The sequence below is a fragment of the Amblyraja radiata genome, chromosome 35 (assembly GCF_010909765.2).
Source record: "Amblyraja radiata isolate CabotCenter1 chromosome 35, sAmbRad1.1.pri, whole genome shotgun sequence".
NCBI lineage: Eukaryota > Metazoa > Chordata > Chondrichthyes > Rajiformes > Rajidae > Amblyraja > Amblyraja radiata.
In genome coordinates, this window is record NC_045990.1 from 2538752 (window position 1) to 2610208 (window position 71457).

Here is a 71457-nt window from a genome sequence, read left to right on the forward strand (position 1 = left end):
TTGGGATGTCCATCCCGTTGGACCAAGACCTCACTCTGTCAAGATCTGTGGCAGCTAGTATGCAATGACCACCCGACATCAAGATTAACAGACATCTTTCATACCTTAAAACAAAAATGGAACCAAGTCATCCTCACCCCAAGAAGATAGAATCTGAATAGCAACCAACCATTCCCATTTTGGAAGGGCAATGATAACCTATTAAAATGAAAGAGCACACAAAGTGAATGGAAGAATTCTAAACTTTTAATAACACCCTGAAACCATCCAAAGTATTACAGAAGATTCCACATTAACTATTATTTACAGTCAGCAAAAAAAAAAAGCACTGCCAAGTAAAACACACAGTACTTGAGGCAAAACTATTGGTTTGCTGCTTCACAGGCATCGATCCAATCACTGTATACATCCACTGGCTCCGACAGATCTGAGCAACCGTTAAGGAAAAGACTTCTGCAAGGAAGTGAATACTAACAATTAAATATCATCCAAGTTTTACACAGCAAGTGACATGACCTCTCCAAGATAGGCACGGGAGTTCCAAGGAGATTTTTTGAGCTGGAGGGGATGGAGGCAAGACCATAAAACATATTTAAACTCAATTGATTTTCACATCTAAACCAGTCTATGGCCACAAGAGATTACAGATGCCAGAAACTTGAGCAAAAAAGACCAGAGAAGAACCCCATCTCAGAACATAATTTGTCCATTTCCCTCCATAGATGCTGAATCACCCAGGTTCATCTTGACCCGAAACGTTGCCCATTTCCTGCGCTCCATAGATGCTGCCTCACCCGCTGAGTTCCTCCAGCATTTTTATCTACCCAAGTTCATCCAGCAATTTGTTATTTGCTTTATGGCTGCAATGTTCTGTGTGAACAGAACTAAATATGGGTTATGAGAAACAAGGAACTGCAGATGCTGGTTTACAACAACAACAAAAAAGTGCTCAGCAGGTCAGGCAGCATCTTTGGATATGGGTTAGGATGCAATCTGCGGAGTTTTGGGGAGATGCCGACTTACAGTGAAAGGCAATAGAAGACAGACTAGGGACTTTGGAAAGAGAACTGCGGATAACAACAAACTGATCATCTGGACGGGCTATATTAACATATTGGTGATGCAAAGCTGGAAAAGCTTAGCCTAGGAGACCAAAACAATGCTCTAGTAGGAGACCAAAACAATGATCTTTGTCAAATGCTGCAAATGCAATTCACTCTGCCCCAATTCCATCTACCTGTCCAACAGTCCCCAACAGGCCATGATCCATCTTATTCACGCCCGTACTGAGCTCTAAACCCACACACTTCACAACAAAAATAAAACAAGCTATATCCATGTTCACAACAATATCCACCTCCAACTTCCTTTTCTTTAAATTCATTCATTTAGTTCTCTTCGTTTTTAGTTTTAGAGATACAGCGCGGAAACAGGCCCTTTGGCCCACCAGGTCAGCACCGACCAGTGATCCCCGCATATTAACACTATCCTACACACACTAGGGATAATTTTTTTACATTTACCAAGCCAATTTACCTACATACCTGTACGTCTTTGGAGTGTGGGAGAAAACCGAAGATCTTGGAGAAAACCCACGCAGTTCACGGGAGAACGTACAAACTCCGTACAAACAGCACCCGTAGTCGGGATGGAACCCGGGTCTCTGGCGCTGTAAGGCAGCGACTCTACCACTGCACCACCGTGCCGCCCCTGGAATTCCTCTTGGAATGCCGAGGATTAGCCAGTATATATTTCCCATTCCAGTTGCCTCCTTCTACTTCAACCCATCTTATTCAAATCTTATCAACAACTCAAAACTGTGATCCACAGAGCTCCCGCAAGTTGTGTCACAACATGGGCAACAATACACAGCAGTGACAAATGACACAAAAATGAATTGTCCCAAAACATCTCTCACCACTTGTATTTAAACAAGGATACATGTTATTGGCGTCTGGAATTCTTCTAAACATACGGTGCAGGATATGATACCCGTGTTTCGCGCACGGTCCCTGGAAAATGGAAGGGAAGAAAACAATGTAAACAAGTAACACTTTAAAAACTTAATATAGACATGATCAATACATGCTATGTAAGAAATAGAAGTATTATTCTGCAAGATAGGAGTATTACCAGGTGAAGAAATATTGACAATATATACTTGACTTTGCAAGCACCGACATTACTTTTCTAGCTTGTAATCTTTGGTAGAAATAGTAAATTAATTACAATTACTCCCCTCCTAGCCTACTGTAAAAGTCACAATATCAAGATCAGACATTCCAGCTACACTAGCAACTTAGACAGAAACCCAGAGTTAAAGTACAACTTGTTGATTGGGTCTAAACTACAAAATCATACAGAATTTTAAAAAACTGTCCATACATTTAATTCTCTCATAAAGGAAAATGAATTATTTTATTTCATTATGTCAAAAGGATATCAAATGATATTGAGTATGCACTAAAAGGGGACTTAAATCTGTTTTATACCATTAATTTAAAATGGATATTTCTTGATGTACAAAGAACTCCATCCAAAGGAATTTGTCAATGCACTTCAAGAGATGGGAGTCACAGGGTCGCATGTGCTACATTTCACAACTGTTTTATTTCACTCACAGAGTTTAACATTTACACAATACTAAAAGATATAATCCAGCCTACAGATAACAAAGGCCACTAAAACAACTCCTAGTGATATAGAATGGAAACCAGCATTCTGATCTTTAACATGCTCACTCGTACCACCACAACCCACATTTCTGCCCCCCCCACCACCCCCATACACACACTCCTTCCCACCCTCCCTCCCCCATCTGCCAATTCAACTAGGTATAGGTACAACAAATGTACCAGGTCCAAAACACGTCACTACCTATAGTGATATTCCAGACTCGGACTAAAGCGGTACACCACCCAAAGACACATATGCCAACGTAGGCATCATACACTTACATCTTAACATCGCATGACTTTTCGTGGTTACAAAATGGACAAGTGAACTGTGTTTCTAACGTGCCAAGCACTTTCTTCCTGGTTGGAGGCTTTCTCTTCGATTTCCTGCGGCCCATTGGAACTTCTGCAAGACACAGTGGGAAATACTTCAAAACTTCTGATAATATGGTAACCATACATAGTAATAAAAAGGCTGGTATGGCTGCTTGCTCCACATCTGCGGAGAATTATGAGCACCCTATTGGGTCACAGGGTTACTGTATGCCCTTCACAAACATCACTGAAATGTTGTCATGGCTTGGGTAGAGGGAAATGTAACATCTCCCACAGAACCATCAGAGAACTCCATTACACAGCGAGTGATTAGAAATAGGAAAGTCCATGGGTAAAGAGAATTTTGAAACTAGGTTGAGAATTATAATAATATCGAGTGAGATTGGGAGTGTATTTAGGTAGAGACAAATGAAACTGGATCCAAGTTAAGAAAGCAGCAAGATCTTGGATGATCTCAAGTTTATAAAAAGATTGAGTAAGGCATCTCTACTGCAAGTCCAGTCCTTTCAGAAAGGTTATATGAGATGGGTTACACAATCATCCACTGTGAATCTTAACTCAATACTTACTGAACTCGAGGGCTTGTGTATTTTGTGACATCAAATATCCTTTTTTAAGTTATCCAAATAATAAATAGTCAAGGCTACAGTTAGTTACTGAAGCAGAGACTATTTCAATATTAAATTGGATTGGCAAACGGAATTTGGAAAATAAAAGGGTTTTAGAAACACAACGGGCACGAGTATCATTAGGAATAGGAGTAGAATTAGGCCATTCGGCCCATCAAGTCTACTCCACCATTCAATCATGGCTGGTCTATCTCTCCTCCTAACCCCATTCTCCTGCCTTCTCCCCATAACCTCTGACACCTGTATTATTCAATAATTTATCTATCTCTGCCTTACAAATATCCACTGACTTGTGGCCTCCACAGCCTTCTGTGGCAAAGAATTCCACAGATTCACCATCCTCTGACTAAAGAATTTTTTCCTCATCTCCTTCCTAAAAGAACATCCTAAAGGATCAGAATTATTCAGGTAGCACCTGCCACCCCTACCACCCCAAGGCCGGAGCAGCAGAGAATTGCCAACACAATTCCCGTGTTTCTTTCCAAGGCACACATCAGTGTGACATGCAAGTACATCACCATACATGGTACTCCTAGATCTAATTCATGGAATGCCTTGCCTCATAAAGTGTAGAAATAATTTCAGCAGATTGACTGCATCAGTTGCTAGTTGTGACTCACCTCACACTTTCTCAAGGGCATTTAGTGATAAGCTACAATTCCTGGCCTTGAGGTTACACCAACATCCGTAACATTCTTCAGGTGAGTGAAAAAGGTCAACATGGAGCAGAACCCTATTACCATGTCGATAGTTCTGGGCACCCACAGCCTTTTTAAAATAACCTATCTGACTAACTATGTGTGGAGTCTCTAAACCGCAAATTGAGACCCTGTACAAATGTAGAACACACTTTCTCCAACCATTTAGAGCCAATACCCGAGCTTAGAAGGTGGAGAAGAAACAACAAGTTTAAGGCCTCCACATTTAGGTACTTCTCTAGTTTACACAACTAAAATATGCAACTTTAGCACCAACTTTGTCAGAACATTGATGTCTGAAACTATCCAGATTAGGTTAGGGGCCCCGGATTTAGCTGGGAGTGATACATGGGCCTGTGCAAATGGAGTGATCACCCGGGCAACCTCTCATACCAGATCTGCCTGCAGCAAACATTAGCTTTTCCAATGTGCCATTTTACTGCAAACTTTCAATGGAGTTGTGACATCTTGAAGCAATTTCAACTCACAAACCAGTTTATCAAGGTTTAAAAGGGAAGAACCCAAGCATCAAACAGCTCCAACTAATCTCAGGTTAAAGTCCAAGTTATAAATTGCAGCTAAAGCCTCTATAAATGTCAGCATTGTTATCACAATATCCACAGAATAATCTTTCAACAACCATGGTTGGTTTTACTGGTTCTGGTAAGTACATTGACCTGTAACAAAATAAAAAAGCACTTTTAGAATTGTTAAATGTTCTGGGTTTCATAGATTTATCGAATCCCACAAACAAAGGGAGTCTTAGTGAAAGGGTGAACACAGGTGAAAGTGGACCGGCACACCCCCGCCTCCCCTAAAGAGCACTAGATGGTGAGGGTTTCCCCCATCAGTGTGAACAGTTGGTAATTTCATCTGCTTGATCTCTAATACACGAGACTCACATAGATGGAAATTTGGTGCAGTGGAAAAGCCATTGCCGTCAGGCCATTCGAGGAGAATCATCCCAAGTGAATGGCAGTACTGACCTGTGCAGCAATGCAATACCAACTCAACACTTTGCCAAATCCACTGCGGCTTTGGTTCAAAATGTCGGCTTCAGTTCAGTATATCAGCAACTCATAGCTGTAAACTTTTCATGAGAATTTTCCAGCAGCATTCCACCCCTGTGAAAAGACAGGGATTTCAATGAGTACATGTGCGGCGTGACACACAACCATGTTTCCAACAGAAAATGGAAGGTGATTATCTTATTCCCCTTCCTTCACAACCCCCCCTTGGCATTGCCCAAACCGTTATAATCTGATATGCCATGCTGCATGTAACCCCAAGGCAAAGCTGCAGTGCATGCAAGTGGCACTTCTGATACAAAAATTGGACACAAACACCTTCAGGGGAAGAGAGGCTGAGAGGGACAGTACTCTGTGGAAGGGACAGATTGGGTACATTGTCACAGGGGCCATCACTCAGAAGCAACATTAAACAAAGTCTCACATCTTGAATACGAGCCCAGGAGTTACCCTCCATGTTCTAGCCAAGGCATTTTTCCCCACACAATCAACAAGACAGATTACCTAGATTATATTACCAACAGGTGCCCTCTGTGCTGGTCAATTACTAGCCTCCAAATAAAAGTATTATATATTTAAAAGGAATATAAATAATAATAATAATAATAATAATAACAATAAATACTTTATTGATCCCCTCAGGGAAATTCAGAGGGAAATAAGCTAACCTGCAGTCACACCCATATAAAGTAAATTGTAATCAAATAAAAATTGCCCTCCTCAGGATTATAAAAATACACTGATAGCTGGATGGACATTTGGATGCAATGGAGCCGACAGGGCCAAACGGATGTAACAGTGGAGAACAGCAACATAACCCAGTGATGGAACAAGAGTAGTCATCATGGGAGGGCACCAGAGAGGGAAACATAGAAAATAGATGCAGGAGTAGGCCATTTGGCCCTTTGAGCCAGCACTACCTCTCAATATGATCATGGCTGATCATCCAAAATTCTGGCTTTTTCCCCCATGTCCCCTGATTCCCTTAGCCCTAAGAGCTCAATCTAACTCTTTCCTGAAAAGGACAGCCAAGTAAGAGGTTCACTAACGTTGATGGCATGTGCCAAAATATTATTGTGGGTACAGTGCATGAGCGTTACATTAACCTCTGAAACTGTGATGTGATTGTGGAGTTGGGGGGGAGAAGCTTTGGAATCACTGAAATAATAATAGAAAAGCTAGAAACATTCAACTGGTCAGATAACTTATCCTGAAAGACAAAATGAGCTAATGTTTCAGGTCATCAGGAGGAATCCTAGAGGAGACCTAAAGATATATCATCAGGTATCTATCTACCTGTACACTGTGAATGGCTCGATTGTATTGCCTTCCAGAACAAGGGGTCACAGTTTTAAGGATAAGGGGGAAATCTTTTAGGACCGAGATGAGGAAAACATTTTTTACACAGAGAGTGGCGAATCTGTGGAACTCTCTGCCACAGAAGGTAGTTGAGGCCACACAGTTCATTGGCTATATTTAAGAGGGAGTTAGATGTGGCCCTTGTGGCTAAAGGGATCAGGGGGTATGGAGAGAAGGCAGGGATGGGATACTGAGTTGGATGATCAGCCATGATCACATTGAATGGCGGTGCATGGCCTACTCCTGCACCTATTTTCTATGTTTATATGCCTTTCCTGAGGCTGCTATTAAAGCTTTTCCACTGCACGTGACAATAAACTAAACTAAACTAAAGGCCGAGGCGCCCGGACACAGCTCACCCGGTCCAAGAAGCAGAGCTGGGTCGAGGCTGAAGCCTCAGCTCACACAAGGTCTGAGCATGGGGCGTTGGACCTGAAGCAGTACACGGATGGTTGCCTGTAGCTGGGATTACAGTCAGGCCGGGACCAGTGACTTCAGGCCAAAGATCCTCCGCTATAGGATCTTTGCTTCAGGCCACGCTGTCAGCTCGCCCCGCCCATTTGGTTGCTGCACCGACCATTGGCCGCCCAGCCTGTCGATCAACGCATCATCCCGCCCTCCTATTAACTAGCGCGCATCCCATTGGCTGCCACGTATCACACAGTCACAGCCCCCTCATTAGCTGGCCCTCTTCTCATTGGCTGTTCCGCCGGTCGATCACGGCGCTCCACCCGCCCCCTCGCTTCCCGTTGGCTGCCAGGGCTGCCCGTCACGGTGAACCCGCCCATTCGTCAGGTAGCCAACGCCTCATTGGCTGTCCCAGCCGACAATCAGGCTGTGCCCGCCCCCCCGCTAGCTCCCCCCCCCCCCCCCCCCCCGCCGCTGCTGCATCCTACAGGTTGATGGTGCCCGTCCATCACACACATTCACCCCCTCGCCCCGACCGCAATGGCCGCGCACCGGGTGTCCACCAAGTGGGACAGCAACGACTTGTGCGTGTTTGTGTGGCCGGTACCTGGGCTCCAGGTCTGTCCGCCGCCGCTGCCGCCGCCGCCGCCGCCACCTCCAGCCGCTCCCGCGCTCTTCCAGCCCGCGCTTTCCCCCCTCCGAGCAGCGACAGGCCTCTTGCTCCGCGCACCGGACGTCCCGCCTCCCTCCCCGCCCATTGGCTGACGGCTGGCTAAACCCAGCGTTGATTGGTGGGGGGGCGTTGTCAATTATCCGCCAGGCACCGGGACCTTGCTGCACAGACCGGAGGTCCCGCCTATCCCCTCCGCCCATTGGCCGCGGGCCGCGTAGACGCCGCGCTGATTGGTGAGAGTCGTTGTCATTCATCCGCGGGGGGCGGGGCCGCCCGACCGTTGCTTTTGAATTGCAGGCGCGCGCGCGCGAGAAGGAGGGAGGTCGTAGGTCGTCGGATTTCGGAGTTCGGATTTCGGACTTCGGACTTTTACCTCAGACAACTTCATTTTTCACCTGGAGTGGGAGATTGCAACCTTCACGTGTTCCGCCCTGTTTCGACTAATAATGCAATCAACCCGGCGTGCACAATCAAATAAGATCAAATAGAACAAGTTGTCCTACATAGGCAAGTAGAAGCAGAATTCTTCCCTCGCAATCCCTTCACCCCCACTTCCATATACCCTTCCCAGTCCACGCATATGTACCAATGTATGCGTGTATATATATATATATATATGTTTTTGGCTCAACACAGTATGTATGTATGCAGATATGTTTATAACAACCGGGAAGTTCGGTGAAAATTGCCCAACGCATCACCGGTTCCTCGCTCCCCTCCATTGAGTCTGTCCAAAGCAAGCGTTGTCTGTGGAGGGCGCTCAGCATCGCCAAGGACTGCTCTCACCCCAACCATGGACTGTTTACCCTCCTACCATCCGGGAGGCGCTACAGGTCTCTCCGTTGCCGAACCAGCAGGTCCAGGAACAGCTTCTTCCCGGCGGCTGTCACTCTACTCAACAACGTACCTCGGTGACTGCCAATCACCCCCCCACCCCCCGGACACTTATTATCACTTATTATTATTTATTCAAATCATTTGCTATGTCGCTCTTCCAGGGAGATGCTAAATGCATTTCGTTGTCTCTGTACTGTACACTGACAATGACAATTAAAATTGAATCTGAATCTGAATCTGATCTGAATCTGTGCAATCAACGAGATTGTCGCTACTTTTGATTCTTCAATCTTCGTTACATGTGGTCTGAAATGAGGAAGCAACAAAAATGAATATATATATATATATATCATCACCCAAAACGTCACCCGTTCCTTCTCTCCAGAGATGCTGCCTGTCCCGCTGAGTTAGTAAGTAGGTCCTTCGAGTTCAAACCAGTGCCTCCATTCAATATGATCATGGCTGATCATCTAAAATCAGTACCTCTTTCCTGCTTTTTCTCCATCTCCCTTGATTCCCTTAGCTCTAAGAGCTAAATCTAACTCTCTCTTGAACACATCCAGTGAATTGGCCTCCACTGCCTTCTGGCAGAGAATTCCACAGATTCACAACTCTGGGTGAAAAGGGTTTGTCCTCATCTCAGTCCGAAATAGCCTACCCTTTGTTCTTAAACTTTGACCCCTGGTTCTGGACTCCCCCATCATTGGGAACATGTTTCCTGCATCAAGCCTGTCCAATCCTCTAAGAATTTTATATGTTTCTATAAGATCTCAAACTGAGATTCTTCCATGCAACTGTAGAGATCATATTATTATACGGGTGTGGCATGGACTCTCACTCAAGCACTGTCCAAGTCTCCCAATGGTACTTTACATGGCCCAGCTCCATGAGGAGATTTCACCTTTGACCAAGAGGATCAGGTCGAGGAGGCTCGCTGGTCACTGCCACCCAGAAATGCCAGCAAACAAGGTTGTGCTGTGGGACCCCACCCATGAAAGACGTGACCCAGGACGGCCAATCAAGACGGACCAAAGAGGAGCTTGCCAGCTGCATGGGAGACAGAGATGTGGAGTGTGGGTGGAACCCAGAGCACCCAGAGGAAACCCACGCGGTCACAGGGAGAACATACAAACTCCGTGCAGACAGCGCCCGTAGTCAGGATCGAACCCGGGTCTCTGGCGCTGTAGGCAGCAACTCTACCGCTGCGCTACCTTGCCGCCCTTACTAAATAGCGAAGCAGATTTTTCTTTTATGCAAAGTTTGGTGCGAGAGGTTTACTTCCTTGGTTACTGCTTGGCTGTAAAAGTAAATATGCATATGAAGTACCTTCAGCTTATTGTGCAAGAGTGTAAACAGTATTGCCATAGCCACAACATTGGCTGTCAGCATATTCCAAATGACAAGTGTTTTTGGCTCAACAGATATTTTTGTATGCAGATATGTTTATAACACCGGGAAGTTCTGTACAAGCAACGAGATTGTCGCTACTTTTGATTCTTCAATCTTCGTTACATGTGGTCTGAAATGTGGAAGCAACAAAAATGAAAGAATCATTTAAATTAGCTGTGCAGTTTTTAAAGCGTTGCGGCCACATACAGCATATGGGTGAGCTCAGCGCACCCATAGCAACACATGGAAATGCTGCACCTGCAAGATCTGATACAGGGGTTTAAGTGCAAATAAACAAGTGTGACCACTGCAATGTACATTTTTAATTTAGAGGTGACAAAATATGGCATTTGTTTAAGATTTATTCAAAAGCTCAATAGTCCAGAATTGTACAAAAGAATCCCAGAGAAATTGGAACAATTCACGTCCAAAAAACTGATTTACAAACATATAAAAAGTTCAAACATCAGAACAGGATTAACATGAACTGCAACAAACACAGTCATATGCTGCTACCTGCGCAGTAAAAAGTTGGCATCTCTTTGCAAATAAAGTTTACTAACACATTAAAAATTGTGTTTCAGAAAAGCCTATCGGGTCATAACTACTAAGACAAGCATGGCTGGTCATAGATCCTTGCAGTGAGCCACTGCTTGTGGTTTTTTTCAATAATTGCAAATGCAATTTGATATGTATATCAAATATGAAATTGATCTGAGAGCTGCCAAAACCTGAGAATGAGAGTATTGTATTGCTAAGTTGGAAGGAAAGGAATCGTTGGCACTCTGCTGCCTAGGTGTGGCAATTAGCAACAGAACTCAAACATTTGTATTGGGAGGAAGCTGGTGTGTTCCATTTCACAGATTTGGGCTAATAGGAACAAAGCTTCAGCAAACAAACCAGCTTCAAGAGACTGAATCGCATAAGCCAATTCGGTTAAATTTAGCAAAGTCTGTCATATAGCACTGTTTCCTCTTCAAACAATAAAATGGCTGAATCGTCATCTGTCTGATCGCCTGGGGATGGAGGTCTGATACAGCGATTTACCAAGGGCCTCGATGAAGGTGATGATCATCTGCTCCGGCGTTATCTCCACATAAGCAAAGCCACCTAAGGAGCTAATATCTGCATAGAAAAATTTCAACCAATCCTCTGGAACATGATGCTTATGTTTGGTTGAGTATTCCATGAAGTTTCCAGCTCCACTTAGGACATAGCCAATCCCATTGTTATCCTGAATAAACTGAAACAAAGGAGAGGAGGAAATTCTTAATCTTTGTATTTAAATGAATCCCACCCATTCTATATATCTCATATTTATAGATAACCCAATGTTTTTTTGCGGTGATGCTCCAAAAATCTACCAATGACTTATTGAATGGCAATACTTGAACATCAATAGAAAATTCCCAATACCATCTACCAGTCCATCATATTATTCATATCTTAAATTATTGTCAAAAGTCAAGTGTTTAATTGTCATATGTCCTGAAACAGAACAATGGAATTCATACTTGCCGTAACAGCATAGCAAGTTTCAAGCAGAGTACTCAATAGATTTTGAAAGTCCAAGTGTTAACAGTAACATGCTAATAACATCTCTAGCTTTTTCTGCTCCATACCTGCAAGTTATGGTCATGTCCACAGAAGTATGCACTGACCCTGTACTGAGTGAGCAGGGGATACAATTTCTGAACCAGACACTTGGTGGGTCCATGCTCCGCAATTGACCAAACTGGGTAGTGACCAGCCACAATCAGGAAGTCTGACCTGTAAGAAAGAACGAATAATTAATCAGAAGAAAAACATTCTCTAATTTTCTCTAGTTCCACCTCCAAACTCTTAAGACATTTTCTGCATTGAGGATGCTATATAAAATGACATTAAAAGGATGCCAGATACAAGTCTATAATGATAGAGATATTTGGTTCTTCTGCATCTGTTAATTCAGCCCTGGATGAGACAGAGCCAAGATTGGATGAGACAGAGCTAAAGAGCACAGAGAACTAATTCCCTGCCCTGACTAAATATTGAATGTGCGATGTCACTGTGATTGTTCAATTGTCAAGATTGGACTTGCCCAATTCAGAAAGTCATTCGTTAAAGCCCCCATTCTTGGACTTGAGTGCATGAGGTAGCACAGTACTGAATACCATGGCTCGGAATATCCATGAAGCAGGGACTGTCCTCAGTTTACCATAGTCCAAGCTCAGATCTACATTGTGTGAACGTTCAAGTGGGAAAGCTGGTTCCAGTCAGTCAGTATGTGGCATCACATGGCAGTATTTGCACAAGCCCTGTTTGTTGACGTGATTTGACATCTGGCTAAGCCAAGTTCTCAGGCTAATACAGTCGCTAAAGCGTTCGAATGCTTGCAAGTCAAAAACCTCAAATTATTCTTTGGAAAGTACCTCTCAGGATGTTTGGAAATTCCACGTGAGTGTACACCTGCACTTCCTGATGTGCATGGGTGACCTTCATGATGTGTATGGAGGGAACTGTAACCATTTCAGCATTTCTAGGCTAACACTGCATCTTTTGGGTCATTGATATACAATTCAAAAACAAGACCCTCTACACAGTAATAATTATTATTATTCGGACAACTGGATGTTCCTCCAAGTAATGTAATACCCCAAAACACTTATTTCATTTTTGATACATATTAAACAGTAGTATAATATATATATATTTTTTTCCTATGGGCAGTGGGCAGGTGCTATAGACCTGCATGGTAAGGTAGACGCCCCCGCCCCCGCCCCCATGAGTCTCGGGCAGATGGGGCTCGTCAGCCTGGGAAGGCAGTCCATCTAGGAGAGGGAAAACTCTGATTTAAAACCTCCACTGCCTTGTGGCCATATCCAGTCATGGAAAAGGCTCCTGGAGTAAACCTCAAGACAATCCGGAGTCCCTACAACTTCGATCTGGCAGCTTTTGCAACGGCGCTGGTGCCAAACTGTAACGGCCCTGCTGTTCCTATGGATCGATCAGCGACGTGGAGAGGGGGGACGTGCTGCATGGGCAACAGACTGTCCTCCATATAACATCACCCAGGCTTGCATCCGACCACACATCACCTGCAAACTAGGATGCATCAACCATGGTCAGTCATGACCGAGGGGAGCCTACCACTAGGTAATACATTTTCCAGAGAACCCTGTGAGTTTAACGGTAGTGGGAAATACAAGCATTCCAGACCCCGGGTCTGATTGCAAACCTACTTACTTTCCTCACCTCCAGTGTTCCAGACCCTGACCCTAGCTATAGACTACTGGGTGCATTCCACACACTCGTAGAGTGATACACTGTGGAAACAGGCCCTTTGGCCCAACCTACCCACACTGGCCAGCATGACCCAGATACTCTAGCCCCACCAGCTTGTATTCTGTACCCCGACTGAACTAATAATGAGCCAGATGACAAACTATCAGAATTTCTGAACAATCAGATGCTGGAGTATTGAAGATTTCTTGTAATTATTTAGTGCCTTTTGAGAAGGAGCAAGAAAAGATTTCCTGGTGAGCTGCAGAACATTTATCCGTCAACCAAAGTAGATTAACTCGTCATTTTTTTCATTGTTCCACAATAATTGCTGCCATGTTAATCTGCATTATGTAAGTGGTTGCATTTAATGAAATAATTGATTGGCTGTGGAAAACTTGGGATATATTCCAAAGACGTTGAAGATGTTTTACAAATGCAATCTTGTTCTGTGTATGAACAGCTAAACTATATTGCAAGCTTTTAGTTTAGAGGAAGGAACTACAGATGCTAGTTAAAACCGAAGATAGGTCATACAGCATCTCTGGAGAAAAGGAATAGGTGACGTTTTGGGTGTGAAGAAGGGTCTCAACCCAAAACATCACCTATTCCTTTTCTCCAGAGAAGTTGTCTGACCCGCAGAGTTACTAGCGTTTTGTGTGTTTATTTCGCAAACTTGAGAACAGCTTGGACAGACTGCTTATTTGATTTAGAATGAAGAAAGTCTACATACCTGGAAGCCTTCAACTTATCCTGAATCCACTTCAGTTGTGTGCTGGCCACATTGTAATCCTTTGGTCCTTCTGGTTCCGTTCCCAAGAAATCATCAGAGTTTCCACATAACAGAACTGTATCCAGCATCAGTATTGTAATGGTGATATTGGTGCCTGCTATGGTGAAATTCAGGTCATAGTAATAATGTGGAAAATTCCTGAAAAATCAAACAGCGTGTTATTTAGTGTGAAATGCATCTGGAAGAGTGGAGATGTTGGAGAAATGGGAAACTGCAGGAAATAACCCATCTCACCATCGCTTGGATACTTTGGAATATTCGATCTGTGCAGTTACATTGCCCGAGTGATCATGGTTTCCTGCTACAACAAACCAGGGTACGTCCTTCAGGGACTTGGCAGAATAGATTTCCTCAAATGTTTCCTGTGATTACAAAGAACACTGCAACCTCTGAACATCACGCTATTGGCCTCAAGCTACTTCAGCCGATGGACATACACTAGCCTTGCTCCAGCCACTACCGAATTATGAGAAATATGGGGACTCCAACATACCTGAAATCTGTTGTCAGTAATATCGCTAACTCCACTGAAATAGAAGTTATCCCCCAATGCCAGAATGAAGTCGACGCCCATGGTCTCGGCAACAACCCCCATTTGGTGGGCTGTAGTCTTCTCCACAGGTGTTGTGTATGGTGCAAATGGGAGCCCACCCCAATCACCGAGTGCCAAGAAACGGACAGATTTGGAGTTATCTGAAAAGAGTAAGAATGCAAAGAATCACACAGATTATACAAATATCAGATTCACATTGACATTCATTGTCACATGCACCAATTAAGGTACAGTGATATTTGAGTTACCATGCAGCCACACAATTAAAAGAACACAACATAATTAAAAGAATGATAGAACTTAACATAAACATCCACCACAGTGATCACTGTGATGGTAGGCAATAAAGTTCAGTCAGTCTTCCTCCTTTTGTTAAACATAGAAAATAGGTGCAGGAGGAGGCCATTCGGCCCTTCGAGCCAGCACCGCCATTCATTGTGATCATGGCTGATCGTCCCCTATCAATAACCCGTGCCTGCCTTCTCCCCATATCCCTTGACTCCACTAGCCCCTAGAGCTCTATCTAACTCTTAAATCCATCCAGTGATTTGGCCTCCACTGCCCTCTGTGGCAGGGAATTCCACAAACTCACAACTCTCTGGGTGAAAAAAAAATTCTCACCTCAGTCTTAAATGGCCTCCCCTTTATTCTAAGACTGCGGCCCCTGGTTCTGGACTCGCCCAACATTGGGAACATTTTTCCTGCATCTAGCTTGTCCAGTCCTTTTATAATTTTATATGTGTTCACCCGTGTTTGTTGCCTTGACCCTCCGCAGTTGCCGCTGCGGACGGCCCGATGTGCAAGGCCTCTCGTCGGGGCGGTTGAAACACACAGTCAAAGAACGAGAAGCAGCACAGGCGTAATGGATTGAATGGCCTTTTCATCTGCTTTGGTCTCAAAAGGCAAACTTTTGATATTGCTATCCATCAACGCATCTTCCCCCACCCCTTTCAGTTTCTTTCTCCTCACCACTTTCAGAAATTGAATGATGTACAAACTCTCACACTGATAAACTGAACTTCCCCATGTTGAGATTGTGAATATCACTCCATCCTTCACACAAAGGGAGAAATCATCAGTGCCCATCCAGAAGACTAACAAAAATAACATAATTGAGCAAACATGTTTAATCCAAGTACTCTAATCCAATCTGGTTTATACCAGAGATATACGAGTCTGAAGAAGGGTTTCGGCCCAAAACGTTGTCTATTTCCTTCGCTCCATAGATGCTGCTGCACCCGCTGAGTTTCTCCAGCATTTTGGTGTACCTTCGATTTTCCAGCATCTGCAGTTCCTTCTTAAACATTCTAATCCAATCATTAACAGCTCAGAAATACAGACCACTCATCCCATCCCACAAGGACACATTCCCCCATGCTGAACATCTACCCTGGTAGACAGCAGTGGTTCTCTGACTAGAGCTCGTGAGCAGATGGTACAGAAACACCATGAATTGGGTGCAGCCTCACAAACCTTTGAACTAGTCACAAAAAAAAATCAGTCGAGCCAAATCCCACATTTTCATACAAACCTGAAAGTAATATGAAAGCTAAAAGGGTTTCTGCACTTGCAGAAGTCTTGGCCTCCACCTGCAACTTCAGCCTTACTCTCATTGGCATTACATTTATCAGTACAACATCCACTGATAACACAAGGGAAGGCAATACAGAACATGATAAAGAGTCACAAGAAACAAGATCAACTGGTAACAACACTAAGTACAGCATTCTATAGGAATCAGATTTAAATATTTCCCTCTGTCCATGCATTTCCTGTTCTGAAGGTGCGCAAGTCAGCTCCTACATCCACACAAATGAACAATGCTTACCCATCTTAGCAGCAGGGCTGGGGCTTGCCGTAACTTCATGGAGTATGACTGGGAACATCAGTGCAACTTGAACAAATATTGCCATCTGAAACTGACACACATTTTGGTTAATACCCCGTGGAATTTACCCTGTAATAATTCTAATGTGCCAGGTTCTTCTGTCAATCCCTCCCACCGGGCTATATTCAACAACTTTGATGTTGCCTGTCCCGCTGAGTGACTCCAGCATTCTGTGTCTATCTTCGGTTTAAACCAGCATCTGCAGTTCCTTCCCACACACACTTTGAGTGAACATACTGTATGTGAGTCTTCAGCAATTTACAGGATGTGTGCTGCGCTTTAGAGGACTGAACCTTCCCCAACATATTGGTCAGGCCCAGGATCATTTCTAGTTATCAGGTTGGTTTTTATTCGTGGATTCGAGTGACCCAATTCTCTGACCACTTAATTTGATCTGATCCAAACCAGGGCTGAGCTTTTGGACTCTGCCCTGGAACAGGTTTTAACTTGCTTTATTTACACTCTAAATCACATCTCTTGCTGATTAGCCCAGCTTTTCCATGGATTGTTCCTGCTGAGTAAGGCAACAGTTTTCATTTTAGAAGTACTAGGTCAGCACTATGGGGGCTGGGAACGGGAAGTAGTCCTTTAGTCCCATGAGTCTGTTTCGTTTTCTGTTCTTCTTTATCTAATTTTTCTCTCAATCTCCTCCTGATAAAATCCAGGGATTTCAATCTCGAAAACTGACTTTAACCCAGCTTCAATTTCAAGAATAATGCATTCTTGCTCCAATTTCCCACTCCAAAGGAAATCGTTTATCTCAGTCCACTGTATCAAACCATTATCATTTTTGACAAGTGCTGGAGGAACTGGAGAAGTGGTGAGTCTGTGGAAACCTCTGCCTCAGAGGGGCGGTGGAGGCAGGTTCTCTGGATGCTTTCAAGAGAGAGCTAGATAGGGCTCTAAAAAATAATGGGGTCAGGGGATATGGGGAGAAGGCAGGAACGGGATACTGATTGGGGATGATCAGCCATGATCACATTGAATGGTGGTGCTGGCTTGAAGGGCCGAATGGCCTACTCCTGCACCTATTGTCTATTGTCTATTGTCACAATCTCCTCATGCTGTTAGCTGGTACAATCCAGGGATTTCAATCTCGAAAAGTGACATCCGCCCAGCTTCAATTTCAAGAATAATGCATTTTTGCTCCAATTTCCCACTCCAAAGGAAATCGATTATCTCAGTCCACTGTATCAAACCATTATAATTTTAGACAGAAGATAGACAAAGGGTGCTGGAGGAACTCAGCGGGTCAGACAGCAGTTGGAACCCTTCTTCAGACTTCCCAACCCTAAATGTCAGCTGTTCCTTTTCTCCAGAGATGCTGCCTGACCCGATGAGTTCCTCCAGCACTTTGTGTCTATCTCTGGTATAAACCAGCCTTTACAGTTCCTTCCTAATAATTTCAGACATCTTAAATAGATCATCATTCAATCTTCTCAATGTAAGGAATGATAGGCCAGGTTTATATCCTCAATCCTCCAGGAGCCCTGGTACTAATCTAATGAACCTGCATCAGATTCCATCCAATGACAATTTATTATTTAACCAAATGTGTAGGAAGGAACTGCAGATGCTGGTTTCAACTGAAGATAGACACAAAATGCTGGAGTAACTCAGTGGGACAGGCAACATCTCAGGTGAGAAGGAATGGGCCCATTCCTTCTCTCCACAGATGCTGCCTGTCCCGCTGAGTTACTCCAGCATTTTGTGTCTATCTTATTATTTTACCAAGTTAGAAGCTAGGTATTGCAAGTTGTTTAAGAAGAAACTGCAGATGCTGGAAAATGGAAGGTAGACAAAAGTGCTGGAGAAACTCAGGAAATAGGAAATAGGGAAATAGTTGTTTACTCCAAACATTTTACTCTAGTTATTTCTCCTTTTCCAGTTTCTCTTCTGCTTCATTGTTTAAAATGCATCTATCATTAACTTTTGAATTATAATTTAAACTAAAAAAAATGGGTTTTTAAAAAAAATCTCACCACAGACACTGCTCAACCATCTAAATATTTCCCGTATTTTGCAAACAGTATTTACTCACTAGTCGGCATAAGCAGTGATCGTTTGAAACAATGGTGCTCAGGAAATGTCTCTTCGGCACAACTAAGGAGAGAGATATGAAATCTGTCCGCTTTTGTTGAGATTAAAACAATGGAAATATGAGGGTGAGTGAAATAGATTGTCACGCTATCATTAACATGTGCCAGAATGTGTCACCCTCGCCTCTCGGTTTTTATAATGGACCACACTTAATCCAAAGGAGAATAGAATAGGCTATCCGAAGATTTTAAAACGTATTTGTAAGGAAATCTGGCAAGATCACAGGATTTGTACCTGAACATGTACAGGTTTCATACCTGAGCTACAATTATGCTCAGGTTAACGCATGGGTTTCCCCACACACACACATCCCTTCCCGGATCTCATCTCACCTCCATTTCCTCCGTCCGGAATCTGGCTTAACGCTTCTCCAACTCAGCTTTGCCTTAGAAAGTCCCAAGACCGGTCTTACCGCGACCTGAAATGAAAGCCAGATTGCCTTAAGTGTAAAAACAAAACATCTCCCACCCACCCACCAACCAACCTCCTCCTTCTCGCACCTCGCCGTAGGACCCAGGTCTCACCTTCTCCCCCTTTACTGAATCTTACGTGATGCCTTTCCGCTCCTCCCTGCTCCTTTATAAAGAACACAGGACGGATCACGCTGTCTTTGCGTGGCATCGAGCCCAGATCAGTGATCAATAAATGGCCTGTCGAATGAATCTGTTCCGGCAGAGCCGCGGCAGCTTCCGCCTCCTGCAGTTCTGTAAACTGCAAAACACAAACAGACCGACCAACGTACAGCATGATCCCCCACAACACGTAAAAGTCTCCCTTTACGTTCTAAACGTTGCACGTCCTATCACTATTTCTGGAATAGCTTTCTGTGTTTTTTTTAAATAGACTTCCCACCAGAATAATCTAAGACCCCGAACCCTTCTGGCCCCTAATGGACCTTTGGAGATGCTGGAGTAACTCAGCGGGACAGGCAGCATCTCTGGAGAGAAGCAATGGGTGACGTTTCGGGTCGAGTGGAGAGTCCCGCTGAGTTACTCCAGCATTTTATGTCTCTCTTCGTCTGCAGTCCCTTCCTGCATACTATTGGTAATATACATTTTCTCGAAGTCTGACAGAGCCCAGGAACAACACATGTGCTCCTATGGTGTCTGTCTGGTAGTAAAAATGGTTAGACTAAAACCGTTAATAAGTATATTACAAGCAAGAGGGTAGTTAGCGGAATGGTAGATCCCTCTGGGATGGGAGAGGAAAGAAAAGATGTGTGAGAGGGAGGATGTGGTGTATGAGACATCCGGGAGGGGAGGGGAAGGGGAGACCATTAATATTCTGGTACATGACTGTGTCAAGAAAGACAACATCTTTGTATATAAAACACGTCCCTCTCTCCCTCTCACACACACACGTCCAAAGCAGGGCAGAACTTTTGTTAGGAAGGAACTGCAGGTGTTAGTTTAAGCCGAAGATGAGCACAAAAAGCACTGTCGTGCCGCTGCCGATCGGAACGCCTGTTGATGTTTAGTTGAGAGTAGTGTTAAACTTGTTCATGATATATGTATTTTTATTTCTATTTATTTTTTACTGCACACTGAATGGACACTGGTTTGAGTAACGTTTTTGTTTCCTCTGGGTATGTGAGTACTCAGGAAAATAACAATAAAGATATACAATACAATACAATACAAAAGCTGGAGTAACTCAGTGGGTCAGACAGCATCTCTGGAGAGAAGGAATAGGTGACGAAGAAGGGTCTCGACCCGAAAATTCACCCGTTACTTCTCTCCAGAGTTGCTGCCTGTCCCGCTGAGTTACTCCAGCTTTTTGTGTCTATCTTCAGAGCTTTTGTTATATGTGTGTGTGTGTGTGTGTGTGTGTGTGTGTGTGTGTGTGTAAGTAACATGTTATATCTCAGTTTGAAGAAGGGTCTCGTCCCGAAACGTCACCCATTCCTTCTCTCCAGAGATGCTGCCTGTCCCGCAGAGTTACTCCAACATTTTGTGTCTATCTTCGTGTTATATATATATAACGCTCTCAGAGTTCCCGGAAAACTAAACTCTGGAATTCGAGTCCGCTCAGTGAACGGGAACAGGAAACTGCGGTTTCACAGCAACGGGTTTGTTGACTGCTGGCCTGGCGAGGGATACAGAAATCAGACTGAGAGGAGAGGTGATAAGCTTCGAGACTGGAGGTGGGACCCCGGGACTGGAAGCGTGAAGAATCCTCATTCACGGACGAACAGAGGCTGAAAACTCAGCAGACACAACCAAAGATTATAGAGGATCTTTGGACACAACAGCTCTGGGAGGTTCGACCGGGCAGGCAAATTGGACCCAGAAAGTCAAGGATCGACCATGCCGGGACACAGCTCACGGATGCGGGTCCCTGTACAGGAACAGATCTGGGATTTGCAGAAAAAAATCCAGCTCTTGGGTGTGTGTGTGTGTGTGCTTTAATAGGAATACTAGTTTATAAATCGCGTTTGATTGGATTAACGGGTACCTGTTTAATGTACACCTTGTGTCTAGGAGCAGAATCCCCGCCTCCATATACTCACCTCCCATCCCTGAGTCCCTAATCCTTTTATCCCTCCCTTTCTCCTCTGTCTCATAAGTTCATGTGATAGGAGCAGAATTAGGCCATTCGGCCCTTCAAGTCTACTCTGCCATAGACAATAAACAATAGACAATAGGTGCAGGAGTAGGCCATTCAGCCCTTCGAGCCAGCACCGCCATTCAATGTGATCATGGCTGATCATCTCCAATCAGTACCCCGTTCCTGCCTTCTCCCCATATCCCCTGACTCCGCTATCTATAAGAGCCCTGTCTAGCTCTCTCTTGAAATTATCCAGAGGACCGGCCTCCACTGCCCTCTGAGACAGAGAATTCTACAGACTCACAACTCTCCGTGAAAAAAAGTGTTTCCTCGTCTCCGTTCTAAATGGCTAAAGGGCCTGTCCCACTTGCATGCGATTGCGTGCGTTTGGCGCGACCAAACAGAAGCGGAGTCTTAAGCTCTAAGTTCAGAGACAGAGAATTCCACACTCACAATTCTGTGTGTTACTCATCTCCCTTCTAAATGGCTTACCCCTTATTCTTAAACAGGTTCTGGACTCCCCCAATATCAGGAACATGTTCAATTATGGCTGATCTATCTTTCCCTCTCAACCCCATTCTCCTGCTTTGTCCCCATAATCCCTGACACCCGCACTAATCAAAAATCTGTCAATATTAAATCTTAAAAATATCCATTGACTTGCCCTCCACAGCCATCTGTGGCAACGAGTTCCACAGATTCACCACCCTTTGACTAAAGAAATTCCTCCTCATCTCCTTTCTAAAGGAAGGCTAACATTTTGTTGCAAGTTGTGAATGTTGCTGCAACATAAGTGAGGCTGTGGGCATCCTCCGCTTTGCTAGCTAGTTGTGATGCCAGCTGCACAGACATCCAAGCGGAGATATGGTGCCTATGTGAGGTATATCCTAACCTTTGTTCAAGAAGGAACTGCAGATGCTGGAAAATCGAAGGTAGACAAAAGTGCTGGAGAAACTCAGCATCTATGGAGCGAAGGAAATAGGCAACGTTTTCAGGCCGAAACCCTTCCTTATTTACCTTACTAACCTTACTCTTTGCTATCTTTCAGAGGGTGATCGTAAGGCTTATTATGAAACATCGCAGGATAAAATCAAGAAAAACAAGGAGAACATTCAACAGCTGAGACAAGAGAACAAACAACTGCATAAAGTATTGGCAGGAACATTGTTGGTAAGGTTGGAGTACCTGTTGACTACACACCTTAGAAAGTCTCTCAAACATGGAAGTCTTGATATGAATGAGTGAATGAATGAATGAATGAATGAATGAATGAATGAATGAATGAATGAATGAGTGAATGAATGGAGTGAATGAATGAATGAATTAACGAGTGAATGAATGAATGAATGAATGAATGAATGAATGAATGAATGAATGAGTGAGTGAATGAATGAGTGAATGAATTAATTAATGAGTGAATGAGTGAATTATTACTTTATTGTCACATGTGACAAGTCACAGTGAAATTCTATGCTTGCATGCCAAAGGTATGCAAATAGTCGCCACACAAAGGGCGCTGACACAGTTACAAATTAAGCAAAGTTACAAAATATGGGACAAGCATTTTCAGTGTGACCGAGCTCTTTCCCACTTAGCTGGATCTGTGACTACAATATTTCATTTTCATTTTGATTTTGCAAAGAAAACACTTGGAAGATCAAGGGTAGGGTAAGTAAACTGTTAAAAAATACTCAGAACGAGCCAAGATGTTACTTTGGCAAATTTAAGACACTATTGGAATAGACATGGTCTTGCAGATGTCATTGTATCACCCAACTCTGTGTCAATATGCATCTGTTCAAGTTAATGGCACTGCCATTTTATTTTTTTTTTTTTTTTTTTTGAAAATATTTTTTATTGGAGATAGGTACATAACCAAAATACATCATTACATGTCAATAATTATTACATTGTCTCCAATACTTTTTACCTTTTTTTTTTTTAAACTAGATAGAACTAAAGAGATAGTTGAAGTAAAGAAAGAAAAGAAAGAGAAGAAAAACAAAAAACAAAAACAACAAACAAAAAAAAACAAAAAAAAAAAAGGTAGTTAAAGAAGAATGGAAAAATTTGTTAAAATAAAAAAGACTTCATTCGAGATATATTCGTACATTTCAGAGTATAATATTTCATCCATTCTTTAGCCCGCGTGCTAGTCAGGTTCCTGTGCTGAACCATTCTGACCCTTTAAGTAATCAATAAAAGGAGACCATGTTCCAACGAATGATTCCTGTTTATCCAACAGGGAAAATCTGATTCTTTCCACGTTTAAGGTCTCCGTCATTTCTATAATCCACATTTTGATTGTGGGGGCCGTAGGGCCTTTCCAAAATTTTAGAATTAATTTTTTTCCTGTTATTAAACTATAATCAATAAAGTTTCTTTGTGTTGTTCTAAGTGTTTGATTTAATTCTAATATTCCGAGTATTATTAATTTTGGATCTGGGTCCAATTGTATGCTGGTTACTTTAGATATTATACTAAAAATATTTACCCAGAATTTTTTTATTTTTATACAGTTTGCAAACATATGAGATAATGTAGCTTCTAAATGTTGACATTTATCACATATAGGTGAGATATGTTGAAAAATTTTATGTAGTTTTGTTTTTGAATAATGTAACCTATGTATTACTTTAAATTGTATTAGAGAATGTCTGGCGTTTAATGAACACTGATGTATGTGTTGCAAACTTTCTTCCCAAGTATCTTTCGTTATTACTTGATTTAATTCTTTTTCCCATGTTTGTCTGTGTAAGTCCGTCGAGGGAATGTCACTGTCTAATAAAATATTGTATATATAAGATATTAATTTTTCTGTATTAGGATGTTTGTTCCAACATTCATCAAGAATTTCTGAATTTCTAATTCGAAAATTTTGGGAGTTCGATTTTACATAATCTCTAAGTTGAAGATATCTGAAATAATCATTTCCTCGAAGTCCATAAGTCTGTTGCAATTCCTGAAATGTCAGAAAAGTACCTTCCTTGTAAAGTTGTCCCATATTTTTAATTCCATAATTCTTCCATTGTGTAAAACCCCCGTCCAACCATGAAGGCTTAAACAAAGGATTATTCACAATTGGAAGAAAAAGTGATAAATTATCTAATTTTAATGTCTTTTTTAATTGTTTCCAGATTCGTATAGCACTAAATATTATAGGGTTTTCCCTATAAATTTTTTTGTTTAATTTAGACGTAGCAAATAATATCGAACCGATATCAAAAGGTAAACAATCTTCCTTTTCCATTTTTAACCAGTCTGGTTGATGATCTATTTCTTCCAACCAGAAATTCATATTTTTAATGTTAACTGCCCAGAAATAAAACAAAAAATTGGGTAAAACCAAGCCTCCATTTATTTTTGATTTACACAAGTGTCTTTTGTTTATCCTATGATTCTTATAATCCCAGATAAAATCATTAACAATAGAGTCCAATTTTTTAAAAAAGTTTTTTGCCAGATATATCGGAATTGTCTGAAAAAGATATAGTATTTGCGGTAAAAAAATCATTTTTATGGCATTGATTTTGCCTACCATTGAGATAGGAAGTGTTTTCCAGTATTGAATATTCTTATGTAGTTTGTTCAGTAATGGGGGGAAATTTGCTTTAAATAATGATGTATATATCTTAGTTACATAAATACCTAGATATTTAAATTTTTCATTTACTATTTTAAATGGAAATTGTTGTATTATCTGTTTGTTATGTTCCCTTATTGGCATAATTTCACTTTTATTCCAATTTATTCTGTATCCTGAAAGTGAACCAAATTGGGTTATTAGCTTTAATAAGTTTGGAATACTAATTTCTGGTTTTGTAATGTAAATTAATACATCATCTGCGTATAGAGAAATTTTATTCACTGTGTCCTTTGTGTTATACCCATGTATTTCCGGATGCCCCCTAACTCTTTCTGCCAGTGGCTCAATAGCAAGCGCAAATAATAATGGAGATAATGGGCATCCTTGTCTACAACCTCTAGATAGGCTAAATTTAGGTGACAACCTTTGGTTTGTAAATATTCTAGCCGTGGGATTTGTATATAACAGTTTTATCCATGTACAGAATTTCTCCCCTAGCTGCATATTTTCCATCACCGAAAATAAATAAGGCCATTCGACCTGATCAAATGCTTTTTCAGCGTCAAGTGAAATTATTGCTAGATCTTCATTAATAATTCTCTTAGAATATATAATATTAAATAATCTTCTTAGATTATAATATGAGTATCGTTTCTGAATAAAGCCTGTTTGGTCAGGGTGTATTAATTTATTCATCACTGTACCTAATCTATGCGCTAGTATTTTAGTTAAAATTTTCTGATCTGTATTTAAAAGTGCAATTGCTCTGTATGATCCCGGGTCTTCCAGATCTTTATCAGCTTTAGGAATAAGTGTTATTATTGATTCATTTAACGTGTCTGGAAGTTTCTGTTGAGTATAGATATCCTCATACAGTCTTTGTAAACGTGGGCTAAGCAAATCATAAAATTTTTTATAAAATTCGGAACCTAAACCATCTGGTCCTACTGCTTTACCATTTTTTAAAGAGCCAATAGACTCCTCAATATCCTTTATCGTAATCTCCCTTTCTAATAATTCTCTATCGTTTGAATCTAAACCTTTTAAATTACATTTTATTAAAAAATCTGCTATTCCTTCTGATTGTGCTACGGTTTTAGTTGAATAAAGGTTATGATAGTATTGGAGAAATCTATCATTTATATCCTTGGGCATTTTTAATAATTCTCCTGTCTCTGTTCTAATTTTATGAATTGTTTTTTCCCCTTCCATTTTTCGTAACTGACGTGCTAATAATTTTTGTGGTTTGTCTCCAAATTCAAAATGTAGTTGTTTGGTTTTTTGATAAAGTTTTATTACTTGTTCTGAATACATTTTATTTAATTTATATTTCAATACAGCAATTTTATTATGTTTTAAAGTAGATGGCATTCTCGCATTTTCTATATCTAGTTGCTTGATTTCAATTTCTAATGTTTGTTGCTTAATCCTGTTCTCTTTATTATAAAATGCTTGAGCAGAAATTAATGTACCTCGAACATACGCTTTAAACGTTTCCCACATAAGAGAAGTAGGTGTTTCAGGGTTGTCATTTACCTCAAAAAATATTTGAATCTGTTTAATAATATATTCCTGGCATGATCTTTCGTTCAAAATTTGTGGGTTAAATCTCCAATATGCTTGTTTCTCGGACATTCCATTTAATTTAATCATGAATGTTACAGGTGCGTGATCTGAGATTATAATGTTATGGTATTTTGAATTATAAATAAATGGGATAAACGTAGAGTCAACTAAAAAATAATCTATTCTTGAGTATGTTTTGTGTACTGGTGAGTAAAATGAATATTCCCGTCCCGTTGGGTTTTCTATTCTCCAGATATCCTTAATATTAGTGGTATTAATAAATGAATTTAGAAATACACTTGATTGAGATTTTACTTTTTTTTGCCTTGATGATCTGTCTAAGTATGGATCTAGTGTACAATTGAAGTCTCCTCCAATTATTAATTTATATTGTGTAAATTCAGGAATTTTATTAAATGTTTTATTAAAAAACTTGGGGTTATCAAAATTAGGCCCATAAACATTAAGAAGAATCACTTTTTCTCCATTTAACTCTCCAACTAATATAATATATCTACCATCAATATCCACTATTGTTGAAGAGTTCTTAAAAGGTATTCCTTTACGAATTAGTATTGCAACTCCTCTGGACTTATGGGAAAAGGAGGAATGATATGATTCAGCGATCCACTTAGCTTTAAGTCTATGTTGGGATTCCTTTTTAAGGTGTGTTTCTTGTAGAAATATTATATCTGTTTTGATTAAATTTAGATGCGCCAAAACTTTACCTCTCTTAATTGGTTCATTAATTCCCTTGACATTCCAACTACAAAATGTTATTCCCTGACCCCCTCTTATCATATTAACATCTTGCATATTGTTTCTAAGGTGGTCTATAACCGAGCAGAAGGTACAACACATAGAACCTGACCCTGCTCCCGAACCTCAAATAGATGAATTTGAAATCATATACATCGCTCTTCCGAACACATCTCCTTGTATTAGTCTTATTTTTCCATTCTAACATTAAATTATAAAAATATTTAAAGTGAAAAAAGTGATAGAGTTGGTTAGTATAGGGTGAAAGAGAAAGAACTACATCTACAATTAGTGTAGTTAGTGATAGCCACACTAACGTGGCTAGAATTCTAAAGACTTCCGTAGCCTTTGTAAAAAAAAAATTTCCAGCTCCGTGCCCGAAGAAAAAAAAGATTATTTCTAACATTCAAATAACTTCTTTGGGAGTTACAAACTTATTTACATATCCATACGTACACACACACAATATGCACACATATATATATATATATACATATACATATATATACATATATACCCATATGCATACATACACAAACACGTGACCCTGCAGAAAAGTTCAAAAATAGCAAAAATTCCCAACGTTATTATTCTCACATATCATATTAATTTTTTCGCTAAATCTATAATTTTAATTTTAAATCGAAAAATAAAGAGAAAAACCGTTAAACTTTTTTAATGACGTAATCTAATTTACCTCTTGCATATCTTCCTATATAATATAAGTATGTAATTCATTTCTACGTTAATCAAAGACTATTAATTATTAATCATTGTTATCAATCATATACAGTATTAAATTTTTATGAGAAATGTTAATGTTAATAATTTTAGTGGTAATATAGATATTTAATAAGTATTAGTTGTTACATATATAGTTAGGCATGAATATACAGATAATAATATTGATTAATAAACAAAAATACAAAGATCACGGTTTTATCCAATGTCCTCCGTCCATTTCGGTTTCCGAATGTCCTTAAAGCTCTTAAAAGAACTTTAAAGGTCCTTTTAGATCTGGCTTGACTCCTAAGGGGTAATGTAAATTCTTCCGTCTGTGGACGTGTTATTGACTTTTTTTGGCATATTCCAGTGCTTTTTCATGGTCTGTAAAAAAGTGCTCCTTGGACTTGTAGAAGACTCTTAGTCTTGCGGGGTAAAACAAACTGTATATCAGATCAGGTACCTCCTTCAGTATTCTCTTTGTCTCAGTGAACAGCGCTCTTTTCTTGAAGACTTCTGCCGGATAATCTCGATAAATACTGAATCTCGCACCTTCAAAAAGGAGCTGTCCACCTCGAACAATTTTCTTCATTAAATCATCAAATTCATGATCCAATTGTACCTTTACGATAATTTGTCTTGGACGGCCATCATCTTGTATACGACGTCCCTGCGCTCTATGAGCTCGACCGAGTGAAGGTTTGTGATCCAATTTTAAGGCTTTTTGTAGTAGGTCTGCCACAAAATCCCGCGTACCCATTTCCTTCTCACTTCCTTCTTTCACCCCTACAATTCTTAGATTCTTACGTCTTTGACGCCCCTCCGGCACTGCCAGTTTCAACATTGACAGATGGAATGGATGTAATGAATTTGTAACTTGTGTTTCAGAGTGATGAGAAACTTGACCAGGTTTCATTTCAAGATCATCATGAGAAAATGGCGCTGAGAAACAAGAGTGGGAAGGTAAACCTTTATTGGATTTCTTTGACCATTGCACAGCCATTACTGCTTGTTTCCAAACATTTTGGGGGTGCAAAAGTGGAGATCTGATTTTAATTCCAATGTCCTGGATAGAGGATGTTGATTTGAGATTGGTCTGAAACCAAAAGGGTCTTGACCAGACTTTAGCATTGACTCTGAAGTTTACTGTGTTCCACAAGTGCAGTGGAAAGCTAACTGTTTGGTAACAATTGACATTAATTAAACTGGGAGCCAGACTTAGTGACTGGTAATCTCTGCTCTGACATCAGGAACTCTACACACTCTGTCCCTATCTCATAACAATCTTGTTTCCTGCATCATAGCCGGAAACTGTTCAGATCTAAACCTGAGCCGCTGTAAAGGCAGAGATTGACACATTCTTGATTAGTAATGGTGTCAAAGGGTATGGGAGAAAGGCAGAAGAATGGGGTTGAGAAAGAAAATCCAACAAGAGGTCAGATGGACGTGAGACATATTGGTATTCTGCAGGAGAGGGAACTATATTCAGTTCTGTGACTGATGAAGGCCAGCTTGCCAAGTGTTTTCCTTACCACCTTATCTACCTGTGATGCCACTTTCAGGAAACAAAGCAAGCAATTTCATGTCTTCTTTATCAGATTTACTATTAAAATAGTACTGTGGATCAGACTCTAAAGTGGCAGAAATGATATTGTTTCAAAATTAATTACAATTTTCTGTTTAGACTTGATATATGTAACATTTTGATTTCTGACAATCTGTGTTTATCATAACATGCATTTGCCAGGATGTCGTAATAGTTATGGATCAGAAGGTTTGTGACAAGTCTAAGCGCCTAAATGCTCTTAAACATGAGACAGAAATGAAGAAGAAACATCAGATGAATCTGGATCTACAGTACACTAAGCTCAAGGGGGAGGCTGCCTTCCTGCAGGAGGTGGAGGAGAACACATCAGAGGAAGCACAGGTGAGAAAGGAAAAATCACATGAAAAAATCAGTCCAATTTAGTTCAGAGATAATAATAATAATAATGGATGGGATTTATATAGCGCCTTTCTAATACTCAAGGCGCTTTACATCGCATTATTCATTCACTCCTCAGTCACACTCGGTGGTGGTAAGCTACTTCTGTAGCCACAGCTGCCCTGGGGCAGACTGACGGAAGCGTGGCTGCCAATCTGCGCCTACGGCCCCTCCGACCACCACCAATCACTCACACACATTCACACACAGCGCGGAAACAGGCCCTTCGGCCCACCGAGTCCGCGCCGACCAGCGATCCCCGCACATTAACACTACCCTACACACACTAAAGACAACTCACAATTATACCAGGTGTTGGAGATTCACTGTGATGAATGTTTATGTAAACTGTGTTAAGTGAAGGTCTTGGTTTTTTTTTGTAATGTAAAAAACTGTAGTAAATGTAGTTTCGTTCAAACCTAGGTTTGAATGACAATAAATAGCATTCCATTCCATTCCTCTTGCTCTCTGTCATCATTCAGTACGTCATTGGCTTTTGTGTTTCAGACCTTGAGGCTGCTAGAGAATCGACTGGAGAAAACGCAGCTGAAATGTGTTGAGGCCACACATGTGATGAAGGTGTATCAACGACTTAAGGCCCATCTGCAGGTGTGGTCACTTTTCTTTTGCTCATGCCTTGCTAAAATTCCTAGGATGGGAGATGCTTTAGACTTTAGATATACAGCATGGAAACAGGCCCTGCGGCCCATTAAGTCCGCACCAACCAGCGATCACCCCAGACACTAATGCCCGCTGTCCCACTTAGGAAACCTGAACGGAAACCTCTGGAGACTTTGCGCCCCACCCAAGGTTTCCGTGCGGTTCCCGTAGGTTTTTGTCAGTCTCCCTACCTGCTTCCACTACCTGCAACCACCTGCAACCTCCGGGAACCACACGGAAACCTTGGGTGGGGCGCAAAGTCTCCAGAGGTTTCCGTTCAGGTTTCCTAAGTGGGACAGGGGCGTAACACTATCCTAACACACAAGGGGGCAACTTTACAAATTACCGAAGCTAATAAATATCTACAAACCTGTACGTCTTTGGAGTGTGGGAGGAAACCGGAGCACCCGGAGAAAACCCACATGGTCACAGCGAGAATGTAAAAACTCCGTACAGACAGCACCCGTAGTCAGGATCAAACCCAGTTGCCTGGTGCTTTAAGGCAGCAACACTACCACTGTGCCAATGTGCTGCTCACATACACACTGTTCTGTTCATGCAGACTGTACTGGTCATCAGCATGAGTTCCATGTCTCTGGACAATATTCACCATGACAATCCTTGTACCTTCAAAGGGGGAGACATTTGGAAGGAAAGGGTAGATGAAGCAAAAGGTCTCAGCGACCATTAGCATAGAGAGATTGTAGGAGAGTGTAGCACTGCAGATGCTGGTTTACACCGATGACAGACACAAAATGCTGGAGTAACTCAGCAGGACAGGCAGCATCTCTGGAGTGAAGGAATGGGTGGTGTTTCAGGTTGAGACCCTTCTTCAGGGGTCTGACGCTCTGCACACAATACAGTGGTCTGAAGAAGGGTCTCGACCCGAAACGTCACCAATTCCTTTTCTTCAGAGATGCTGCCTGACCCGCTGAGTTACACCAGTTTTGGGTTATACCAGCATCTGCAGTTCCTCCTTACATTATCCATGTACCTGTCTAACTTGTTTCATTAAAAAAAAGGGAGAGTCCCAGCCTCAACTACCTCCTCTGGCAGCTCGTTCCATACACCCTATGTGAAACAATTACCCCTCAGATTCCTATTAAATCATTTCTCCTTCACCTTAAACCTCTGGTCACGCTTAGCGAGATATTGGTGAACGATTGGTGACTTAATCGGATCTGGGATATTGTGTCCCTTATGTAATTCCATCCTTTAGGGCTTGCTCTCTGGATATCCGAATTGTTTTGAAACATCTTTTTGATCCAGGAGGAGAGCGTGACCTTTCAGAAGCAACTGGACACGTTGGAAACTGAGATCCTGCAACAACGACAACAGCTGAAGGAGCTGCAGGCCATGAACACAGGTGCTCAACTCTCTCGTGACGAAGCCAAGGTACAGGTCACAACATGCCCAACACACACACACAATACCGAATAAATCAGCATCGAAATCCAGGAGTCCTGTGCTTGCTTGGAGCAGCATAGGGCACTGATGAGAGGGGATCTCATTGAAACATATAAGATCATTAAGGGCTTGGACACACTAGAGGCAAGAAACATATTCCCGATGTTGGGGGAGTCCAGAACCAGGGGCCACACACACAGTTTAAGAATAAGGAGTAAGCCATTTAGAACGGAGACGAGGAAACGCTTTTTCTCACAGAGAGTGGTGAGTCTGTGGAATTCTCTGCCTCAGTGGAGGTTCTCTGGATGCTTTCAAGAGAGAGCTAGATAGGGCTCTTAAAGATAGCCGAGTCAGGGGATATGGGGAGAAGGCAGGAACGAGGTACTGATTGGGGATGATCAGCCATGATCACATTGAATGGCGGTGCTGGCCCATAGGGCCAAATGGCCTGTTCCTGCACCTTTTGTCTATTGTCTATTGATCCGATATTTCCTCATGACCCATGGTCTATGCCTGGTGAAAGAGCTGTCACCGATTTTCCCTGTAACCTTTTCATTCCCATCAATTCCCCCTCAGATCTATCACAGTTAATTAGTCCTGTGGGCAAAGACTTACACCAACATGAGAACATGGAGAAATAAGGTGTTCAAAAGACCTTTGGGTGAGGCGATTGGTGTAAAAATAGGTGGAGCAGATGAGGACAAATCAAGGCATCTAAGAGGAGTTAGACAAAAATGCTGGAGAAACTCAGCGGGTGCGACAGCATCTATGGAGCGAAGGAAATAGGCAATGTTTTGGCCCGAAACGTTGCCTATTTCCTTCGCTCCATAGATGCTGCCTCACCCGCTGAGTTTCTCCAGCATTTTTGTCTACCTTCGATTTTCCATCATCTGCAGTTCCTTCTGAAACATCTAAGAGAAGTTTGCCTGTTCAGACTGGAAGGACAAATAAACAGTGGCTTTCCCCTGTTCCTTCCTTGGGGAGCCTCCTTTCCTTCTTGTCTCCATCCTTTTCACAATTAAGGCGTGTAAGAGTGTTGTCAACACTTTATGAAAAGTTAGACCGTGTCTTGAAGTCAAATGGTCACAAGTAACATTGAAAGAGTGGTAAATGGAAGTTAAAAGTTAAGGGAGCAAAAGAAATTGCAACCTTACAGCATGCTGCCACTAGGAGAGTCCTCTAAAGCTTATTGATTAGGAATGTGTGAATCACCTATTCGTGTTCTCCAGAGATGCTGTCTGACCTGCTGGGTAACTCCTCGGGTTACTTGTCCTGTATTCGTGAAAAATGCATGCCGCCACTTTCTTGGAAATTTAAGGAGGTTTGGCATGTTACCAAATGTTATAACATCCTTGTATTGATGCCTTGCAGAAAGTCAAGTCAAGCAAGTCACATTTATTTATATAGCACAACTCTCGTTGGCCAAAGTACTTTACATTTGTTATAAGAATAGTATAAACAAACAAACTACATACATATATACATATAGCCCTCGCTCAGAGGACACCAAGAAAGGCTTGGGAATACAGATACGTTTTTAGTCTAGACTTAAAGGAGTCGATGGAGGGGGCAGTTCTGATGGGAAGAGGCATTGGCGGACTGGCCAGGGTGTCAGCTTGCCCGATGGCAAGTGGGCCCCTGTTAAATGATAGCATTGTAGTTGTGGGTGGGCCCCCTTTGTCTCCTGGCAACCAATATTTTTAGACCCAGTCTGCCACTGGGAAGAGGGATACTGCTCCACAGTCTAGGAGCATCGTGGCTGGTTGCATCGTGGCCTGGTACAGTAGTTATTCCAATACACAGGAACACAAGAGGTTGCCGAGTGTGGTGGGCTAATTCTGGTCCATCACGGCACAGCACTTCCCACCATCAAAACCATCTCGATGAGTTGCTGCCTCACGAAAGCAGCATCTACCATAAAGAATCCCCACCACCTGCACATAGATACATAGATACATAGAAAATAGGTGCAGGAGTAGGCCATTCGGCCCTTCGAGCCTGCACCGCCATTCAATATGATCATGGCTGATCATCCAACTCAGTATCCCGTACCTGCCTTCTCTCCATACCCCCTGATCCCTTTAGCCACAAGGGCCACATCTAACTCCCTCTTAAATATAGCCAATGAACTGGCCTCAACTACCCTCTGTGGCAGAGAGTTCCAGAGATTCACCACTCTCTGTGTGAAAAAGTTTCTTCTCATCTCGGTCCTAAAGGATTTCCCCCTTATCCTTAAGCTGTGACCCCTTGTCCTGGACTTCCCCAACATCGGGAACAATCTTCCTGCATCTAGCCTGTCCAACCCCATAAGAATTTTGTACGTTTCTATAAGATCCCCTCTCAATCTCCTAAATTCTAGCGAGTATAAGCCAAGTCTATCCAGTCTTTCTTCATATGAAAGTCCTGACATCCCAGGAATCAGTCTGGTGAACCTTCTCTGCACTCCCTCTATGGCTATAATGTCCTTCCTCAGATTTGGAGACCAAAACTGTACGCAATACTCCAGGTGTGGTCTCACCAAGACCCTGTACAACTGCAGTAGAACCTCCCTGCTCCTATACTCAAATCCTTTTGCTATGAAAGCTAACATACCATTCGCTTTCTTCACTGCCTGCTGCACCTGCATGCCTACTTTCAATGACTGGTGTACCATGACACCCAGGTCTCGCTGCATCTCCCCTTTTCCTAATCGGCCACCATCTCTTCTTGCTCCTCTCATTGCTACCATCAGATGGGAGGCACAGAAGCCTGAAGTCCAACATCAACAGGTTCAGGAACAGCTACTTTCCTATGACCATCAGGTTCTTGAACCAACCTACACAACTCTATTCCTGTCTCCACAACAGACCACATTTTGCGCTATTTCTTAATTTTATTTGCACCTGCGTCATTTTCTTTTCACTATCTTTTATGTAAAATGTATGCTCTCTATGATATCTGTGTCTATATGCCTGTGATACTGCTACAAGCAAGCGTTCATTGTGCCCAGTGGAGGACTGGGTCTAAAAATATTGGTTGCCAGGAGACAAAGGGGGCCCACCCACAACTACAATGCTATCATTTAACAGGGGCCCACTTGCTATCACTTCATCAGGGGTCCACTTGTCATCGGGCAAGCTGACACCTCTGGCCAGTCCGCCACTGATTGCATCCTACACCTCACCTTGCTTGTGCCTTTGACAATAAGTTCAACTCCACTTGTCATGTATGTGGTCAATGGCAGAGCCCCATATTCTGGTAGTTTTGTTAATGTATCGTGCAGCAACAGCCCAGCGACTGTGATAACGCCACTGCTTTTTGTGTTGAAACGGTTACCAGTGTTTGCGTGATGTTGTTGGCCAGGGTGAGCTCCGTCAGCAGGAAGAGGTTATGCATAAGGAACGTCGGGAACGGGAAAAGATCCTCAGTGAGTACAAGAAGCTGGCCGAGGAGAAGAGAACACAAGCAGAACGTGCTGAACGACGGGTAAGAATTACACCAAATATTTTATTTAAAAAAATTCTCACTCATGTATTATATTGTTTACAGTGCAGCATGTTTACATATTCTGTTGTGCTGCTGCAAGTAAGAATTTAATTGTTCTATCTGGGACATATGACAATAAAACACTCTTGACTATTGACTCTGAAAATAGATCTTTTATCAATGCAACTGCACATTTAGAATCACAGAATGGTTGCAACATGAATTAAGAGATTTAAGAGAGAGTTAGATAGAGCTCTAGGGGCTAGTGGAGTCAAGGGATATGGGGAGGTGGCAGGCACGGGTTATTGATAGGGGACGATCAGCCATGATCACAATGAATGGCGGTGCTGGCTCGAAGGGCCGAATGGCCTCCTCCTGCACCTATTTTCTATGTTTCTATGAAGGCCTTTTGTTCTGTCGTGTTCATACCAACTCTCTGTGCAAGCAATCCAGCTAGTCCCACTGCCATTCTCTCCCCCCATAGCCCTGAAAAATATTTCCTTCCAGGTATCAATCTCGCTCTCTTTTCATCTGATAAGGCAGTGTTTTAATCCAATCTATCAGTGGCCAACTCCAACAGTCCCAGGCACAACACTTCAACTTACAATCATCCTCATAGAGTAATACTGTGTGGAAACAGGCCCTTCGGCCCAACTTGCCCATACTGACCAACATGCCCCATCTGCACTAGTCCCACCTGCCTGTGTTTGGCCCACATCCCTCTAACCCTGTCCTATCCATGTTACGATAGTCCCAGCCTCAACTACCTCCTCTGGCACCTTGTTCCATACACCCACCACCCTTTGTGTGAAAAAGTTACCCCTCAGATTCCTATTAAATCTTATCTGCATTTTGTACTGATTTTGGATGATCAGCCGTGATCATATTGAATGGTAGTGCTGGCTTGAAGGGCCGAATGGCCTATTCCTGCACATATTTTCTGTTTCTTGCAGTCTTGGATGGAGCTGTTCCCAAACCAAGCATCCCGATAAAATTCTTGCTGCAACTCATCTGTTTAACATGGCCTGTAATTTGTACTGAAGATACATCTCGGGAGAAAAGGAATCGGTGACATTTCGGACCATCCAAAACGTCACCCATCCCTTCTCTCCAGAGATGCTGCCTGTCCCGCTGAGTTACTCCAGCACTTTGTGTCTATCTTCGGTTTAAACCAGCATCTGCAGTTCCTTCCTCCTGTAACTTGTACTGTTGGGGAACCTCTAATAGCTGAAGTGACAATGACCTTTTTCTGGGGTGGGTTTCCCTCAGGCTTTGCGAGCAGCTGCCCACTCCGACGAGCTCCACTTCGATCGCCCGGAAACTGCGGAAACTGCAACCGAGGAGAGGTCCAACAACACTCTAGAAGAATCCTTCCAATACATTAAAGCAGTTACTGGCGTCACTGATGTCCAGGTGAGGCACCTGGGCCATTTGTGGGAGAGGTCTGTCTGTAATCCAGTCAGTCATTGTGTGCTGGTCAATGCTTAAAGCTATTCAATGGTGAGCGTGCTCATAATATTTGATATTCTGTAATAAGAAAAGACATCAACAAAACCACTTTCTCCTTATTTATCCGGGTACTTCATGATAAATGTGTATTTATGTCACTGCTGCTTGATTCTTAACTATCACACTAAAAGCCCTGTCCCACAGTGCGAGTTGATTCCAAGAGCTCTCCCGAGTTTAAAAAAAATCAAACTCGTGGTAAGCACGGAGAATGAACGTAGCGGGTACGTCGGAGCTCGGGGACGCCTCTTAGCGCTAACGGCAGGTACTCAGGAAGACTCACTAACGGCAGGTAAGCACGGGAAGACTCGTGAAGATTTTTCAACACGATGAAAAATGTCCACGAGAGCCCCGAGTACCGACGAGTGGCCATTACCGTAAATCTCCGAGTTCGAATCAGGGCAAAACTCGGGAGAGCTCTTGGAATGAACTCGTACCGTGGGACAGGGGTTTAAGAAATAATGACATCATGTATTTCTGATGCTTCATCTCAATTCAAAAGATGAACTCAGTAGTTTAGTTTAGTTTGGTTTAGACGTACAGCATGGAAACAGGCCCTTCGGCCCACCGACCAGCAATCTCCCATATACTAATTCTATCCTACACACCAGGGAGTATTTGCAGAAGCCAATTAACCTACAAACCTGCATGGGTTTAGAATGTGGGAGGAAACCGGAGCATCCGGAGAAATCCCACAGGGAGAATGACTGTACAGACATTACCCGTAGCCAGGATTGAACCCGGGTCTCTGGCGCTGCAAGCCCTGTGAGGCAGTAACTCTATCACCATGCCACTCATTGTCAGTGCAATCATTAAACTGTGCAGAACACTGAGGTTTTCTGGCTTCTTGCTTTTGACCTCAGGACATTGTGAAACACTACATACTACAGGGAGAGACTCTGAAGCACTTGCAGCAACTGGAGCTGGAGAATAAGGACCAGTTGGTACAACTGAAGGTGGAGAAGGAGAGGCTGCAAGCACAATATGATCACATGAAATATTCTGGTGAAACCAAACTCTCCAGGTATGAAGAATATTATTATATTTCCTGCCCACATGTATAGCTCACTATTCGGTTCACAACACCCTACACTGTATAGACAAATATAGAAACAGCAGGAGTGCTTTGAACCATTTTCACCATTAAATAAGATTGTGAACCGGCCCCAGATTCATATAATAGATGTGTGAAAACGCACACCTCCAGATTCAGGGACAGTTTCTTCCCAACTGTTATCAGGCAACCGTACCATCCTATCGACAACTAGAGAGCGGTCTTGAGCTACTATCTACCTCATTGGAGACCCCTCAAACTAGCTTTAATCAGGGTTGTACAGGACTTTATCTTGCACTAAACGTCATTCCCTTCACCGTGTGTCTATACACTGTAAATAGCTCGATTATAATCATGTATTGTCTTTCCGCCATGATCATATTGAAGGCTCGAAGGGCCGAATGGCCTACTCCTGCACCTAATTTCTATGTTTCTATGTTTTCTATGTTTCCTCTAACTGGTTAGCACGCAACAAAGAGCTTTTCACTGTACCTCGCTACACGTGATAATAAACTGATCTAAACAAACGCTGCCATCCGCATTGCTAACAATGCTATTCTGTTAGATTGGATACATGGTTTTCTATTCTATCCTATGAGTGACTTCCCCACAGCCATCAGGCTATTAAACCTGGCTCGGACAAAACTCTGATTATTAATAACCCATTTTCTGTTATTTGCACTTTATCAGTTTATTTATTCATGTGTGTATATATTTATATTATGGTATATGGACACACTGATCTGTTTTGTAGTAAATGCCTACTATGTTCTGTGTGCTGAAGCAAAGCAAGAATTTCATTGTCCTATACAGGGACACATGACAATAAACTCACTTGATCTTGAACTTGATTTATCAACATATTGAATAATTTCAGCTACTAAATATATCCTGCCTTTTTGAGAACCTTCCCATTATCTGTCCTCTCTGGCTCTTGCTGTTCATTTAACTCCATTACTCGGTCATTAATTGCCTTCAGTTACACACATTTTTACGTTGGTTAACATACTTAATGGCAACATTTTTCCAACCACTTTCAATGACAAAGAGTTGGATAAATACATGTAAATAACATCCATCAATATTCCCCGATCCACTAATTCACTCACTTCTTCAAAAAATTCTGTCAGATCTGCCTCCATTGACCTATAAAAAATCCAGGTATTCAGTTCCTCTATCCTTAATAACACTCTAGCATTTACTGACAGCAGAATTAGGCTGTATTTCCCCCTCTTGCCTTTCATAAATATCAAAGTTCACTGTAAAGTGACCAAAAGGAAAAAATATAAAATAGGTATCAAGTTGTAGTTTTGAGTAAGGTTTGTCTCCTTAGGAAGTGGCAATGATTGTTCACAGTAAACTGGAGAAAACTGGAGTAAAGACAATAGACAATAGACAATAGGTGCAGGAGTAGGCCATTCGGCCCTTCGAGCCAGCACCGCCATTCAATGTGATCATGGCTGATCATCCCCAATCAGTACCCCGTTCCTGCCTTCTCCCCATATCCCCCTGACTCCGCTATCTTTAAGAGCCCTATCTAGCTCTCTCTTGAAAGTATCCAGAGAACCTGCCTCCACCGCCCTCTGAGGCAGAGAATTCCACAGACTCACCACTCTCTGTGAGAAAAAGTGTTTCCTCCTCTCTGTTCTAAATGGCTTACCCCTTATTTTTAAACTGTGTGTGGCCCCTGGTTCTGGACTCCCCCAACATCGGGAACATGTTTCCTGCCTCTAGCGTGTCCAAACCCTCAACAATCTTAAATGTTTCAATAAGATTCCCTCTCATCCTTCTAAACTCCAGAGTGCACAAGCCCAGCCGCTTCATTCTCTCAGCATATGATACCCCCGCCATCCTGGGAATCACCTATTATAGGTGAACTTTGTATAGGGAGGCAAGTAATTGAAGTAACGGAACAAGAAGTGGCTCAAGGCTTGCCCCATGAACTGTCCACTTTATTGCTACATAACGACTTAACATAATAATGTTTCCACGTTCCTCCTGGTTTTTGACACAGCGAGCAGAAATTGTTAACAGACCTGCAAGCTCACCTGGAGGATGAGAAAAATCGACGGGATAAATCGATAGAGCATCTTGAATATGTCAACCGCATCATTCTGTCCACTAAAGCTGGCATGGAGCACATCTCTGACAAGATGCAACACATGCAAGTTGTAAGTTCATAAGTTCATAAGTGTTAGGACCAGAGTTAGGCCATTCGGCCCATCAAGTCTGCTCCACCATTTAATCATGGCTGATCTATCTCTCCCTCCTAACCCCATTCTCCTGCCTTCTCCCCATAACCCCTGACACCCGCACTAATCAAGAATCTATCTATCTCTGCCTTAAAAGCATCCATTGACTTGGCCTCCACAGCCTTCTGTGGCAATGAATTTCACAGATTCACCACCCTCTGACTAAAGAACAAGAACAAGGGGTCACAGTTTAAGGATAAGGGGGAAATCTTTCAGGACTGAGATGAGAAAAACATTTTTTACACCGTGAGTGGTGAATCTGTGGAATTCTCTGCCACAGAAAGTAGTTGAGGCCAGTTCATTGGCTATATTTAAGAGGGAGTTAGATGTGGCCCTTGTGGCTAAAGGGATCAGGGGATATGGAATGAAGGCAGGTATGGGATACTGAGTTGGATGATCAGCCATGATATTGAATGGTGGTGCAGGCTCGAAGGGCCGAATGGCCTACTCCTGCACCTATTTTTCAATGTTTCTATTCCTCCTCACCTCCTTCCTAAAGGAACGTTCTTTAATTCTGAGGCTGTGACCTCTGGTCCTAAACTCTCCCACTAGTGGAAACATCCTCTCCACATCCACTCTACCAGGCCATTCAGTACTTGGTAAGTTTCATCGAGGTCTCCCCTCATCCTTCCAAACTCCAGCGAGCAGAGGCCCAGTGCTGTCAAACGCTCATCATATGTTGCCTCAGTGGCACAGACCTCACATCAGAGTATTACAGACAGTGTGCATTGCGTATCGTGGAGGGTTAATGCATGGATTACATAGTGTTCTGGAATTGACATCAGATTGATTTCAGCCAGAGTAAGAATCTGATGGATTCCATAGTTTTTACATAGGTAATAATGTTTTATATGTGCTCAGATTCTGTGAAGTGTTCCCTGTTCAGAACCTACATCACACCGTTATATACTGCTCAATTGTGGTTTAATTATAAGAAAAAGAGTATGCAGAGGCTTAAGGTTGCATACAATGATGCAATGAGGTTGCTACTTCGTGTCCCTAGGTGGCATAGTGCCAGTCAATTGTTTGTGTCCACTAGAGTGCCAATCTGTGAGGCACTCTTAAGACAGCTGATGTTTAGTTTTATGTGTCGCCTGGACAAGTCAGAGAACCACATAATTGAAGCCCTAGTCAGCCCTCTGAAAAGCTGCTATAGATTCACTTCTAGGCTAAGACTGCATTGGTGCAATAGCTTATATATATTTTAGGCTAATATGCAATTTTTTAATGTATCTTTGTAATTCTTTGTACTGTTTGATGTGTTATATGGACCTGTGTCTGAAATAAAGCTTTAATAATAATGTGATTAATTCTATTGTGCTATAGATAAATAATCTGCTCTATTCTGAAAGTGGTCCGGACATTCCCAGAGAATAAGCCAATTCCAAATTATCCCAAATAATAACCAAGATAATCCACTTGACTTCAGAGACTGCAGTCAGGAATTCCAAATAGTTAATATTCTGATGACATCCACTCTGGGATTAGACTATACAGATACAGTGTGGAAACAGGCCCTTCAGCCCACCGAGTCTGCTCCGACCAGCGATCATCCCATATACTAACACTATCCTACACACACTAGGGACAATATACAATTTTACAGAAGCCAATTAACCTACAAATCTGTACTTCTCTGGAGAGTGGGAGGGAACCAGAGCTCCCGGAGAAAACTCACGCAGTCACGGGGAGAACGTGCAAACTCCGTACAGACAGCACCGGGAGTCAGGATCGAACCCGGGTCTCTGGCGCTGTGAGGCAGCAACTATACTGCTGCACCACTGTGCCTCACTAATCAGATTGGCTCCAATATGTTTCAGATAAGCAGCAATCTGATCAATTAAGGTGGCACGGTGGGGCAGCGGTAGAGTTGCTGCCTCACAGCGCCAGAGACCCGGGTTCCATCCTGACTCCGGGTGCTGTCTGTACGGAGTTTGTACGTTCTCCTCGTGACCTGTGTGGGTTTTCTCCGGGCGCTCCGATATCTTCCCACTCTCCAGAGAAGTACAGGTTTGTAGGCTTGGTATAAATGTAAATTGTCCTTAGTCTGGGTAGGATAGTGTTAGTGTACGGGGATCGCTGGTCGGTGCAGACTGGTGGACTGAAGGGCCTGTAGCCGCCCTGTATCCCGAAAGTATAAAGTCTAAATTATTCAATACCTCGATTGGCAACATGCTACTGTAATTCTTTTTTTTTTTTTTTTTAATTCTTTTTTTTGTTTTTGTTATTCTTTTATTAGAATCATATACATATCATAACCAAAACACAATTTGTTTATCAATTACATATTAACACAGTTCTTTTTTAAATTTATTTATTTTTAAAAAAATTTAAATCATTTTTTAATTTAATTTATTATTATTATATATTTTTTGTTTGTAATTCTGCCAGACCCTCTGACTGTGACGTGTCTGTCGTGCTCTTCAGTAATATCCTTAAAATGCTGCACAGTTGCAAGAAAATGCCACGTAACTAAAATGTCCACTTTGTGCAGTCTCAGGATAGTATTGGCACCGTGGCCCTGATCTCCAGCTCGGAGGAGTATGTGTTGGACCTGCTGTCAGTGACGGACGAGAAGCTGCTGCAACTCTATCAGCAGCTGCGCACCCTTGATCTGCACAAGATGCTGCAGCTGATGGAAGAAGAAGAGGTGTGATACTGATATAACACCATCGTTCCATTCATTCAGTGACATCCAGTTGCGTTTGTTCTGGGCTTGAGGGTGAGGGGAGGGAGGAGATACAATATGCATACAATTACTCAGGGGTGGGGGGAGATTGAGGTCCTACTCATGGGTTGGGGAGTCTTCCTCTTGTGTATGGCGTGCACAGCCTAAAGTTGTAGGTCAACTTGTTCAAGAAGGAACTGCAGATGCTGGAAAATCGAAGGTAGACAAAAGTGCTGTGGAAAATCTGAAAAATAGTTTCGACCCAAAACATCACCCATTCCTTCTCTCCAGAGATGCTGCCTGTCCCGCTGAGTTACTCCAGCTTTTTGTGTCTATCTTCGATTTAAACCAGCATCTGCAGTTCCTCCTTACATTATCCAAGTACCTGTCCAACTGTTTCTTAAACGTTGGGATAGTCCCAGCCTCAACTACCTCCTCTGGCAGCTTGTTCCATACACCCACCACTCTGTGTGGAAAAAGTTACCCCTCAGATTCCTATTAAATCTTTTCCCCTTCACCTTGAACCTCTGTCCTCTGGTCCTCGATTCCCCTACTCTGGGCAAGGGAGTCTGTACATCATTGCTCAGATAGCGTGCTCCTTTACTGGGTAAGGTTGCCAGGAGGTGGCGTAGGATGGGAAAGAACTCAGTGAATCCCCCCCGATGTTCACTTCCTGTTAGAATACATTTAGCTGGCAATCGGTCGAATGCTGACAACATTATTTTTTACCTTTCAGTTCCATGCCAGTGTGGAAGGCAAATTGCCACCGTACAACATGAGGGTGAAGCTACCAGCTGCCCAAAAGCTGGACGTGTACGAGGGTGAGAATCCACACTTCATCACAACACATTCTCTCACTACTTTTGTAAAATTAGAGTTTTGTTTTCTTTGCGTGGCTGCAACCAACCACATATTGCTGTAACCATCAGTAAGCAATGCAGGAGAAGCTTCAAAAGCAAAATAGACAAAGAATAGTCTCAACCCGAAACGTCACCCATCCCTTCTCTCCAGAGATGCTGCCTGTCCCGCTGAGTTACTCCAGCATTTTGTTCCGATCTTCAGTTTAAACCAGCATCAACAGTTCATTCCTACACATTATATCTAGGCTGCATGTTTTTTTAATTCAAAGTCTATTAAACTTTAATACAGTTTACTCAAACTTTATCCAGAGTATAAAATATATACAAGACAGGCACTGTGTAAAAATTCTGCAGTCATTCTCATACATTTATTGCGTCATTACGAAGTGTTTACAAATTTTATCTGACACCCTTGCCATCCATGTGGCCCCCGGGGTGATATCCCCTTCCCGCATTTGAGGGGCTCCTCCAACACACCCTGTCCCCCACCCCCCCCCCTCAATGTCCAGCAGTGGAAGGACCCTAGGGTACATGGGATAAAACTAAAGGGCTCTCAGCATCAGACTGAAAGGTTGAATGTCCACGACACTGCAGATCTATGGAATCTTCTGCCCAGTGAGCTGTGGGGTCTGAATCACAGAGTGTATTTCAAAGTTAAGATAGGTTTTTGAACCACGGAAAACTAAGGGTGATATGGGTAGAAGGTGAGTAAGTAAGAGGAGACAGACACAAAATGCTTTTCTTTCTCTCCTTTTCCCTCTCCCTCTCTCCCTCCATCCCTCCCTCACTCTCTCCATCCCTCTCTCCCTCCCTCTCCCTCCCCCCCCTCCCCCTCTCCCCCTCTCCCTCTCACTCTCCCCCTTTCTCCCTCCCTCAATCTCTCCCTCCCTCTCTCTCAATCTCTCCCTCCCTCTCTCCCTCTCTCCATCCCTCCCTCTCCCTCACACTCTCCCTCTTTCCCCCTCCCTCCTTCCCTCTCTCTCCCTCGCTCTCTCCCTCCCTCCATCCCTCTCCCCTTTCTTCCCTCTCTCCCTCTCTCCCTCCATCACTGGACTCGTGATCACCTTGTCCTTTCCCCACCCTACCTTGGGTGAAACTCTAATGGACTCTCTCTCCCTCTCTGTGTCGAGTAACTAAACACTCCCCCGCTGCAGATGCTGACGAGGATGAAGATGCTGATGAAGACAATGACAGTGGAGACAATACTGGTGACATTATTACACGAGCGATGTTGAAGAGGCAGTCGCAGCAGATAGTTGACTGGAAGACCAAGAAGAAATCCCGCCCCAGAAGGAAGAAGGCAAAGCACAGATCGGCTCAGGAGGGAAGCCCAGCGCCCCTTCCCATCCTTGCTCGTTAGTCCTGTCTGTTGTAACTCTGGCTCCCAACTTGTAGGTAGTTTGTAACAATTCAGGAAGGGTGGCCAGAAGGATTGACAGAACTATTTGCAGCACGTGTTTTCTGAATAGATGCTAGGTTAGAAATCACTGGGCAGTATTTTGAAACAAGCACTAGATTAGAATCCCACTGTAGAGCAATAAATAGAGCCATCTCTCTCTCTCCCTCTCCTTCTCCCCCTCTCTCCCTCTCTCCCTCTCTCCCTCTCCATTCACCCTCTCTCTCCTTATCTCCCTCTCTCTCTCTATCTCTCACTCTCCCCCCACCCTCTCTCTCTCTCCCTCTCCTTCTCTCTCACCCCCTCTCCCTGATCACTGTCCACTGCCCACCATTCCTTGTTGAAATAATACTCTTGTGCTGCAACCCACACTATTGTCATTGTTAATGGGGAAAAATTAAAAAAAACATTTCTGAAGCTAGCTGCATCTGAGTGAGTGATGTTTTCGAGATCTTCTCATCTACTCATCCTTTGTTCCATATGTCAGTACTGTGTGAAAAGGTTGAAGGGTGGAGGATCTGACAATATTTTTCCAGTTAAAAAAAACTTGCTGAGGATCTCGGCTAAAGACAGCAACTGTAGGAAGGTGGCGGGGAAAACCTGAATTAGTGAAATAAAGTCAAGAAACTCAATGGCGGCACAGTGGCGCAGTGGTAGAGTTGCTGCCTTACAGCATGAGAAACCCACGTTCCATCCTGACTACAGGTGCTGTCTGTACGGAGTTTGCATGTTCTCTCTGTGACCGCGTGGGTTTTCACCAGGTGCTCCGGTTTCCTCCCACATTCCAAAGACGTGCAGGTTTATATGTTAATTGGTTTGGTATAATTGTAAATTGTCCCTAGTGTGTGTAGGATAGTGTTAGTGTGCGGGGATCGCTGGTCGGCACGGGCTCGGTGGGCCTGTTTCCACACTGAACTAAACTAAACAAAATACAGGAAAATGGAGGGGGGGGGGGGGGGGGGGGGGGAGAGGGGTCAGAAAAAGTAAAGAGACAGTAAAGGAAAGACAGGACAAGAAGCTCAGCCAAGTGAAAGAGATAGAGAGGGCAATGGAGATGGATCAGAGGTAAGGGAGACCCAGAGGGTGAGGGAGAATTTGAGGGGATAAAACAAACAAGAGGGAGAAAGGAGAGCGTGGGTGAGAGAGATTGAGAAGATATACGAGTGAGTTAAGGGCCTGTCCCACTTGGCTGTCATTTGCGCCTCATTTACACGTCATATGTAAAATAGGTCGACGCGTCGCTCGCAAATCACGCGTCAGCACAGCCGTCTGGTGCGCGTGACGCCATTAGAATACCCTGCGGCGCGCGGCAGGATGTTGACACGAGGACGCAAGGACGTTGATGTACGGTGACGTAACCATGCGTAACCACGCGATACACGTGAGACGTCGGGATGCCAGCGTACGTACCCGATGCGTCAGCGTGTGTACGCGATACATCAGCGTGTGTACGCGATACGTCAGCGTGTGTACGCGATACGTCAGCGTGTGTACGCGATACGTCAGCGTGCGTACGCGATACGTCAGCGTGCGTACGCGATACGTCAGCGTGCGTACGCGATACGTCAGCGTGTGTACCCAATGCGACAGCGTGTGTACGCGATACGTCAAGCAGGTGGCGAGCGAGGATTTCGTTCGTGTACTAAATCCTAGTGCGCCGCGCAATACCGTGTGCCACCGCATACGATTCCACGCCTCACCATACGCAACGCGTGCGCACCCCACGCGTCACCATGCTTCAACCTAATTTACATATAACACGTAAATGACGGCCAAGTGGGACAGGCCCTTTAAGGTACGGGGTTGTGTATCAGAACAAGAGAGGATAGGGATAGTGAGTAGACACAAAATGCTGGAGTAAATCAGCGGGACAGGCAGTGTCTCTGGAGAGAAGGAATGGGTGACGTTACGGATCGACATCCTTCTTCAGACCAGGGATAGTGAGTAATGGATGTGAGGAGAGGAGGAGTCAAGTGTGAGAGTGGGTGTGGCAGAAAGCAAGAGGAGAAAGGGGAACTGTAAGCAGGAAAACAAAACCATGGCCATGAGAAGGCTTGGGTGAAACCAAAGTCTTGATGTGTTTCCCTCGATGAAACAATTGAAAGACAAGGAGACACAACCATGAAACTGGAGTCTGATCATTTATCAGGAATAAGACAGACACAAATGCTGGAGTAACTCAGCGGGACAAGCAGCAACTCTGAAGAGAAGTAGTGGGTGTGCATCTTGAAGAAATGCGATTCCTCCTAACAGACAAAGTAGACCAATTCCTAAGGATTTGGTCTCCATTTGTCGACTTGTTACAAGCATACGGTGCAACACAAACTTAGAAATGATCCGTTTCAGGACTGAGCGAATGTTGGTCAAGAATAACAAATAGTTCTCCCCTTATTCTTCTGCTTTCTACCTCTTCTTTTTTCTCTTTATTCTTTTTCTTTTCTCACTTTCTGATATCACGCACATCTCCATTTCTTTTCTATTCTCTTTCCATTAGCTTTTTATTGTTAAAATAAAAAATGACTGCAACATGTCAATATATACTAGGTATCTATGGGACCATATTATTGTACTTACTTCTAATAAAATAAAATTTAAAAAAAAAGATAATTAGTGGGTGAACATCACCTATTCCTTCTCTCCAGAGTTGCTGTCTGTCCCACCGAGTTACTCCAACATTTTGCTTCTATCTTCGGTGTAAACCAGCATCTGCAGTTCCTTCCTACACAATTTATTAGGAATGATGAAAGAGTATTTACCACACAAAAGATAGTAGAAATCTGAAATTCCCTTAATAATAATAATAATACATTTTATTTATGGGCGCCTTTCAAGAGTCTCAAGGACACCTTACAAAAATTGAGCATGTAGAGGAAAAACATGCAAGGGGAATGAAATAAATAGTAGAGACATGACTAGTACACAAAGTAAAGACAGAATTCAATACAAAACACAGTATGAGGCAATTAATGCACAGATGAAAAGGGACGGGGACGTGGGGCTAAGGATAGGCAGAGGTGAAGAGATGGGTCTTGAGGCGGGACTGGAAGATGGTGAGGGACACGGAATTGCGGATCAGTTGGGGGAGGGAGTTCCAGAGCCTGGGAGCTGCCCTGGAGAAGGCTCTGTCCCCAAAACTGCGGAGGTTGGACTTGTGGATGGAGAGGAGACCGGCTGATGTGGATCTGAGGGACCGTGAGGGTTGGTAGGGGGAGAGGAGGTCAATGAGATATGGGGGGGCCAGATGGTGGAGGGCTTTGTAGGTGAGGATCAGGATTTTGTAGGTGATCCGGTGGGAGATGGGAAGCCAGTGAAGTTGTTTGAGGACTGGAGTGATGTGATGCCAGGATTTGGTGTGGGTGATGAGTCGGGCGGCTGCGTTCTGGACCAGTTGGAGTCGGTTGATGTAGGTGGAGCTGATGCCAAGGAGAAGTGAGTTGCAATAGTCCAGTCGGGAGGAGATGAAGGCATGGATGAGTCTTTCAGCAGCGGGCGGTGTGAGAGAGGGTCTGAGTTTGGCGATGTTGCGGAGATGAATGAAGGAGGTTTTAATGACATGGCGGATGTGAGGCTCAAGGGAGAGGGTGGAATCAAAGATCACGCCAAGGTTGCGGGCCTGGGGAGATGGGGAGACAGTGGTGCCGTCGATGGTGAGAGTGGGGTTATTGATTTTGCTGAGTGTGGCTTTGGAGCCTATGAGGAGGAATTCTGTCTTATCGCTGTTGAGTTTGAGGAAATTATGTTGCATCCAGGTTTTTATAGCTGACAAACAGGAGTTGATATGGGAGAGGGGGGGGGGGGGTTGTGGGGGGATTTGGTGCCAAGGTAAATCTGGGTGTCATCAGCGTAACAGTGGAAGTCCAGATGACTGTGATAGAAACATAGAAAATAGGTGCAGGAGTAGGCCATTCGGCCCTTCGAGCCTGCACCGCCATTCAATATGATCATGGCTGATCATCCAACTCAGTATCCCGTACCTGCTTTCTCTCCATACCCCCTGATCCCTTTAGCCACAAGGGCCACATCTAACTCTCTCTTAAATATAGCCAATGAACTGGCCTCAACTACCTTCTGTGGCAGAGAATTCCACAGATTCACCACTCTCTGTGATGAGTGTAGACCTCAAGCTTGATATTCTCTGCATCATCATCATCATCATCTATATATATATATATATATATATATCAGTATGACTGTCCTCTCCATATGGTCATCTACATATTCTCTGCATAGGATTTTTGTGCCTGTGCATTTCCATATATGAATTAAAAAATGCACACCTTCTCTGAGTTAGCAGAACACTATTACTTTTAGACTTTAAAGATACAGCACGGAAACAGGCCCTTCGGCCCACCAAATCCGCGCCAACCAGCCATCAGAGTTACGCCCTATACTAACATTACCCTACATACCAGGGAGAATTTACAATTTTACTGAAGCCAATTAACCTACAAACCTGTACGTCTTTGGAGTGCGAGAGGAAACCGGAGCGCCCGGAGAAAACCCACCTGGTCACAGGAGAACGTGCAAACTCCGTACAAACAGCACTCAGAGTCAGGATCAAACCCAGGTCTCTGACGCTGTAAGGCAGCAACTCTGGCTACAAAGAGGAAGGGTGAGACCAGAGGTCCAATAAGATAAAGATATGCAGCAAAAGGCTGTCAAATATGCCGAGAGAAAAGTCACAGTAAAGGAAAAAGGAAGATGTTTGTGAGAAACCTACGTGGAACGTTTTATCATCACAGCAAATGTAACGGACAGAGGAACTGGGATATGGAAATAATGTAGCGGTCCCCGCATTGTGTAAACACTGTTTAATGATGAACCATTACAGCCCCACCGCTCACACGCCCAAACATGGGTTCAACTCCAACTCCAATCATTCGAAGCAAAGAACCTATAGCGGAGCAAGATAGATCACTCCTGCTAAATGCAATGGGCTGACGTGTAGTACGGAATGGAGCGGAACGTGGGCCTTTTTTTCATCCATTTCAGTAACCGGACCCGACCCGACCCGCAGTGTAATCAACGTTGCGGGGGAACAGTTTGTGTTAATAAATTTAAATTCTGAAAATGAGAAGATTTTTACCAAATAACTTTTATTTTTACGAGGATGTTTCCGTAACCGGCTTCCGTCTCCGCACTAGTGTCTTTGCTCCGCTACGGGATCTTTGGTGCGGAGACGGAAGTTGGGCCGAAAATTACCCATGAATCTGCCCATGACTGTACTATGACTTTTTCGTCGAGTGGACTAACTTGCTCGCTATAGGATCTTCGATTCGAAGCCCACACCCCCCCTGCCCACGTGGTTGGTCGGCCCAGATCACGCCCGGTCCACGTGGGAGTTCGAGCCCGACCATCGAAGGTTCGAGAGCCAAGTGGCTCGAACGCAAGATGGCGGCCACAATAGAGTCCTGACATGAGGCACTCTGGGCTTGCAATGGATATTTGCAGTAATCTATCTTTTGAAATAGATGCAGAGATCTACAAATGGAAAGGAGAATCATTGATCGATCATGAGTGTAGATGGGAGAAGAGTTGCCATTGGCAGCAAAAGTAACAGTTTAAAATCCTCTATGTCACAAGCAGCACTAATGCAGGAGAGGAATGGGTGGGTAGAACTGGTAGTAGAGATAGCAGGTAAAAAAATAAAGATAGATAGTTAGATTAGATTGCTGAGAGTTAGATTTCGCTCTTGGGACTAACGGAATTAAGGGAGATGGGGAGAAAGCAGGAATGGGGTACTGATTTTGGACGATCATATTGAATGGCGAGGTTGGCCTACTCCTGTACCTATTTTCCATGTTTAAGAACTTGGGTGGCACAGTGGCACAACAGGAGAGCTACTGCCTTACAACGAACTTTGATATTTATGAAAGGCAAGAGGGGGAAATACAGCCTAATTCTGCTGTCAGTAAATGCTAGAGTGTTATTAAGGATAGAGGAACTGAATACCTGGATTTTTATAGGTCAATGGAGGCAGATCTGACAGAATTTTTTGAAGAAGTGAGTGAATTAGTGGATCGGGGAATATTGATGGATGTTATTTACATGTATTTATCCAACTCTTTATCATTGAAAGTGGTTGAAAAAATGTTGCCATTAAGTATGTTAACCAAAGTAAAAATGTGTGTAACTGAAGGCAATTAATGACCGAGTAATGAAGTTAAATGAACAGCAAGGGACAGAGAGGACAGATAATGGGAAGGTTCTCTAAATGGCAGGATATATTTAGTAGCTGAAATTATTCAATATATTGATAAATCACTCATAGGATAGAATAGAAAACCATGTATCCAATCTACAGAATAGCATTGTTAGCAATGTGGATGGCAACGTTTGTTTAGTTTAGTTTATTGTCACGTGTACCGAGGTACAGTAAAAAGCTCTTTGTTGCATGCTGGCCAGTCAGAGGAAAGACAATACATGATTATAATCGAGCTATTTACAGTGTATAGACACACGGTGAAGGGAATTATTAATTTGTAGGTTAAATGGCTTGGTATAAATGTAAATTGTCCCTAGTGTGTGTTGGATAGTGTTAGTGTTCGGGGATCGCTGGTCGGTGCAGACTCGGTGGGCCGAATGGCCTGTCTCCGTGCTGTATCTATATATTTTTTAAAAAGAGGTTTGAGCTGCTGCAAGACATAGATGGAGGTGGAGGGAGAAAGAAATAGATAGTTGACTGAGTGGAAGCATAAACAAGACTAGATATATTCAGGAGGCCATCATGGCAGGGAGGGCATTAGTCACCACAGGGTGGTGTGTTTGACTTTGACTATAGATGGATTTAATTAAAAAAGTGTTGCTCAAAGCTGGAAAATGACAAAAGAAAGAAGTGAAAGTGAAATGACTGAGAGCGCAGTGTTCCACCAATACACATGATATGACTGAAAACCAGAACTGGAAAATCACCAGCACCATTACTGAAACAGCATGAAGAGAATAGAACTCTCGACTTTTAAGCGACGTTCGTTTCCCACAAGTTGTCACCTCATGAATCATGATGGACACAAAATGCTGGAGTAGCTCAGCGGGACGGGCAGCATCTCTGGAGAGAAGGAATGGGTGACGTTTTGGGTCGAGACCCTTCTTCCAATAGACAATAGACGATAGGTGCAGGAGTAGGCCATTTGGCCCTTCGATCCAGCACCGCCATTCAATGTGATCATGGCTGATCATCCCCAATCAGTACCCCGTTCCTGCCTTCTCCCCACATCCCCTGACTTCCGTGTCTATCTTTGGTTTAAACCTGCATCTGCAGTTCCTTCCTTGCCACTTCACAAACCTGGATGTAGGTGTGGCATCTAGCTGCAAGGAAGGGCAGGTAGAGATTGCGCAGGGTATTAACTCATCAGGACTGAGCAAATGTAAGGAGCATTGCATCAGGAGAGATTCCGCACCTAATCAACAGTATGTGATTCATCAAGACACAAAATGCTGGAGTAACTCAGCGGGACGGGCAGCATCTCTGGAGAGAAGGAATGGGTGGCGTTTTGGGTCGAGACCCTTCTTCAATAATCTGCCTTCCAAGTGCTCCAGTACCGATACCTAAGCACAAGGTGGCTTATCTTCTGCTTCAGCCCAGTGCTGGAGCATTTAGATACTGCAGATAGGTTTTGCCATGTCTAAATATATAGCCTCACCAATAGGTTACAGCAAATTTCAGGAAAAGACAGAGTGCTGGAGTAACTCAGCGGATCAGGCAGCATCTGTGGAGAACATGGATAGGTGACGTTTCACAGAGTGCTGGAGTAACTCAGTGGGTCAGGCAGCATCGGTGGAGAACATGGATAGGTGACGTTTCACAGAGTGCTGGAGTAACTCAGCGGGTCAGGCAGCATCTGTGGAGAACATGGATAGGTGACGTTTCACAGAGTGCTGGAGTAACTCAGCGGGTCAGGCAGCATCTGTGGAGAACATGGATAGGTGACGTTTCACAGAGTGCTGGAGTAACTCAGCGGGTGCAGCAGCATCTATGGAGCTAAGGAAATAGGCAACGTTTCGGGCCGAAACCCTTCCGGGTTTCAGCCCGAAACGTTGCCTATTTCCAGAAGGGTTTCGGCCCGAAACATTGCCTATTTCCTTAGCTCCATAGATGCTGCTGCACCATAACTCAGTGGGTCAGGCAGCATCTGTGGAGAACATGGATAGGTGACGTTTCACAGAGTGCTGGAGTAACTCAGTGGGTCAGGCAGCATCGGTGGAGAACATGGATAGGTGACGTTTCACAGAGTGCTGGAGTAACTCAGCGGGTCAGGCAGCATCTGTGGAGAACATGGATAGGTGACTTTAGAAATACAGTGTGGAAACAGGCCCTTCAACCCAGTTAGTCCACACTGATCCCTTACACTAACACAATCCCTCTTACACACTAGGGCCATGTAACAATTTTACCAATTTTGCCAATTGAATTACAAAATTGCACGGCTTTGCAGTGTGGGAATAAACTGGAGATCCCAGAGAAAACCCACGCAGTCACGGGGAGAACGTACAAACTCCGTACAGACAGCATCCATAGTCAGGATCGAACCTGGGTCTCTGGCGCTGTAAGGCAGCAACTCTACCACTGCGTTACTGCTCTGCCCCTGTAGTGTTTCGGGTGTGGACCCTTCTTCCAACAGACAAATTTCAGGAACTCTGAATTAGGACAGCCAGAATGTACTGTGTTTGCAGTGTCTGTGCATGTTGTGTCCCGCTATAACATCAGATCAGACTGTTTGGGTGCAAGTATTACTCATTGCATTCCTGAAAAGAAAAAGAAAAAAGATTTCTATTTCCTAATGCAGATGGCTCCAGGTTTTGAAGATGTTGGCTCTGAAGAAGGGTCTCGACCCGAAACGTCACCCATTCCTTCACTCCAGAGATGCTGCCTGTCCCGCTGAGTTACTCCAGCATTTTGTGTCTATCTTCGGTTCAAACATATGTTGAGCTTCATTGGACCAAATGACTTGCCACACACAGTATTCACATATTAAGAGAGACCACACCATTAACAGAAGGTAGATAAAAATTGCTGGAGAAACTCAGCGGGTGAGGCAGCTTCTATGGAGCGAAGGAATGGGCTTCGATTGTTCCAGCATCTGCAGTTTCTTCTTAATCACACTATTAACATGTCACTTCTGAGAGACAGAACCAAAGGCTGGACTTTTCCAAAGAGTTTCTAACCACAGACAACTTCCTCTCCGCCTCCCATTGACACTTTCTACAGTAACCGCCCCGGAACAAAAGCCTTCTCCCAATAAGTTTAATTTTGCAGTTTCAAAATCCCAAACCACGTAACCTATCAGGCCATTTTCCATGATCAGTCTTGAACCACTGACCAGTCAACCACAAACTCATTTTGACCTTTCATGGTCAACCTGCATGGAATCATCATTGTAGCTCACAGATGATGGAAAACAGAAACCTCTGGAGGCACTCAGAAAGCCAGGCAATATCTATAGAGTCATATAGTGATACAGTGTGGAAACAGGCCCTTCAACCCAACTTGCCCACACTGGCCAACATGTCCCAGCTACACTAGTCCCACCTGCCTGCCCTTGGTCCATATCCCTCCAAACCATGTACCTGTCTAACTGTTTCTTAAACATTGTGATAGTCCCAGCCCCAACTACCTCCTCTGGCAGCTTGTTCCATACAGCTTGTTCCAGCTTTGTGTGAAAAAGCTGTAAAGGCAGCAACTCTACCGCTGTGCTAGAATTAGCATTATTCCAGGGTCAGAAGAAGGAAGTTCGACAATTAAGGTCCTATAGAGATGGGCTTTAAATGCTAACAACACATACATTCATGAATAACATGCATAATGATAGCTTGTGTAGTTCAGGACACCCAAAAAATGTTGCATAAATGCAATTCTTGTAATACAGTATTGTATATACCCTATATACTGGCAGCCTCGCCAATGGTCTGTCTGTCTTTTCGTCTTTTTTTATTATTTTTAGTGTGTTTTAAAAGGTTTGTGTTAATGTTCTCTGGTTTGTTTTATGTGGGGGGTGGGGGGGGGGGGAAACTTTTTATCAATCTCTTACCTTGCCGGAGATGCGATTGTTTTCCGGGTCGTATCTCCGGTCGCTCTGCAGCCTAACATCATGGAGTTGGCGGCCTTGCTCGAGACTGACTTTGAGCCCCAACGCGGAGCCGTGGACTTACCAGCGGAGCCAGCGATCGACGCTCCAACCGTGGCCTGTGGACTTCACCACCGAGGAGCTCGCAGTCTCTGGTAGAGACGGATGTCGGGAGCTTCAAAGTCGCAACAGGTTCTACCAGCCCCGACCCGGGGTCCGATCGCCCGGAGTGGGGGAGCAGAGATATCAAGTGGACACCTCCTTTCACTGGTATTTCATTACGTTAAGCCCCCAACTCGGGTAGGCTCAACACTTGGTTCTGGCGTCGCAGAACCCCCCCCCCCCAATACCTGCTCTCACCACCTGTGCTACCAGTATCGACCGAATAAAGCAAGCTGCAGGCAATTAATTCATTCAAACAAATGCTAAACACTTGCAATCTCTCCCACTTATCCTTTATCACCTATTCCTTCTCTCCAGAGATGTTGCCCGTCCCACTCAGTTACTCCAACATTTTGTACCTATCTCCTATCTAAAATGGTATACTTCATAAAGTTTCTAAACAAGATATTTTCTCATTGTCTATCTGCTATATGAAGAACCTGCAGCTTAGAGAGTCATAGAGTGATACAGAGTGGTTGCCCACACCGGCCAACAATGTCCCAGCTACCCTAGTCCCACTTGCCTGCACTTGGTCCATAACCCTCCAAACCTGTCCCATCCATGTGAATATGGCATGGTCACCATGCATCTGACCATACCATTTACCTATTGCACATGTCTAGTGTATAACATGTACCTTCTATATGTCCACTGTAAATATACTTACAGTAATAACATTGTCTAAAAATACATTTAAACTTATGAAAAACGGTTGTGTTTTAGGAATCCGTTTTGGAACATAGGTACTTCCCAAATGTCGGTCTTCCCTTTCATTTTCATAGTGTTACTAACATAATACTTCTAACGGCATGGGTCCAATCATGCCTGTTTATGGGTCAACAATTCTCAGATTTTTGTCTATTGGCCTATTTGTGTAGGAAGGAACTGCAGGTGGCAGAAACAACAGCAGATGCTGGTTTACACGACAGATAGACACAGAAGTCGCCACTTGCAGGGAACGTTGTATTTTACACACTGGACACTGACTGTTCAGTAGAATTCCCCAGGGCCCTGACATTCACTGTGTAATGTCCTGGACAAGTTTAACGTCACAAAATACACCACCTCGCACTTGTGTGAATTAAATTGCAACAGCCATTCCTCGGCCCGCTTCATCTAGATCCTGTTGTGACCTTAAATAGCCTCCTTCACTGTCCAATGTTAGTGTCATGTGCAAAGTTTCTCATCGCATCGTGCACCAATGTTCTCTTCCAGATCATTAATAGATTTGAGACAAACGTTGACGAGGGGCGGCACGGTGGCGCAGCGGTAGTTGTTGTTTTATAGTACTTACAGCGCCGGAGACACGGGTTCGACCCTGACCACGGCTGCTTGTCTGTACAGAGTTTGTACCTTTGACCGCATTGGTTTCCTTTCACACTCCAAAGACGTGCAGGTTACAATTTACAATTATACCAAAGTCAATTAACCTGCAAACTTGCAGGTGTGCAGGTTAATTGGCTTGCTATAATTATAAATTGTCCCTAATGTGTGTAGGATAGTGTTAGTGGGGATTGCTGGTTGGTGCGGACCCGGTGGTATCGGTATTTCTACACTAAACTCAGCATGGATCCTTGTAGCATACCACTAACTGATTCCAACTGAAGAGAAACTCTCCGCCACCACCTCATGCTTCTACTAGCACGCCAACCTCTCACCTCCCTGTGGATTCTAGACATGTGTATTCTACCTTTCTGGGCCTGCCTACCATGATTTAACCTACTGTCCTTGATCGGGGTTTGCTGGCTTTACCTTGCACTAAACGTTATTCCTTTACCAGTGTTAGTGACTGTGAATAGACAGCAGGTGCAGGAGTAGGCCATTCGACCCTTCGGGCCAGCACCGCCATTCAATGTGATCATGGCTGATCATCCACAATCAGTACCCCGTTCCTGCCTTCTCCCCATATCCCCTGACTGCGTTATTTTTAAGAGCCCTATCTAGCTCTCTCTTGAAAGCATCCCGAGAACCTGCCTCCACCGCCCTCTGAGGCAGAGAGTTCCACAGACTCACCACTCTCTGTGAGAAAAAAGTGTTTCCTCGTCTCCGTTCTAAATGGCTTACTCCTTATTCTTAAACTGTGGCCCCCCTGGTTCTGGACTCCCCCTACATCGGGAACATGTTTCCTGCTTGACCTGCTTGCTTCCTGAATGACCTGATTGTAATCATAGATGCTGCCGCACCCGCTGAGTTTCTCCAGCATTTTTGTCTACCTTCGATTTTCCAGCATCTGCAGTTCCTTCTTGAATAACAAACTGATTGTGATCATGTTTTGCCAGCACGCAACGAAAGCAACGGCAGTTTCAATCTGAAATATCAATGAAACGACTTCACGAGACTTAAACCTTCAAAGTAAAACCAAAATTCAAAATGTGACATTCTAATTTGGATTTAAAAACAAGTAACTCTTCCTCTGGGACTTCCTGGATCTCCTTTCTGTAAGGCGATCAGGGATTTTCTCATTTCCAGAAACCCAGTTCAGTCTCATGCATTCAATCGGTGAAGAATCGGCTCGGATTCTGATCGAAGAGGGGTTCTCACCTATGCCTGTTCTCCAGAGAGATGCTGTCTGACCCGCTGAGTTACTCCAGCCCTTTCGCTGTAAACCAGCATCTGAATTTATTTGTGTCTAGATCTTCACTAGTCTACATGTTTTTGCATTGATTTTTTTCCCTTTATTGCCTCTCGCTCAACAATTCCCCATCACACATCCACCCATCAATCTTAGGACGCTGACACACTCGTTTCACCCCTGCCATCGATAAGAAGGTACAGGAGCCTGAAAACTGTAATGTCCAGGTTCAGGAACAGCGTTTTCCCTGCAGCCATCAGGCTATTAAACACTACAACCTCAAATAAGCTGTGAACTACATAGACTATTATTGTTATTATTAGACAATAGACAATGGGTGCAGGAGTAGCCCTAGTGCAAACATTATTGTTTGTTTGTCTTTTATGTGTACGTGTATGCGTGTGTGCGTGTTTGTATGTGTGTGTTTGTGTGTATGTGTATTGTGTGAGTTTGTGTGTGTGTGTGTGTGTGTGTATGTATTTTGTGTGTGTGTGTGTATATGTGTGTGTTTGTATGTGTGTGTTTGTGTGTGTATGTGTGTGTGTATCTGTGTGTGTTTGTGTGTGTTTGTGTGTGTATGTGTGTGTGTATGTGTGTGTGTTTGTGTGTGTGTATGTCTGTGTATACTTTCCTCTCTAGTGTATTATATTTACAGTGTACCATGTTTACATATTCTGTTGTGCTGCTGCAAGGAAGAATGTCATTGTTCTATCTGGGACATATGCCAATAATTGTTTTTTATGATTGTTTTTGTTTTTTATGACTTGTGTTTTCTGTCTCTCTCTTTCTGTGCTTTCACTGTGTGTCAACTTGGTGCACGTTGATTTCCTTTCATTCGATTGCCGGCGTGCGGATATCTCTCGGTTCCTTTTTATAGCCGATTAAATTTCCACGCTCTTGGGGTTTGAAGATGTTTTCTTTCCCCTTCCAGCTCTCAACTCTCCTCTCCCTTCTACAACTCTCGCTCGGTCTCGGTTCCACTGACATGCCCCTTTCCCCCGCCCACGCTTCCTTCCTCTGCTCGCAGTGTCGGGTGAATCCTAAAGACTTCTCTGAGAGTAGCGGCTTCTGGGCTCTGGGGAAGTCCGGCTCACGGGCTCTGGCATCACGGAAACTTCCCCGACACAGGGAGCATAAAGTGGACCAAGCAGAGTTAGAGCACACATAGTGTCCGAGACAGGGAGGGAGAGAGAACGGATAGCAGCGCAGCGGCCAAGGAGCTTGGAGTAATGGGACAGGAGGATTTGAAAGAGGTGACTGTCACACAGACTCACAGCAAATGTGAGTCTCAGCAGCCCCAAGGAGAGAACCAGACCAAGTGCCAACGCCGCCTCCTCTTGGCAGTCCTTGCCTCTGTCCTTCTGCTCTTTGTCACAATCGCCGGCCTTCTCTGTGCCTTTTGCTTCATTATCTATCCCGGGATGTCTGCAGAGTCCAGAGTCGTCAGAGCCAAAGTAAGAATTGTCACCTCTGTCGTTATTCAGTCAGTTTAGTTTGATGCTTATCTGATACGTTTCTCAGTGTCTATGTACAGTGATACTTGTGAATTTCACTGTATCTCAAATTTTATTTAATTCACATGTTTAATCAATAATGTTTTAATATTAATGTTTAATGTTTTATGTGTCATTCCTAACTGTATGCTGTTGTCATTTGTGGGCGGAGCACCAAGGCAAATTCCTTGTATGTGAATACTTGGCCAATAAATGTATTCATTCATTTAAATAAAGTGGCATACCACGTGTACCGAGGTACAGTGAAAAGCTTTTTGTTGCATGCTATCCAGTCAGCAGAAAGACTATACATGATTGCAATCAATACATTTACATGATAAGGGGATAATGTTTAGTGCAAGGTAAAGCCAGTAAAGTCCGATCAAGGATAGTCCGAGGGAATTCTCTGCCTCAGAGGGCGGTGGAGGCAGGTTCTCTGGATGCTTTCAAGAGAGAGCTAGATAGGGCTCAGGGAATAGCTAAGATAGCAGAGTCAGGGAATATGGGGAGAAGGCAGGAACGGGGTACTGATTGGGGATGATCAGCCATGATCACATTGAATGGCGGTGCTGGCTCGAAGGGCTGAATGGCCTACTCCTGCACCTATTGTCTATTGTCTATTGTCAGATCAGCACTGCCCTCTGGTTGTGCTGAGTTACTCCAACTTTTTGTGTCTATTTTTATTTAGTTGGGCAATTGGGCTGAATGTTAGAGGATTCTTCATTTTCCTGGCACAGTTTAACATGGACACTCAGAGAGAGGAGCTCACAGATATACTGAGACAAGCATACACACGTTTACACAGAGATATGAACAAACTGTGATATGTGTACACAGAGATATGAACTGGAGATGTATAGGGGAGATGTATACACAGTCATGAAATGGAATAGAATATTTAGGCATAGAATGTGATGAACTTACATAGCAATTCCTGCAATACCAATATCTAATTCCATTGTCTTTTTGTTTATTTTGCAGTATGCTGCACATCTGTTGGCACAAATCGGTAAGTAGATCTAGAATTATCCACAAAGTTCTCTTGTCAAAAAGTGTAAGGAGAAAATTCAGAGAGAGACCATCTTGATGGTACAGAGAGCGGAAAACTTTCATCTGTTCGGTTTAGTTTATTGTCACGTGTACCGAGGTACAGGGGAAATCTTTTGTTGTGTGCTAACCAGTCAGCGGAAAGACAATGCATGATTACAATCAATAACATAGGCACAGTTTGCCAAACAAACTGAGCTGGGGATCATTCAAGGCTTTTCCCCAGTTTTATCTCCATTAGTTTCACTGCACCATTGATTAGCCAAATACTTGGCATCAGAGCTTCTGACAATGTCATTCATTACGCACTTTAAAGGCCTGGATAGATTGGATGTGGAGAGAATGTTTCCACAAATGGGAGAGTCTAGGACCAGAGGTCACAGCCTCAGAATTAAAGGACGTTTCTTTAGGAAGGGGATGAGGAGGAGTTTCTTTAGTCAGAGGGTGGTGAATCTGTGGATTTCATTGCTGCAGAAGGCTGTGGAGGCCAAGTCAGTGGATTTTTTTAAAGGCAGAGAGAGATAGATTCTTGATTAGTGCGGGTGTCAGAGGTTACGGGGAGAAGGCAGGAGAATGGGGTTAGGAGGGAGAGATAGATCAGTCAAGATTGAATGGTGGAGTGGACTTGATGGGCCGAATGGCCTAATTCTGCTCCTATCACTTATAACCAGTTTAGGGGCAAGTGTGTTTCATGAACTTGTCACACAACTTTCACACGCTGGTTCATAACATTGAGAGATGGAGGTAATATGAGGTAGTTCACACAAAGGGTGGTGCCAGAGGAGGTAGTTGAGGCAGGGACTATCCCAACATTTATAAAACAATTGGACAGGTACATAGATAGGACAGGTTTGGAGGGTGATGGACCAGATGCTGGCAGGTGGGACTAGTGTATCTGGGACATGTTGGTCGGTGTGGGCAAGTTGGGCAGAAGGGCCTGTTTGCATGTTGTATCACTCTATGTATCTAAATGCACTTAATTTAATGACTGTCTCATTTCTGTCTGTAGATTACAACCGAACAGTTACATGGGCTGCCACCAATGGACTGGGAAATAGTTACCTGGGTTCTGGCTTCCGTTTCGACAACCAGGAGCTACACAGCACGAGGGGTGGGATGTACTACGTATATGCCAAGCTGAAAGTGATATGCTCTGTGGCTAACCAATGCCACAAGAGTGCACCCATCAAGTTGGAACTCTCCCGTTGCACCGGGACTAACGAATGTGCCCCCATTCTGAGCATGGAGGTGAAGATGCTGTCGGAAGCAGAGGATGCGTTCGATCAGTCCAGCACACTAGTCCACATCACAGCCAAGAGCTGGCTTCAAGTTAGAATCCACGGACTGGAGCAGAAGTACATCAGCCTGGATCATGAACACATATATTTTGGAGCATTCCTGATAGAAAATTAGAATCTCTCCCATCTGCACACTGGCAGCACTTTAACAAGCCTCATATATCCTGGAAGGACAATTTGTGTAGTGTACAAGGACTGGCCATGCTACTGGTGCGAGTTATTTATTGTTACGCAGTTCCCCTCCTACTATGTGCTTGGTTGATTCATTTGTTTGGGACAAAGGGCGTTTGTTTATGTCTCACTACACTATTTATACATTAGCATTCGGTCCCTGAGGTACAATGTTTCAATCAGCAAGAATGGGGTGACTGGACATGTTAAATGTCCTTGTTGTCTGATGTTCAGATCACAATATTCCCAATGTGGGATTCTTTAACTAAGCCTCTTTTCTGAAGAGGTGAAATATTTAACATAAATATTGTATTGCACGGTTTGGTGAAGTGCCGTTCCTTGAGTCTGTTTCACTATTAGGAAGAAAAGGAAAGATAACAGCACAGTATCCTACAGCAGTGAATTAGTGCATACAAGCAGCCTCCTCATAAGAAAGCTCATGATGGTCTAAGTTTAAGATGAAAGGAAATTGGTGGACAAGCTTTCATCTGCCTTCTGTTTGTGGCCCCAATCCAGCACTGATTGTAATAGTCTGTCAGCAGCTTACTTGGTTATTCCCTTAATAAAATAACAATACCTAAATAGAATTGTGAACATAAGAGTTGATGACACTCATAAGAGCTGAGTACACCAATACTTCAGAGGGGATAGACACAGAATGCTGGAGAAACTCAGCGAGTGCAGCAGCATCTATGGAGCGAAGGAAATAGGCAACGTTTCGGGCCGAAACCCTTCTTCAGACTGATGTAGGGTGGGGGCTACCCCAGAGGGGATAGGCACAGAATGCTGGAGTAACTCAACGGGACAGGCAGCATCTCTGGAGAAAAGGAATAGATGACGTTTCGGGTCGAGAACCATCTTCAGATTTGACCCGAAACATCGCCCATCCCTTCTCTCCAGAGTTACTGCCGGTCCCGCTGGGTTACTCCAGCATTTTGTGTCTACCTTCGGTTTAAACCAGCATCTGCTGTTCCTTCCTACATACTTCAAAGGAGCATCTTTGGTGCTCTGGAATAATCTGGGTTGCCAGGGATACTCTTGTCATGATGGTGTCATTCATCTCTCTGTGCATGTGTAGGAGTCTGAGTTACTCCAGCATTTTGTGTCTCTCCTCTCCCTGTGAAGAGGGTTTCAACTTTGTAACTCTCCTGATGTGCTAATTAAAAAGAATTAAAAAGAGAGCTGGTGACTGGAGCTCCACGCAGTCCTCATGTACTTATGAAACGTTGTGAGGATCACTGTTTAAATCACTGCGTTGTCATGTAGTTTTTACCTATTTCCATTGGAATGATGCTATCACTTCACCTTTACAGAAAAGTTAATGGAATATTTTCATTTGAATGTAATTTATTTGCACTAATGTTTTGCTTGTGATTATGAGATAAATATAATTTTATTTACAAAATATTCATCTTTTTGGAATATTTATGATATTTATAAAAACATTTGCTAAATTCGATTGTGTGCTATTATATTTTCCTATATTGGGGTCACAGCGCCAGGGACCCGGGTCCGATCCCGATTACAATGCTTGCCTGCGCGGAGTTTGTACATTGTCCCCGTGACCACGTGGGGTTCTCCGAGATCTTCGGTTTCCTCACACGCCAAAGACATTCAGGTTTGCAGGTTAATTGGCTTGTGGACGACAGATGGCACAATGGGCTAAGTGTTCGGCTGGCGACTGGAAGGTAGCCGGTTCGAATCCCGCTTGGAGTGCATACTGTCGTTGTGTCCTTGGGCAAGACACTTCACCCACCTTTGCCTGTGTGTGAATGTGTGTGAGTGATTGGTGATGGTCGGAGGGGCCGTAGGCGCAGGATTGGCAGCCACGCTTCCGTCAGTCTGCCCCAGGGCAGCTGTGGCTACAGAAGTAGCTTACCACCACCGAGTGTGACTGAGGAGTGAATGAATAATGCGATGTAAAGCGCCTTGAGTATTAGAAAGGCGCTATATAAATCCCATCCATTATTATTATTATTAAATTGTACCATGTGAATTGTCCCTCATTGAAACATACAAGTTTGTTAAGGGCTTGGACACACTGGAGGCAGGAAACATGTTCCCGATGTTGGGGGAGTCCAGAACCAGGGGCCACACACAGTTTAAGAATAAGGGGTAAGCCATTTAGAACGGAGACGAGGAAACACTTTTTCTCGTGGTGAGTGGTGAGTCTGTGGAATTCTCTGCCTCAGAAGGTGGTGGAGGCCGGTTCTCTGGATGCTTTCAAGAGAGAGCTAGATAGGGCTCTTAAAAATAGCGGAGTCAGGGGATATGGGGAGAAGGCAGGAACGGGGTACTGATTGGGGATGATCAGCCATGATCACATTGAATGGCGGTGCTGGCTCGTAGGGCCGAATGGCCTACTCCTGCACCTATTGTCTATTGTGGAGATCGCTGGTTGGTGTGGACTCAGTGGCCAAAGGGCCTATTTCCACGCTGTATCTAAACTAAACTTAAATGCACAATTCTGTGCAAATTATAATGGTATAATATCTCTACTTTTACTGTTCTTATGCTAATTTTAGAATATCTCTCGCCTATTCTTTCCACTTCTCTCTCTCATGTCCTGAATGGTCTGACACGTTGGATTAGTTTCCCCCATACCCTTGTGAAACAAGCCTCTTTAAACTTAATTCCAGAAAGAGTATATCAGATTTAGAAGATAGACAAAAAAGCTAGACAAACTCAGCGGGTGAGGCAGCATCTATGGAGCGATGGAATAGGCGACGTTTCGGGTCGAGACCCTTCTTCAGACTTAGATTCAGATTTAGATGAGATCAGTTCTAAGCTCATTCCTTCTGCAGGAGAAACATTCTGGCCTCGTGACATTTTAAAGAAGGTTTAAAACACTGACTGGTTTTCGTTCTAATGCAGTTATGCTGCCTTTTGTTACTGGGAGGATTGAACCTGCAACCTCACAGATTTATAATATGTGTGACTCATTACCATGGTTTCAGTTTAGTTTAGTTTATTGTCACGTGTACCGAGGTACAGTGAAAAGCCTTTGTTGCGTGCTAACCAGTCAGCGGAAAGACAATACATGATTACAATCGAGCCATTTACAGTGTACAGATACATGATAAGGGAATAACATTTAGTGCAAGGTAAAGCCAGCAAAGTCCAATCAAAGAAGGTCTGGAGATCTTCAACGAGGTAGATAGTAGTTCAGCTTTACAATAGACAATAGGTGCAGGAGTAGGCCATTCGGCCCTTCAAGCCAGCACCGCCATTCAATGTGATCATGGCTGATCATCCCCAATCAGTACCCATTACATTAACTAAAGCAATAACTCTACTTATCTCTTTCCTGAGATGCTGCCATCAAATAATGCTTCAGATATTTGCATCATTCTAATGGGGCCATTATTCATTCACTAAAATTTTATTAAGCCATCCTCAGTTTGCAAGCCAGCATTTGCTTGTATTCTGTGTCCATGGTACTACCCAATCCATCCTTACATTTACCTTAGCTTGCAATCAATAAAAACTTGGGCAATTTTATGAAGTTTTTAAAAATATATACTCATAGATACATAGACAATGGGTGTAGGAGTAGGCCATTCAGCCCTTCAAGCCAGCGCCGCCATTCAATGTAATCATGGCTGATCACCCACAATTAGTACCCCGTTCCTGCCTTCTCCCCAATACCCCTTGATTCCGCTAGTCCTAAGGGCTCTAACTCTCTTTTGAATGCATCCAGCGAATCGGCCTCCACTGCCTTCTGAGGCCGAGAATTCCACAAATTCACAACTCTCTTTGCGAAAATGTTTTCCTCATCTCAGTTCTAAATGGCCTGCCCCTTATTCTTAAACTGTGGCTCCTGGTTCTGGACTCCCCCAACATCGGGAACACGTTTCCTGCCTCTAGCGTGACCAATCCCTTAATTATTTTATATGTTTCTATAAGATTCCCTCTCATCCAAAATTCCAGTGAAAATTCTTATTTCAAAATTACAATGCTTTGATCACCCAGTCACTTTTTTTTTTTAGTGATTTCCATGCATTTTGATTCAATCTAATCTCTATTTACTCATCCTAAATGTCAATTGAAATCCATGAAAATTCAAATTTAAACAAAGCAATATTCATGGAATACCCAAAGCTGCTATTTCTTTAAAAAAAACATGTCCTATGAGGACTTAGCCAGGACCTGAGGGTATAGGTTGGGACGGCTAGGACATCTGCGATCTCCTTTGCCTTCAGACAGGCAACTTTGCCACATCTTCCCATCTCCCCCCATGTCTGCCTTCCGCAAAGACCGCTCCCTCCGCAACTCCCTCGTCAATTCTTCCCTTCCCTCCCGCACCACCCCCTCCCCGGGCACTTTCCGTTGCAACTGCAAGAAATGCAACACCTGTCCCTTCACCTCCCCCCTCGACACCATTCAAGGACCCAAGCAGTCGTTCCAGGTGCGACAAAGGTTCACCTGTATCTCCTCCAACCTCATCTACTGCATCCGCTGCTCTAGATGTCAGCTGATTTACTTCGGGGAGACTAAGCGGAGGTTGGGCAATCGTTTCGCCGAACACCTCCGCTCAGTCCGCAATAACCTACCTGAACTCCTGGTGGCTCAGCACTTCAACTCCCCCTCCCATTCCCAATCCGACCTCTCTGTCCTGGGTCTCCTCCATTGCCAGAGTGAGCAACAGCGGAAATTGGAGGAACAGCACCTCATATTCCGTCTGGGGACCTTGCGTCCGTATGGCATTAACATTGAATTCTCCCAATTTTGCTAGCCCTTGCTGTCTCCTCCCCTTCCTTAACCCTCTAGCTGTCTCCTCCCACCCTCCCATCCGCCCGCCCTCGGGCTCCTCCTCCTCCTCCCCTTTTCCTTCTTTCTCCCCCCCCCCCACCCCCCATCAGTCTGAAGAAGGGTTTCGGCCCGAAACGTCGCCTATTTCCTTCGCTCCATAGATGCTGCTGCACCCGCTGAGTTTCCCCAGCAATTTTGTGTACCTTCGATATTCCAGCATCTGCAGTCCCTTTTGAACAGGCAACTTTGTTTAGTTTATTGTCACGTTTTTATTTCAGATTTTGAACTTTTGCACCATTTACTTACGAATAATTCAATTGCAGCTTCTAAAATGCAATGTGATCCAGTTTACATCAGTACCAAACTTGTGAGAAACTTTTAAGGATTAATAATTTGGCAAAGAAGTGATGGATTTTGATGATACCATCCTATTGTTCTGTAACTTATACAGCATCAATTAATAGCTGAATAATTCATGGCCCACCAATTGATGTTTCAGCAGAGGAGACCCAAGAGACCACAGATACTGTAATTTGGAGTGAAAAACTATAGCAGGAACTCAACAAGTCAGGCACAAAATGCTGGAGTAACTCAGTGGGACAGGCAGCATCTATGGATAGTAGGAATGGGTGATGTTTCGGGTCGAGACCCTTCTTCAAACTGAGTCAGGGGAGAGGGAGACACAGAGATATGGAAGGGTAAGGTGTGAAAAGAAGATATCAAAGGGGTTAAAGCCCAAGGAGAATGTAGAATAGATCTTTGTTGGCCAGGGGAAGGTGACAACGAGGCATATAAAGATAAAATATAATCAGGAGGACAGTCAGTGGTCAGAGAACTAGGATGGGGAGGGATGGCGAGAGAGGGAAAGCAAAGGGTTACTTGAAGTTAGAGAAATCAAAATTCAAAATCGATAAACTAGCACCTGCAGTTCCTTCCTCGATGAGTTCCTCCAGCAGTTAGCTTTTTGCTAACAGCAGAAGGGTTGGGAGCAAGAATAGAAAATAGTCTGGCCAAAAAAACTAATGAGTGGTTGAATATTTTCAACTTGCCTGCAAATGGTTAAAAGGAAAAATGATCGTTGACCACAAACGCTTGTTTTTATTTGGTGTAAAAGTTGTAAGTAGGTCATTTGCGTTGGGGAGGACAAATTGGCAAAAAGCCTCTGAAAACTAAGATCGGATCTGTTCCATTTTCCATGAAATGGTTGTCAGATGTCAGCATCCAATCTCATTCATTAACTTGTTCAAAAGGGGGAAAACACAAGTAATATAATCTCTTCTGTTTCCCTTATTTCCATCAGCATTAGTTGCATTTTTCTGTTCAAATCGAGTGGACAAATGCTGTTTAGCTAAACGAATCGAGGACAATGAATAACAACATCAAAGCTAATGAGTGCAACATCAGAGAGATGCAGAACAGAAGTGATAATTCCTGCCCTTGTGGTTTTGTACAAGTTGTGTCAACTGTTGTTTTTCTGGTAATTTACACCCACATTATTCTCTTTGTCTTAGTCACACTAATGATGTTGCTGTATGCAACACACATATAACACCTTATGCTTAGTTATATGTTCCATTAAAACATAAGCGCTTAGTGGCCCGAAACGTCACCCATTCCTTCTCTCCACAGATACCGTCTGAGTTACTCTGGCTTTTTGTGTCTATCTTCAATTTAAACAGCTCCTTCCAACACAGAATAACTTCAACAACCTGAAAGAAAGATATTACCTGAATAGATTGCATCTTATTATACCAGTGGATCCTAATGCATCTTACTTGCTGAGAATTAGTTTTGTAATGTAACTGGTGTTCATATCAATTGGATTTTACTTGCAATGTTCCATTGATTTTTTTAAATTCAAGTAATGATTTTAACTTGAGCTCAGGTTAAGGCACTTATAACTCATTTGCCTCAACTATAAATAAACACTGTGGGAAACTTGAAAGTAACCAGCAGGAAACTAAAACAATTAAACTGCTTATCTCACATATTCTCAATTTTCCTTTCCATTGACTTTAATCAGAGTGTTTAACAGGCACCAATGATCTGATAACAAGATGTGGACTCTGATACATCAGTGAGATCAGACGTAGACTGGGCGATCATTTCGCAGAACACCTTCGCTCAGCCCACCTGAACCTACCTGACCTCCCGGTTGCTGGACACTTTAATTCTCCTTCCCATTCCTACACAGATCTTTCTGTCCTAGGTCTCCTCCATTGTCAGAGTGAGGCCAAATGCAAATTGGAGGAACAGCACCTCATATTCCGCTTGGGCAGCTTATATATATAGTGATATAAATATTGATTTCTACTTCAAGTAACCCCGGCATTCACTCTCTCTCTATCCCTCCCCCACCCAAGTCGCACCAGCTTCTCATTCTCACCCAACAAACAGCTAACAATGGCCCATTTTCTTTATCATTGTGACTTTATTGCATATCTTTCATTCATTGTTCTTTATCTCTCTACATCATCGTCTATATCTCTCGTTTCCCTTATCCCTAACCAGTCTGAAGAAGGGTCCCGACCCGAAATGTCACCCATTCCTTCTCCCCAGAGATGCTGCCTGTCCCGCTGAGTTACTCCAGCATTTTTGTGTCTATCTTTGGTTTAAACCAGCATCTGCAGTTCCTTCTTACACATCTGATCATATCAGTTCATGAGATTCATTTGTTTAAAATTAACCTTAGGGTATTTTTACTCCAGTGACTTATGATCCATTTCCCTCCGATTCGGTAATTACTGAATTCAACAAACCTATCTAGATAGGCACAAAATAAATGGGTGACGTTTCGGGACAAGACCCTTCTGCAGACACCCATTAGAGCTGAGGGTCGATAAGGCTCTGATCAGGGGTTCTTAATTCTTAAGGGGTTGGACAGGCTAGATGCAGGAAGATTGTTCCCGATGTTGGGGAAGTCCAGAACAAGGGGTCACAGTTTAAGGATAAGGGTGAAATCTTTTAGGACTGAGATGAGAAAAACATTTTTCATACAGAGAGTGGTGAATCTGTGGAATTCTCTGCCACAGAAGGTAGTTGAGGCCACAGTTCATTGCCTATATTTAAGAGGGAGTTAGATGTGGCCCTCGTGGCTAAAGGGATCAGGGGGTATGGAGAGAAGGCAGGTACGGGATACTGAGTTGGATGATCAGCCATGATCATATTGAATGGCGGTGCAGGCTCGAAGGGCCAAATGGCCTACTCCTGCACCTATTTTCTATGTTTCTATGTTTCTATCTGTCCCACAGAGTTACTCTTCACACTGTGTTTTTGATTTTCTGTTTTTGGATTGAATCCTGTTTTTAATTTGTGTCTCTGTGATGTCTTTATTGTTATATTCCGATTATATGTTATTCCGATATACTATGTAAGGTGTCCTTGAGATGTTTGAAAGGCGCCCATTAAATAAAATTTATTATTATTATTATTACTTGTGTCTATCTTCAAAATGCTGAACCAGGTTAACAACTACAGGAAATGATATGCGGTCATTTACCAAGGTTGTCAGTCTTTGTCACAAGAGATGGCTTTATTGATAATTGATGAAGTGAATGTGGGCGCTGCATGAGGTTCAATGTATATTTACCATCGGCTCTTGCCACAAACCCTTCGTGTGGTTACATTCAGTTTTTGATCAAAACTGTACAAGTGTTGTAAAGCTGCAGAATGCCACACGGTGATCCAAAATGTGGTTTGTAAAACTGTGATACTATTGTACGTTTAATCCTGCACCTGTATCATAAGAGAGATGATGCCTAATAAATGGAAAACAAATTGCTGTGTTTTAGTTTGACACAGTCAACTTTTTTTGTGATACATTTGGGCAGGAAATCTGAATTGCACTATTTCTCCATGTTCATTGCACAGTTTAGGTAGACCCAGGAAACATATTTTAAGGTTCTTTGTGGGCCAAATAGGGACTTCCTACAAACAAATGCTTACCTGCAGAGGCATTGCAGAAACAGCAGTAAAATATTGATTTCTCTAACTTCAAATATCCCCGACATTCCCTCCCCCACCAAAGTCACACCAGCTTTTTGTTCTCACCCAACAAACAGCTAACAATGGCCTGTTTCCCTTATCATTGTTACTTTTTTGCATATCTTTCGTTCATTTGTTCTATATCTCCACATCATCGTCTATATCTCTCGTTTCCCTTTTTTTCCGTGACTGTCAGTCTGAAGAAACGTCACCCATTCTTTCTCACCAGAGATGCTGCCTGACCCGCTGAGTTACTCCAGCATTTTGTGTCTATCTTCGGTCAATACTCTATACAGATTAAATAGATGAGTCAGTTAAATTTATGACACCAGACTGCTTTAGGAGAAGTAGTTAACTAAACAGGAAATATATACATAGTGTTTGTGTTTGTGTGTGTGCGTGCGATGACAAAGAGTTCCAGTTACAGCATTTTATTATATGTATATTATAAGTAAATATGTTCGTGTCTTTATGAAAAGTGAGGTGATGTACATATATTATTTGTTGTTAAAATACAATCATGGCTGGTATGTCATATAAGGTGAGATTTGGCAGGTATGTTGTATACTGTCCTGTGTAGAAAAGCATAGGAGTTAATCCTATTGATTGTACAATGACCAGAGGACATAGAATTAAAGGGCGCTCTTTTAGAAAGGAGGTGAGGAGGAACTTCTTTAGTCAGAGGGTAGTTAATCTGTGGAACTCTGCCACAGAGGGCTGTGGAGGACGTCAGTGGATATTTTCAAGGCATAGGTAGACAAATTCTTGATTAGAACGAATGTCAAGGGCTATGGGGAGAAGGCAGGAAAATGAGATTAGGAGGCAGAGATACAGCCATGATTGAATGGCGGAGT

General features: G+C 43.3%; 4 protein-coding genes across 11 annotated transcripts; 2 read left to right on the forward strand and 2 right to left on the reverse strand.

Annotated features, from left to right (window-relative positions):
• Window positions 1–224: 224 nt before the first annotated feature.
• On the reverse strand, window positions 225–7885 carry elof1 (elongation factor 1 homolog). 2 transcript variants are annotated; one of them, XM_033012167.1, is made up of 5 exons: window positions 7741–7876; window positions 5325–5462; window positions 2958–3081; window positions 1942–2012; window positions 225–427 (listed from the first exon to the last, which is right to left on the reverse strand). In XM_033012167.1, the coding sequence occupies exons 3-5, from the start codon at window positions 3071–3073 to the stop codon at window positions 363–365; spliced, it is 252 nt and encodes an 83-aa protein (XP_032868058.1). In that variant the 5' UTR covers window positions 3074–3081; window positions 5325–5462; window positions 7741–7876; the 3' UTR covers window positions 225–362. The 2 variants fall into 2 exon arrangements, with proteins under 2 accessions (XP_032868058.1, XP_032868057.1); XM_033012166.1 differs by lacking the exon at window positions 5325–5462 and having other exon boundaries at window positions 7741–7885.
• Window positions 7886–10376: 2491 nt separating this feature from the next.
• On the reverse strand, window positions 10377–19354 carry acp5 (acid phosphatase 5, tartrate resistant). Of its 7 annotated transcripts, none has more exons than XM_033050804.1 (9): window positions 19177–19350; window positions 18960–19045; window positions 16468–16552; window positions 14580–14779; window positions 14321–14448; window positions 14027–14224; window positions 11655–11802; window positions 11020–11275; window positions 10377–10963 (listed from the first exon to the last, which is right to left on the reverse strand). In XM_033050804.1, exons 2-8 carry the CDS (start codon window positions 18963–18965, stop codon window positions 11033–11035), a joined length of 1008 nt encoding a protein of 335 aa, XP_032906695.1. In that variant the 5' UTR covers window positions 18966–19045; window positions 19177–19350; the 3' UTR covers window positions 10377–10963; window positions 11020–11032. The 7 variants fall into 7 exon arrangements, with proteins under 7 accessions (XP_032906695.1, XP_032906693.1, XP_032906694.1 ...); XM_033050802.1 differs by having other exon boundaries at window positions 16468–16558; XM_033050803.1 differs by having other exon boundaries at window positions 19152–19350.
• A 1520-nt stretch (window positions 19355–20874) lies between these two features.
• odad3 (outer dynein arm docking complex subunit 3) lies at window positions 20875–45309 on the forward strand. The gene is made up of 13 exons (XM_033050800.1): window positions 20875–21012; window positions 22223–22344; window positions 28697–28771; window positions 29556–29735; window positions 30300–30401; window positions 31722–31847; window positions 35202–35324; window positions 36594–36737; window positions 37694–37854; window positions 39899–40055; window positions 42631–42786; window positions 43541–43625; window positions 44819–45309. Exons 1-13 carry the CDS (start codon window positions 20934–20936, stop codon window positions 45022–45024), a joined length of 1716 nt encoding a protein of 571 aa, XP_032906691.1. The 5' UTR covers window positions 20875–20933; the 3' UTR covers window positions 45025–45309.
• A 13778-nt stretch (window positions 45310–59087) lies between these two features.
• Window positions 59088–62070, forward strand: LOC116991841. Its single transcript, XM_033050817.1, has 3 exons — window positions 59088–59312; window positions 60333–60360; window positions 61408–62070. The coding sequence occupies exons 1-3, from the start codon at window positions 59088–59090 to the stop codon at window positions 61809–61811; spliced, it is 657 nt and encodes a 218-aa protein (XP_032906708.1). The 3' UTR covers window positions 61812–62070.
• The last annotated feature ends 9387 nt before the right edge of the window (window positions 62071–71457 follow it).

Coding starts and splice junctions, on each gene's coding strand:
- elof1 (XM_033012166.1), bottom strand. CDS start 3,073: ATGGGCCGCAGGAAATCGAAGAGAAAGCCTCCAACCAGGAAGAAAGTG. Junction 2,013..2,957: donor AAGTCATGCGATGTTAAGAT/GTAAGTGTATGA, acceptor TCCATTTTCCAG/GGACCGTGCGCGAAACACGG. Junction 428..1,941: donor ATTCCAGACGCCAATAACAT/GTATCCTTGTTT, acceptor ACGGTTGCTCAG/ATCTGTCGGAGCCAGTGGAT.
- acp5 (XM_033050802.1), bottom strand. Junction 11,803..14,026: donor GATAAGTTGAAGGCTTCCAG/GTATGTAGACTT, acceptor TCTTTCTTACAG/GTCAGACTTCCTGATTGTGG. Junction 11,276..11,654: donor GACATGACCATAACTTGCAG/GTATGGAGCAGA, acceptor CCTTTGTTTCAG/TTTATTCAGGATAACAATGG.
- odad3 (XM_033050800.1), top strand. CDS start 20,934: ATGCCGGGACACAGCTCACGGATGCGGGTCCCTGTACAGGAACAGATC. Junction 29,736..30,299: donor ACACATCAGAGGAAGCACAG/GTGAGAAAGGAA, acceptor TTTGTGTTTCAG/ACCTTGAGGCTGCTAGAGAA. Junction 35,325..36,593: donor CAGAACGTGCTGAACGACGG/GTAAGAATTACA, acceptor GGTTTCCCTCAG/GCTTTGCGAGCAGCTGCCCA.
- LOC116991841 (XM_033050817.1), top strand. CDS start 59,088: ATGGGACAGGAGGATTTGAAAGAGGTGACTGTCACACAGACTCACAGC. Junction 59,313..60,332: donor CCAGAGTCGTCAGAGCCAAA/GTAAGAATTGTC, acceptor TTTATTTTGCAG/TATGCTGCACATCTGTTGGC. Junction 60,361..61,407: donor ACATCTGTTGGCACAAATCG/GTAAGTAGATCT, acceptor TTCTGTCTGTAG/ATTACAACCGAACAGTTACA.